The sequence below is a fragment of the Asparagus officinalis genome, chromosome 10 (assembly GCF_001876935.1).
Source record: "Asparagus officinalis chromosome 10, Aspof.V1, whole genome shotgun sequence".
NCBI lineage: Eukaryota > Viridiplantae > Streptophyta > Magnoliopsida > Asparagales > Asparagaceae > Asparagus > Asparagus officinalis.
In genome coordinates, this window is record NC_033803.1 from 73146162 (window position 1) to 73216545 (window position 70384).

The following is a 70384-nucleotide window of genomic DNA, read 5'->3' on the forward strand; positions in this document are numbered from 1 at the left end:
CCCCCCCCCCCCCACCACCACCACCAAAAAAAAAAAGGAATTAAAATTAACTGGGTTTAATTTACTCTATATAAATACGTGTCCTTGTCTTACGTAACAACTCTCATGTATATATAGGATATCGTAGAGATGCTAGTTATACGAAAATCAATAAATTAACAGTGATTTCTCTATTCCTAGCAAAAGATGATTATTACCGGCCGATCTCCAAACCTCATGATGTACAATACAGGTTATTTTTTATTTGTGTAGTTATTCTCTTAATTAATAAAATGGACAAAAAACTTTTTCTTTTTTTGTATATATAGTTGTTCTCCTAATTAATAAAATGGCTAAAATCTTTTCTTTTTTCCCCCCAAAAATAATGGGGAGATTAAAAAAAAATTCAAATAGATTATGCGTAAACATAGTGACTTGTGTCAAAAAATTGAATATTTGTGGCTTTATTAGTAATGAACTCAAATGATAAGGGACACTCAAATTGCGATCATAATTTTACATAAAATATTTAACAATGTAGTAACGTGATTAGACCGTTCCTCATCAAAAAGATATATGGGTGATTGTGTACTCCATGCGACAGACTAAGTTTCCTGGTCAGCGCGCAAGTCGTGGTGATGATCGAGCCACCAAAGTTTGTGTAACAATTATATATATACGTACACACACAAACACACACACATACACATGTACATACATACATACATACATGCATGATATGGTTAATACAGTAATGATACGGTGAGATTGTGAGATTGTGAGATGACTAATCGAGTTATCAAATTCATAATCCCTACCGTACATCTTCTTTAAAACATCATCAAATGTATATTGCAAAATTTTCATATAGTTTGGACTCATCTAGAATATGAATCAAATTAGTTTAAAATGTTAACTTTTCAAAAAGCTTAATAGTTGTTCCTTTTAGACATAGCTAAAAAAATAATTAGAAAATTTAAAATAATATAACTTTTTCTACATATAGATTATGATGAGTGGAAATCACAATGGGCGGTGCTGATCATCATTCCGAATAGCCTATTGGGTCATCTCACGATAAGAATATCATTTATATATATATAAACTTCGAACTCAAAGGAAAATAGAAATAAAAATGAAAATAGAAGACATGTATATCTTGCTCCTGGCGGACCTTTTGCTAATCAACAACAGGTTTTTTTAAAACCATCATCGCTAGTTACACAATAATAACACGTGCAAGAATTAAAGGCATTTTCTCGCTAGTAGTCTCATGGTTTGGTAATAATAGAACTACGGATGCATGCATGTACACACATATATAGTTGCGGGTGGAGGACAAAATTCTCAGTTAGCAGGTAGCCTTTGTTTTGTTTTTTCTAAATCATGAGCTACAGTACAGAACTTGCTTGGTATTAATATTATAACAATTTAATTTCAACGAATATATATATAAACTTATAATATGATGCTCTTGTTCAATCCCAACACATGAGTCAAGGATGCATGCCATCATGCTCCTTCTAAGTTCAGACCCCTTTATATACAACTCAAATCGTAGCTGCGAAGTTAAAATTCATAAAGAGAATTGAATATAGTTAATGATATATACTATAGTTTTTTTTTTCAAAGAAACCTGGTAAACGTATATAATCAAATGGAAGACATTTGTTTTAAATTAGTTTGATCGAGGACTATTTTTCAAACATGAGACTTTCTGTCTTTTCCTTCTTTCCTTCGTCTTCGGGTGGAAAATTTGGTTTAAATTAACCCTATCTTTGGAGTTATCGGAACTCGGACGTATTATGTTTATTATAGACGAGGGAAAAATCTCCTTTCTCCATCTCTATATTATGCTTCCCACGCTAGTTAAATATGTTAAAAAATACAGATCATATAGGAAGAGACTATAAAATATGTGATTTGAGGATTTATTTAGATATATATTTATAACTTGACGTGCTTAATTATAAAATTTTTAATACCAATATATATATGTAGTGTTGGGTACAAACTCAAAACTCCAAGTCGGATACGGGTTTGAAGGCTAGCTAGGCCCAATCTTAGTAGTTTTCTTAGAGGCCAAATTAACTTGGCGGGCAAGTTAGGATTGCGTCTTTCATTCTTTGTATAACTTCATGAGAATTATATAGTGATAGAGATCTCTATCATGATTAGGAGATTGAGTCTCATCACGATTAAGAGTTTGAATCTTATTATAATTAGAAAGTTAGGCGAGAGATATGATTTTGGTTTTCCTAGATATATTCTTTTATTGTTGGAGGAAAAAACTAAGGAGAATAGAGAGAAGGAGAGAGACAATATTCTTATAATCAGGGTTTTAGAGGGTGTAACTGGGTTCAAGGGTATTGTGAGAGAGAGTGTTTGGCAGCCTTTATCCATGCAAAATATTATAATTTAGAGGTGATAGTGGATTGATTTTGATCTCATGGTTTTTCCCTGTTGAGGGGTTTTCACGTTAAATCTCGTGTAATTCTTTTTGCTGTGTTTGGTGGTTTTTACGAGATCTAAAAATCCCAACAAGTGGTATCAGAGCGAGGTTCGACAGTTTGTGGAGGTTTGACCGGTGTGCGATTGGTGAAGGCGTCAGCGATCTAGTTATAGTTTGTCAAACATATATAACTAGATCGTTGTAAGAGATCTATCATCCAACTCGTTCTAATCTTCCTTCGCCATAGTAGTCGGTTTCTTCGACTTCCCGAACAAAGCCTTCTTCAATCCACTCTGTATCAATACGACGATCATCCTAACTAGCCAAAGGCTGAAACTGATATTGACGTCAAACTTTTCAATATCCTACTTTATAGTAGTTGTTATCATCTTCTCGTCTAATAGATAGTTGAGGGCTCTGATACCAATTTGTTATGACAAACTCCCCAGGATAAGAGCTAATATCAATCACACAAGAGCACGAAAAATATCAAGAACACACGTACACAAAGATATACGTGGTTCAGCTTGTAGCCTACGTCCACGGGCGAAGGAGGAGAAAAGCTTTATTAAATTGTGAGGAATACAAGGTGGAATCTCTCAATCCTAAATAACACATCAAAAACCTAATACAACTCTCAACTAAAGGAACAAAAGAGAAGAATATCAAATAGGCTTCACAAAAAAAACTCTTAATTTCTTCTTGATTGGTGCTCTGAAGATTGATGAATCTAATTGGCTTAAAAGACTGTTCTTATATAGCCTTGAAGATCTCAACCCATTGTTGTCTAAGGAATAAGAGTTCTGATAGGAATAGAAGTCCACATTCCTAAAACCCAACAAGAGTCCAAGTAGAAATAAACTTCTAATATGATTGGTTGTGAAAAGTCTAATGTAAGTAGGACTCTTGATCAAAACAAACCAATCTAAAAAAAATAACTCCCAAAGTAATATGGAATTGAATATTTAAGGCAGCCTATAACATAAGATGGCAAGCAACAAAATAATCAACTTTTTTCTTTCATTAATAAGGATTTAAAACACCCCAAAGCTGATAAACCATATAATATCTTCTCTTATAGAAAGTCGTGGGTGTTCAAGTTAGAAACAAAGTAGTGATTTGTAAGTTTAAAAAAATTACTCACTGCGGGCTACTCGGATTATTTGGAGGTTTCAATATGGCTCTTACGGTTGTGAGTTCGATTCAGACTGGGTTATCAACAAAACACCCCAAAGCTGATAATCTTTCATTAATAAGGATCTAAAACACCCCAAAGCTGATAAACCATATAATATCTTCTCTTATAGAAAGTCGTGGGTGTTCAAGTTAGAAACAAAGTAGTGATTTGTAAGTTTAAAAAAAATTACTCACTGCGGGCTACTCGGATTATTTGGAGGTTTCAATATGGCTCTTACGGTTGTGAGTTCGAATCAGACTGGGTTATCAACAAAAAAAAGTTTCAATAGTTTTAAAATCTTTAGTTACACTATGCATTAATATTAACCTTTAGTAGTTAATTAATAAATATTATTATAATAATAGAGGTTCTCATACTTGATCTCACTAGAGCTTTTCTTAATGGAGGTTCTCATACTTAAGCTCACTAGAGGTCTTCTTTATTAAAAAAAGCAAGAAAAAATAACTATTACTTTCAATAGATAAGAGTAACAAATTAGAAGGTCAGCAACGTGACAATTACGGTGTATACATGCATTAAAATAAAACTTGAAATCTTGTGACCATATTGATTATTTCAATGTGCACAGTCACTCTTATTAGTCTCATTGGACGCATTACATGATTAACAATAATGATGTAATATCTCTTTTATATATAAAGAAAAATTGATAGAACTCTTAACAAAATTTTGACAAGTATGCATGTTTTTTAAAAAATTCATAATCATTTATTTAAATATAAAATATATTCACTTAGAAATCCTCATTAAATTAAACCAATTTATAAGTAGAACTCATAATTGAATATTTTATAATCCTTATCAGATTATATTTATCCATATTTATTAAAAAAACTCATAATCATATCTTTAAATATAAAAATTAAAAAAAATCATGTAGAGAGTTTCTCTACATAAAATAATGGATCAATTTTAAAAAAGTCCCTCAACTATTACAATTTGAGGAAAAAAAAAACCCTCTCAAGTTTGAGCATATATTGTAAATAACCCTTCTCAACTATGAAAATTTGAGATAATCTCCTGAACGATTCTCACTTAACCTCCCTCAAATATGAGATGTGTCTGAAAAAATCACCTAAACTATTTTAATTTGAGAAACCCCTCTCAGATTTGAGCATAGATAACCACCTCAAGTTTAATATTTTGAGAAGTCTCCATGAATTCTTCTCATTTTATACTCTGAAAGCTAACATCGTTATGTCTAGCATGTCATATGACAAGTAAGTGACTAAAAAAAGACAAAAATATGCCTTAATCGTAAAGAATTATTCTGATTTTTTAAGGATGAGAGAAACAGAGTATAAAGATGGGGGGAAAGTATTGTAAACTAATCAAAGATCTTTTTCACTAGTTGGGGTTTCTTTGTAACTAAATGGGTTGATTTTCAAAAGCATATTTCAGTCATTCGACATTCTGAAATGACGTAGCGTGGTTTGGTGAGAAAAGTGTGAAAAATTAAGGGTTTTTTGTGAAACACCCCATAGTTGAGGGGAATTTTTTTAATTTTTAAAGTAGAGTGGAGTTATCTATATATAGTATGCCCAAACTTGATGGAGATTTTCTCAAATCGAAGTAGCATGTGGAGAGGTTTTGGGGGACAGTTCTGAGACATTCGCCATTGAGATGTTCGCCATGTATATCTCACCTGTGCGAGCACGGGCAAAATAATTTGAAGTATAACTAAATCATAGTACTTTTCTCTATGACAGCTGGTGCAAGGAATAACATATAAAAATTGACGGCTTACAAACTTACTAAATTGGACTCGGTGAAATATATTAGAAGGACTACAAGATAAAAATAATTAGTTTCGTGTTGGTAGCTAATCTTTGAACATTTAACCCCATATTTTCCAACTTTACCTGCAGAACCAAGATATTTTGTCCTCCAATTTCAAGTATTTCATTTTGACCCAACATCTTCTTTTTTGTATGGCAGCTTATTATCGTAGTACTTGATGGACTAGTTTTAAAGTTTTCAGTACATTTTTGTTTGTGACCGCTGCTTAGAATCTTTACCTACCAAAGATAAAAATAATGACAGAGTTTCCACGATTAAGTAAACTGTAAGCCTGCAAGTAAATCTAACTAAAAGTCTTGTGAAGACGAAAGCTATGACTAATCAAGCTAAGATTCCTCAATATATAGGATGATTCAATCCTGGCTATAAATGTTATTATGGATGTAGCACGCATGCGTGCACGCGTGGGATTCTTCAAGATGGGCCACGTCAATTTAATTAATTAACGTACGTACGTTATGAAATGATAAAATTAATAATAATATTGTCTACAGGTGCATGAACCCTTCAAGGCTTCAACCCAAGTGGCGTGGAAGAGACGAAATATAAACCATTATATGTAAATTTATAGCAATAGAAGAAATAAAACTTATCTCAATATTTTTCAAACTGATGTGCAGAATGCAAGCTTATTACACAATTAACACCAAGAATTCCTGGAGGATGCATAATGTTGTATATATATATATATATTTATAACTATATTTATGTTGAGGTTGTTAATATGTGAGTATAGTCCCACATCGGATGAGATAAGAAAGAGTGATGAGTTTAAATAGGAGTTTAGGTCAATACCAGATATTTATATATTTTGGGTTAAAATTGATTTGGGCCTGATTTCTCCCCCTACAATTTATTCTAGATATGAACTAATTAGAAACAAAACTTTAAATGATTTCGATGTGTTTGAATCATATATTAACAGGTGAAAAATCAAGGACATTATGAAAATTTTGACGACATACTATACATAGGTTAATGGTGTTAAAATCCTTTCAAATTTTATTTCTAGATAGTTCATATGTAGTAGATCACATCCACCGGTTAGGATTTTACTTTTTGGATTTCGAACTTAAAAATTAAATTGATAGTATCCGCACGATTGGATGAATACTATGGATAGTAGTCTATGTTGTATTTAATAATTCTGTAATAATAAGAATAGTTGTAAAACAGGCTAGAATCTGCTCTAAATAATTATAATAAATAGTATAAAATTATCATCGTGCAAAATACGAGCATACTAATGCATATATGAAACTACCATGGACTAATTAAAAATATTATTATTGAGGGTCCCGCTAGTTGCGTTTTCCTTTCTATTTGTGGTCTTCGTTCTTCATTTCTTTTCAGGTGGCACTAGGGGCACACCCCCAACCACATCCTAAACCACACCCATCTCTTATATGCTACAGTGCATTGAGCCCCACATGGGATTTTAAAATTCCTAAACCACACCCATCTCTTATATGCTACAGTGCATTGAGCCCCACATGGGATTTTAAAATTTTAAAATTCCATGTGGGGCCCGGTGTACTGTAGCATATGAGAGAGTGTGGTTTGGGATGTGGTTGCGGGTGTGCCCCTATCATTTTCCTTTCTTTTTTGTACGACATGCCTTCATCTTTCTCCGAGAGATCAGGCATGTACTTTGGCGTTCTTATGTTTGTCCTCTTAACTTCGCTGCAGTAGTTTTCTTTAAAGGACATGGTGTAGGTAACTTTTGAACTCCTTCGGCAGAGAAGACGCTGGCATTCAAGAAAATGCTTGGAATGCGGATGTTTAAGCATAGAAGATGATGGATAGTATCATCAGCGTAACAAAGATTGTCGAGCCACCATCATCATCAAGAGTTCTTGGCTTACGGAACAAAGAAGTAGAATAAATATCACCGAGAAAATGCAAATTTCACGAGAGTTGATGAACCATTTCAGTAATACAGAAAACCGTGTTTTGAGTATCGAGAGAGATCACAGCTTCTCCTTCTGAAGCGAGAACATATGTACAAAATTTCACCAGCACCACGGCTGTAAAGAATCACAACATTTTAGCCAAACATAATTTCACTAGAGCTGGGTATTTGACAGCAATGGCTAAATACCAAAACTGATGAGACACAAGCTCAAACTCTCTCCTTTAAAAAAAAAAACGGCTACCAAGCCCATCCAAGAACCCCTCAGTCTGCCATCCTCACTTCTTAAAAGCTTCAGATAACTAAAAACTAAAATGCGTACCGGCTACCAAGCCCATCCAAGAACCGATCAGTGTGCCATCCTCTCTTCTTCACTTCAGATATGAACGAGGGAAATACGCTCTCCATCTGCTCATGGGCCAGGCCCATAACATCCCGCTTCGGCCCAGCAGATGATTTCTGCATCTCCGCAGCGAAAGCAGCCATCAACCAACCCCTCAACGCATCTTCGCCAGATGCACCGTGCTCCAGAATCATGTCAGTGTGCTTGGTCTTACGACTGATGATAAACTTCTCATTAGGAATTATTTCTCTCAATTCCTCCAGCTTTGAAGGGTTCTCAACAATTTTACGGAGTGGTTGCCCGACCTTCACGCTTCCTGCTTCTTCTATTAGGCGATCAGGAAAGACGAGGTTCTCTCGGTATCTCAAGTCAGCTGGGCTCGATATTTTCCCAGTCTGAGATGGTAGAGAAGAAGAGATCTAAGATCAGTGTATATATGGGATTTTGGATGTCGGGTTTTAAGAGATGGACGCTGTATCTTACCTTAAGAAAATCCGCTACAATCATAGCCGTCCTCTGGGAATTCAATGTGTTCACAGGGGCAGCTCTCATTTCTTCTGCTACACTGTAAATATGTATGGCAGATAGAAGAGGAGCTGCAATCAACTGCAAGATAGGAAATTACAATGGAAGTTAGTAGTAGTTACAATAAGAACCTAAGGACATCATTTTTACATGTTTATTGCTAAATAGTAACCTACAAGAAATATAACTGGCGGAATGCAGTTACGAGTGTTGGAACTTGAAAGATTTTTTCTTGTTCCGCTTGATGAAACTAATAGAACATATAGTGATTTCGCTCGTTCCGCTTGATGAAACTAATAGAACATATAGTGATTTCGCTCATTCCACTTGATGAAACTAATAGATGGTATAGTTCACGCCATAGTTTATGGAAATGAATGGTGTCCTGAATCATACCCAAAAAAAACGTGCACACACGTGGATGCCTTGCCACCACCAGCAGATTTTAAGTGGAGAGAATTGGTTGCTGTGCTTACAACTCTAAGCTAAAGATACTTATTCACGACCTCCATCATGTCCATCCATGTGCCCGTCTCTTTTCTACTGGTTAGCACATCTAGACAGTGTATTAGCCCCTAGCATCAAGAGAATCTCTCCACTCAAAATCTGAAGACGACCGTTGCCATCAATGTAGTAAGATTCCATCTATACTTTAACACAGGGCCGTAACCTATCAAATGACATCGAATTTGAGGATATAATTGAACACCTAGTAATCTGTAGAAATAAGCTTTGCTCTTTTGTTTCGTTTTATTGTTTAGAGATGAGTGCAATCCCTAACAACCAAAGGGTGCTCCTTTGTTGTGTGAAGTTAACCTGCATTCCCAAGGAATTGTCGGCTTGACTGTCAATGGCCTTCAACGACTGATGTCATGCCCCTCTTTTCTACCAATTGGCATCAGATTGATATATGGTCTTAAAAAAAGGTGAATTCTTTGGTGTAGTTTCTTGACTTTAACTCATGTTCCAGAAGTAAGAGGGTTCTAATATTGCTGCTGATAATGATGAACTAACCATGTAAATTAACCACGAAAAGTTCTTCTTCAACATCATAGCATGGCTGAAGTGATGAGCCTCTGTTGCAATCCATAAATCATCTTAGGGGGTGTTAGTCAATTGGGACATTTTCATGCAAAATGGGATAATTGTTAAAGTTGAATAATATTTCGCTAGTGGGATATTTTAGTGGGATAACTAGGAACAATTTTGTGAAGCGGGATATTTTGATAAAATAACGTGGGATAAATTTTTATAATCATGAAGTATATATTTATGCATTTTGAAGATATAAATATTATTTATGTATTTTAAACTTACTACTATTAATTGATAATTGCTTACAAAAATGTTCGTTACTATTAAAATAACTTTTGGTTAGACTATAAGATATTGACAATTGTTATTATGATGATGGTTTAATGATGGTGATAACCATAATAGGAAATAAGTAAAGAAAAAAATAAAAAATAACAAAATAAATACGAGTTCTAGTTTTTTTACCACATAGTTCCAAGCTAAAACTTGGAATAATTTGAGAGACTAGAACTCTCATTTTTATATAGAAAAATAAAAAAAGTGGGATAATTTTATACAATTATCCCAATTCTAGTTTTGTTAAAGTTTTGCTTGACTAACACTGTAAAATTTTATTCTAGTTTTAGTTCTATGTGACTAACACCTTAAAATTTTGTTCTAGGTTTAGTTCTATGTGACTAACACCTTAAAATTTTATCCCACAGATTATCCCAGTTCTAATTTTAAGTTCTAGGTGACTAACCCCCCCTTATTGAACTTGACTTCTTAAGGATCAGATTGTGCTGACGCTACCATGCAAATCTACTTATGTCCTATATTGATTATAAATTATAATAAATAGTGCCATACTTCTCCTTAAGATTACACAATTGCATTTTAGTCCTTTATGATATTTCACTACATCTTCTGACAATGATGCACAGCCATAAAAAGCCGACAGTGCTACAGGAGAGGGATGGTGTGCAAGAGAGAGATGGTGTGCAAGGGAGCGAATAATACATTAATAGTACAGGTTCACCATTTATCATTTCTCACCAACCTGCACCAGAAGCAGGAAACAGTACCACAGACAATAATCCATAGCTTCGGGACTTGGCAGTTAACAATTGGAGTTAGAAGCCAAGCTGTGGTCAGGTGGTGGTGGTAGCAGGGCTAAATATGGGAACAAGATGTAACAGCCATTTCATTTCTTATTTTTACTTCCAACCTGTATATAGGAGGTGCAACCAATTTCTTCCCGTTTGCCTCTCCTGACATGTAAATTTTATAACTACTTATTCTGATTCCAGGATATCGATATACTTCTGGTATATAAAATGGTTTCAAATTCATATACATTTTCTGATAGTTGAAATTCAACATGTGAAAAATGGACTGCAGAAACAATCATACATTTATAAGAAATTATAACAAATATTCTTGTTCTGAACTACGCACAATTAGATGTTATAGAGCATTCCATCTAAATCCTATATTTTCAAACACTACTAGTTACTAATCTTCTAATGCACAGCAAATACAAGATTTCTCAATCCACAAGGAGATGAGACTTTCTTAGTAGATTATGACATCATGATATACATTTCAATGCGGAGAAATGATGCTATGGCGCATATTTACCTTTCCTTGAGTTGTTGAACAAATTGTGGATGCTAGTTGGATACCAACCCCCATTCCAAGAACATTAAACAGGGTTGAGATGGCCTCCCCTTTTGCAAACAGGTCGCTAAGGTTACCTTCTTTGGCAAAGGAAGAATAAATTGGGAGCCTTGTTGCCCTTGCTGCAACAACGGCCATTCCCTATATAAGAAAAACATCTATTAGCAAGCAAAAAACTATTAATTTAATATTGGATTAAATAATTACCATGATGAACCATGGATTAAGGTTTGTGGAAATCTTGTCCCAGCCTCACTGCTTCATCGCGGTTTCAGTGAAGACCGATACGAACTAACAGAAATTTCAGTTTTGTTAAATTTTGATTACACATAATTGTGTCAGTTTCAGACTAGTTTAGGACTTCTACTTTCACATAGATAAATTTTGGAGTAAACTTACTGATACCTACCAAAACCTAAAAGGAAATTCAAAAGCAAGAAATCAAGACTAATGTTCATAGCTCTTAATAATTTTATCTATCTTTAACTTCCATAGATAACCCAAAATCTGTAAACCCTACATCCTAATTCATCATAATTTAATATACTCCTCTATTATTTCAGACTAATAATATACATATTAATTTGGACTGTTTTTAGGTTCTCAATCATGTCATAAGTTCACTTTTCTCCATCTAACACTCACTTAGCCTACATGATTATATTATACACTCCTCAGACACCATACGTGTAAAGAACCAAACATGGATACATATCTAGTGGCCATACGCATTTAGCCAATATATTAACATACACAAAATCAGATCTAAAACTCAAAACTAAAACCATTGAGACTGCCACAGACTGGTGAAGCCTGTCAACCTTTTTGCATAAAGAAGGTCCAAAACTGAAACTGAACCCGTGCTTTCAAACCTTTGTGTGACCAACTAGCAATATTCACTAGCCTTAAAACAATTAAGAAACGTTGACTTTCCTTACTGCTTAGAGGTTACCATCCTCAAGTGATTTGTCCACCGTGCCTTCTAGGCTAATTGGATTTCGCTTTTTCTCAGCCAGGTAAAAGAGAATACTGAAGGTGATCACCTTCTTGGAACATTAGCATAATACATATCACATCAACCATGAGACACAAAGATGTGCCACATCACTTACTGATTTATTAATGAATAGTAGTGAGTTATCTTACCATTAATCCCATGACTTGTCCATTTTAGTTCACCTTTAATTTGATTTCCACCTTTATTACGCCTAAAGCTGTTCATAATACCACACAACCCAACCCCCACCCTAATCCCCAGTTCTGTGTTTGAGTTTTTACTGCTTCCCCCGATACTTTGCTCCAAACTGCCTCTAATATTTTTTACATTAAATCAATAAACAACAAAGTCTTTATCACAAAGTAATGGTTGTATTTTGCATCAAATACTTTCTCTTTGTGAGATCTTAAAACTATTACTAGAAAATGCTTGATATAACCCAAACACTTGGTTTAAGTCTTAACAGAAACTGCAGGGTTCATTACGTCCAAGTACTGTTTAGCAACATTTAAAAGATGACAAAGGCAGAGAATCATCCAAGATAAAGAAATTGCCTTGGCAAAGTTCCCCAGGCCAGCCATTTCCAGGAAAAGATGTGGACACAAAGGCGAAATAACTTCCAGACCAGTACCAAAATCATATAGCACATCAGCTGTAAGATAAATATGAGCACATTTTAACTATGATAGACTATTAAAATAAGAAAACAATCCTTTCATGAAATTGAAATAATTAAGATGGCAACAGACCCAATATTCTCCAGCTTTTTGGCTCTGAATCCATTCTCGCACCCATTCTGCTACATATCAATTTCCCAGCATGTTGCATCCCATCTTTTAGAATCTGTCCGGAGAAATACTTGAAAATTTAGAACAAATTCTCAAACACGCAATGAACTCCCGCATGTGTTGTCATTTGGAATAAAATTATATATCATATCTTACCCAGCTAACAGCAGTTGACTGAGCAGGAGTAGGTCGCAAGCCTGCAGCAAATAGGAGCGACTGAGCCAGAGCCCACATTTGTAGTCAGTCCAAAGGCATGCTACAAAGCATATAGACCAAGCTACATGATCAAAGCATGTAATATGCAGCTTGATAAGCATGTAATATCCCTAATTTCCTAGTGGTAAGAAGTCTAAGTTATTATTTGTTTGAATAGATATCCCAAACAACGGAGTTAATAATATTAATTTATAAATATAAGTGTGTAAGAGGACTTTTATGCAAAGGAAGAATAATAGCTATGGAGACATATTTTTGCTTATTAAGGGGTTTGTTGCAATTAGAACTTTTTGTTAAGGGGTTTATTGGATTTGGATACCAAATAAAAGAGAGAGATTAAAACCTACCTGCGTCCTTTTGAGAGCCGGCAACAAAAAAATAAAAAATAAAATAAAAACCCTACCTGCGTCCTTTTGAGAACCGGGTGTTTGCGTCGGGAATCAGTTTCATTGCAGCTTCCATTTACAACGTTTATCGTTTACAATAGAAACAAAAGAGTGAGCTTTTTTATAAGACTTCTCTTTACAAAGAAAAAAAATAGAAAAAATCTCTAGAAACACACGCAGAGACTATTTATTAGTCGCTGCTTGCGTGAGATCTTTGCCTGTGTCGGGGACGCTTTAGCCCGTGGACTACCGATTCAACGATCCGGATTGATCGTGAAGAATGCTTGGTGTTCTTGTTTCGTTTTAGAAACAAGAACAGAAGTGGATATCTCAACAAGGTAAGATAAACACTCTTCTTCAAATCAAAGCGATGTTTGAACTCAAGGAAACGACTGAAGGCCTTTGGATCTCTCGAATATGATGCTCAGAATTTCGCCAAGATTTCTGTCTCTCCCTTTGAAATTCATGAGTCCTTGCTCTCAGATCTGCCAAAACGTCAGTCCGTTCGCACGTACATCAGTGCCCTTCACAATTGCGTGAGGGGGATATTTATAGGCCTCGGAAGCCGTGTTTAGAGATAAGAATTTGTAACTGACCATCAATCTGGTGGATTTTCAGTTTATAACGGCATCCCCGCGTTTATGAATGTTCCCAAACAGTTATGGAGCCGCGTGTACCGCACAAAGTTCGAGAAAACTATCAAAAAACATGTCTTGTCACGTCACTATTCCTGAGATAGCTCGGGCTGTCTCGGCCAGCGAGACACCTCAGATTGTCTCGGAATTCGAGACAACTCAGTTTGTCTCACCAATTGTGAGACAACTTTGAGCCTTGTCGTTTTGTCATTTTGCGCACTTCTTTGTATTGGATGATCCTCTCTGACTTGGATGACGACGTTCTTCGTCTTGAGTTGTGTTTGGGACTTATAGACAAGTTTTGACGCCTACACCGAGGACAAAAAAACCTGTGTAGAAGTCAAGTGAAGTGTGGAGATAGATTATTCTCAAGGTAAATTTGGTTGTAAAAGCATGAAAACTTGGGTCAATGTGTCCCCAAATGGTTGACTTTAGTTGGGGGGTGGGGATGCATGACCCAATTAAATTTGGTTCCCCCAAGCAATTTTCCCTTTTTTTAATCATTAGGGCTTGTCTTGATTGTTTTTTTTTCTTATTGGGATCATGGCCATGGTGTAGCCGTATTGTTGCTGCTGATGGAAAGTTTTATATGTGATCAAATATATCTTAGCACATGACCATCTTTTATATTATTAAATCCATAAGCTACAAAAGATAGATGATAGGTGCATATAGTTTTTGACTGCGGACTATAGGTCACAAAAGGTATTTTGGTTGATTTTAGATTTATATGTTGTGCATATAGTTTTTGACTGCGGACTATAGGTCACAAAAGGTATTTTGGTTGATTTTAGATTTATATGTTAGATTGAAAAATGTATTATTAGCATATTAGGTCACAAAAGGTATTTTGGTTGATTTTAGATTTATATGTTAGATTGAAAAATGTATTATTAGCATATGTGTTGATTATTCTAATATATGCTTGAGTCTTAAGGTATACAATAGCATTGAAGGTTATTAACATGTATTCTTCATGGGTTCCATGTGACTCCGAGGAGGTGTTGTGAGGGGTAGTTGGATTATTTTTTCGGACTTGAGGTAAGTGGTGAATTTGTACATTATTAATTGTGTATTTTTTTATATAAAATTACATTGACTATATGTAAGTTTGTTTTGATGAATTATACCTTTTGTATGGTTGCTCGCAAACTAATTGTTGATTGGATTAACGCACATGGTTATTTGGTATAAGTCTATGCTTATTTTTTTTGTCAATTGTTATGTCTTTTCATATAGTAGTAGGCTGAGATGCATATGTTGTTGATTGATTTCACTATTGGTTGGCATTTGGTATTTTTGTATAATATACTTTGTTTTATTTTGTTAAAGCATATGCATCTCAGGCCAATATATCGGTATATATCGAATATAAGTAAGTAATTAAAACAATGCTCAATGTGCCTCTATGAGGTTTTATTTTAGCGCTAATAGCCCAAATTTGGGTCTTACCGTCCCGAAACCACGAACTTAATAATTGTGGGGTTTACTGAGTCAACCGGAGTATAAAGTGTTGACCGCATTGAGACGTGACATTCTTATTTCTATTTCACGATTTTTAAGTTTTCTTAAATATTTGAATCAAATACTAGAGTTCATTGATGATTCTCTATCATTCTTGTATTTTGCTTATTATTTGTCAAAATATTTTAATTTTTGCAAAACTAGTGTTCAATACTTCAATGTAGGAATTTATCCACTTATTGAGTTGTAAACTCATTGTGTCGTTTTCATTCTTTTCAGAGACTCGGGATTAGGTGGAATTGATGATTTTTTTTCAAATTCTTAGAACGTAGCAAGGAATAAAATTCGAGATTGTTATTGTCTTCCAGGGAATGTTAAATAAAGTATTTAATGTTAAGTTGATAAATTAGGAGTTTTGTAATAATGAGATTCTTTCCTTTAGGCCGAGTTTTATTTCAAGTTGAGGAATATTTGTTTATATCAAGTTAATTGGATTAATGTTGACTTTTGGGATTATAGAGAATATTTATTGTTGGTTTTAGTTCAATGAAGAGATTATTTTGATGGCCTTTTAATGAACGTATATTTTTGGAGGACTTTTCACATGTTTAGTCCTGCTCCAATATCCCTTTTAGGTTCGAAAATTGGGGTCGTGACAGATAAGCTATGTTGTACCATCATAATGATCGAGGAACATAACCGTACAGAATGAACGCAAAATGCTAGGAAAAACAGCAGCTTTAAGATGTTCGGCCCAAAAGAACAGAAGATCACCTGCGTCGAAAGCACGGATAATGCAGCACTTGTAAAATGTTGCAGCGACCGGAACTGAGAGTAAGTCAAGTACCCTTCGTTCACACTGCAATGTCATTAAGTATATGCGTTAGGACACTATTTACGCCCTTTCCCTGTAAGAAATAAGAATGTCCTCACACCTGATTCTTTCCCACTCATAAATAAGTACTAAAGCCAGAGTCACCTGTACGGATAACCTGAAGGGAAAAACTTGTTCAAAAAAGATTCAACCACTCTACGAACAAGGGGCCTCGAGTCATCAGCAACCCTCACCTGCAATCAACAGCCGTAATATGTCAGAACTTTCCAAGAGGACGTAAACCCGACGGGTCAACTTGTTAATTTAAGACACCTAATGCGCAGCACTGATGCATGCGGTAAGACTCTCGACAAATCTGGGGTATGGAACTACGGTTGCAGCATAAATGCGGAAACAAAAGGGATTACACCAAGGAATAAGCCGCCGTAACGAAGGAAGGAAGGAAAGGTAAATAAAAATAAAAATAAAAAGGGGTGCTTAACGCGTTAATAAAAATTTAAAACACCACAAATTTGAATGAGTGCATGTTACAAGTAAAATTCGTCAGCTTCTCAATCTTCATTCCACCAAGGAACTCAGTATTTGTAACACTTTGCAAACACATTCGACCTAGCTAGCGTTCATAGCATTTCGACGCCGATTTAGATTCTCAAAAGTAATAAAAATAAAATTGAGAATAAGGAGTAATAAAAAAAAAGGTGAGAGAGAGAGAGAGTTATACAGAGAGATGGCCGTGATGGGCGTCGAAGCGGCAGATTTGAGCGTGGGAGCCGGAGATCTCGATCCAGGAATCGGGCCGGCGTGGTTCTTGATCCCTAATTTTGTCCGATTCTTTCTTCGTCACTGTCATCATCTTACCCTAGAGAACAACAACAATAATGTTGACGACAGTAAATACCCAAAATTGAAGGGGAAATTTTTATTTTAATTTTATAATAATAAATAATAGGAAGGAGGCGGGGTACCAGAAAGAGCGTCCATCGAGGAGGAGGCAGAGAAAACGGGGAGTACGCTCGGAACTCGGGAGGACGCTGCGACGACGAAGAGATAAGATGAGTCCCGAAAGGAAATATTTGCAAAATAGACCTATTTTGCTAAAAAATTTATAAAACGGATCGTTTAGCTTAAATATTTAGCAAAATAGACATCTTTTTTACCAACATGTCAAAAAAAAAGATCGATTTTGCAAAACAGACCATTCGAAACATACGGGACTAGTAGTCCCGTATGATGTAATGCCCATTAAAGCATACGAGACTACTAGTCCCGTATGTTTCGAATTGTCTGATTTGCAAAACCGACCTCTTTTTGGCCAACAGGCCAAATATAGGTCTATTTTGCTAAATATTTGGCACAACTGTCTGTTTTGCTAAATATTTAGCGAAATAAGTCTATTTTGCAAATTTCTTCGTCCCGAAATGTATGAAGTCATGGCCATGGTGGACAAAGTTTATTGCTGCTCATATATTTATTTATTTATTTTTCTCCATGCATATATTTGATTCCATTATCATATTTATTTATTTTTCTCCATTTATTTATTTATTTATTTTTCTCCATGCATATATTTGATTCCATTATCATATTTATTTATTTTTCTCCATGCATATATTTGATTCCATTATCATGGATATTTATTTTTCTCCATGCATATATTTGATTCCATTATCATGGAGCTCGTCTGTAGCTACGGACTTCGCCTTTAAGGTTTGGTCGACACTCCAATTCCAACAGGCGAGCTCGAGGAAACCAACAGGCGAGATTTGAAGGCGAGAAGCTTCAGGCGAAGTTGGACGAGCTCGAGCAGGCGAGGTCGAGTTGGCGACCTCCAGGCGGGCTCGCGACAAGTTACAGGCGAGATTGGAGAACTTCTTGCAGGCGAGTTCGACAAGAGACAGGCGAGCTCGAGCTCCTCGTAGGCGAGATCGTTGACAGGCAACGACAGCCTGTCGCCAGCTATCCTAGGGTTTCCCTATAAAAGGAAAACCATGTGCCCTAGCCCCAGAGCTTCCTCTCTCGCGATCTCAAGAAAACCCCCCTTTGGCGGCGGACCTCTCTTTCTCTCTCTGTTCCGTTCCCTTTTTCTCTCCAGCTCTCAATTGAAGGATTTGAGGGGAGACTTTAAGAAGGGAATTAAAGATGGGTGAAAGAAATTAAAGGGGTATTAATGAAGAAGGGAATCTTCACTGTAGCTACAGTGAAAGATTGTATTTATTGAGGAATCTCAAATTTGAGATTCGCTCTTGAATTGTAATTCATTGTTGGGATTAATAAGAAATTAGTTGTGTGGTTCCCGAGGATGTAAGCAGTTGCCGAACCTCGTTAAATCTTGGTGTACTTTTTTCTATTCTGCGTTTCTGCTGTCTTAGGGGTTTCGGCGTAAATTCCCAACAGCCATGGCCATGGTGGACAAAGCTTATTGTTGCTCATATATTTATTTATTTATTTATTTTTCTCCATGCATATATTTGATTCCATTATCATATTTATTTATTTTTCTCCATGCATATATTTGATTCCATTATCATGGCAGACACAAGAGGTTATTGCTGCTCTTACCTTTATTTATTTATTTACTTTTGTCTTCATGCATGATATTTTGATTCTTAGCATATGATTATATTGATTCTATGATTAAAAAATTTGTTATGTATACAATGCTTAACTGTAGTTATAGGGTACAATAGGGTATATAGGTTAATTTTAGTATAGTTAATTAAATGGTGTATGATAATATCCTAAGATTATTTTAATAGGTATTCGGGTCTTAAGTTAATTAAATGGTGTATGATAATATCCTAAGATTATTTTAATAGGTATTCGGGTCTTAAGTTATACGGTAATTTTGATGGTTATTTGTATATGATTATTTTAATAGGTATTCGGGTCTTAAGTTATACGGTAATTTTGATGGTTATTTGTATATATTATGTGGGAATCTCAAGTGATTTCACTCTCTATCTCCGGAAATCGTCGTCGTCCTCCGAAAAGAGGGGATTTTAATTGATTCAAACCTTCACATCGACTTCAACCTGTACCAAGCCGTTGTCCTCTGAAAATCACCTTCTGCATCAACTGAGAAACACCATCACATGGAGTCCCTGCAATCTATCTCTTTCAACTGCCTCCTCCACGATTTCTCACTCTCTATTTCTCCCTCTCTCTCGCGTTAAAATTCTGAAAATAAAAGGGGCGAATCGACACATTGATTCTTTTTTCGCAATTTTTTTGAACCGTAGCGTTATCCAGAATGGTTGGGCGTAAAGCGTCTGTAGGTGGCTTTTCAAGTCTGCCGTCAAATCCCAGGGCTCAACCCTGGACTGGCGGTGGAAACTACCAAGCTGGAGTATGGTAGGGGCAGAGGGAATTTCCGGTGGAGCGGGCTGTCCTATTTTGGGTGAATTAGGATTTATAGAGGGTTAATCCCCGCCTTTAAACACTGTCACGTCAGAAAATCCGTGCCACATCAGTAGCTAAAAAATAGTTTAAGTCATCACGTGCCACGCACGTGACGAGCTCTCAACGGAAAACTATCACCGACGAGAAAAATGACCTTGTTGGTAAGTTGAATCAATTAAAATGTCTTAAAACAGGTTTGCCTAATTAAAATACCTTCTTGGTAAATGAGGTGGAATTAAAATACCAATATGGGTATTTAGCCCAATTAATGGACATAAACATTTGTTTACGAGGGAGAGAAAGTGTGAGCGGAATAAAAAACGATTTGTTCAAACAATACGTTCATTAAAGTCCAACATCAGAGTTAACTAATAAGTGAGTATGGTTCCTCCTCTTATTTGGAGCAATTTCTCTCTTTACTCTTCCTCTCTTTGACCGTTAGGAAGACCCAACACAACAGATTTCTTCAATAAATCTATTCCTCTATACAAATAGGAGAACCCGAGATTCACTATTCATGCTACAACAAATACTACAGTAACATTTACTGTAACAGCAACGCTGTAGCAAACATAAAATGAGGGCGAGTTTTTTTCGAAAATTACTGTAGCGCACTGGATACTGTAGCAGAAGAGGGGTGCTGTAGCAATTCAAAAATAACCGTAACAATTAAACCCGTAATTACTATAGCAAAGAAAAAAAAAAAGAAAAAAAAAAGGATGTCGTGGTTTGCACGATGTTCACACTAGTTATAGGAATCGAAGAAACTACCGCCCTCGACTTGAGGCCAGGTATTCCTGCAGCTTTCATCACCCGCGTCACCATGTTTACTTATCCGTCTTCTCTAGTAAATCTGATCTAATCTTCTGTTAAATATTTTATCCCGTCAAGCGCCTTGTTCGGCCCGCTTAATAGTGACGGTAATTAATAAATGACGATGATAGGGATGGGGCTGAGAGTCGTATTATTATTACTGTTGATCGTATTGAAAATGTGGCTGTCGATCTGGGGCCATGTGATGTGGGACGTTTCCCAATTGGCTAATAAATCTTGATTAGGGAGGAGACTTGTCTCTTTTCTACTGGGCTTTCCTCTTTTTTTTTTGGTTGGGGTCTTCCTGTTCTCTGACATCTGGCGTGTATTTTCCGTCGAAGCCGTTCCGTCTTGGGCCGACGCGATCGCCTGCAGATCGAGCAGCTTCGGCTTTCGATTCCTCCTCGGCTGCCCTCGCACCAGGTGTCCGTCTTTAGCCGACTCGTTTCGCATTTGTTTTCTTAGGCTAGCTTGATGTTTTTAAATTAAAATAAAATACAGGTCGGGACCCTGGACCTCGAATTGCTCTTCATTTCGTAGATTAATTAACAGAAGCTACGCATATATAGAATCCTCTTAATTATAAAGCTGCATGTGGTTTCAGGCGTCGCTTCCGGTTCCTATTTACTTTGTAAATAAAAATAAAATAAAAAAGGGTTCCTTTGAAGAATTCTGAAGCGCTTGGGTTGACTTTAAAATTGATGATGATTAATCAACTTGCTTCGATTTTTATTTATATATATCATGAGGTGTTTAATAAATTATAATAATGGTGGGTTTCTGTTTTCTAGCGTAGAGACCCCGCTCTCCTTTTGACGACTATGGGGAGTCGGTCGAAGACAATAGTTTGGTTTAGGAGGGACTTACGGATTGAGGACAACCCTGCCTTAGCTTCAGCCTGCAGGGGCGGCTGCGTCCTTCCCGTATTCATATGGAGCGCTGAGGAGGAAGGGCAGTTCTATCCTGGCCGATGTTCTCGCTGGTGGCTTAAGCAGTCGCTCGCCCACCTCGACAGGTCCTTGAGATCTCTTGGGGCCCCTTTTGTGTTCATTAAGGCAGAGACCACAATTGCTGCCTTGTTGCAGTGTATCAACGCGGTCGGGGCTACTAGATTGGTATTCAACCATTTGTATGGTATGTTATATTCATTTTCCGTGTGGTGATGCTTATATCCATTTTGATTTGGCGGTGTCTCTCTGTCAGTACTTGGTTTTGGGTAACATGGCCCAATCGTGTGTTCGGCGTTTTAGAATGGATTAGATCCTATTTATGAACAGTATGTGACCGAACAAGCTTCATCGATAATGTGTTGCATTCTTCGATATGGTACTACTAGACAGGAATGCGTGACTGATCAATAGTTAACCTCGGTCCTCAGACCATGTCTAGAAATGAAGAGAATCTTGGCCTCATTTTGTCTGTGATGTCGTATTGTAGTGCCAAATGCAGATATGGTTCTTCTCTTTTGCTATTGTATTCAAACACTACTATCATAGATGAATTTCACAGTTTGCATCAACTGTAGTTTACTCCTTTAATGACATGCTTAACTCATCATGTTCTGTTGACGACGTCCAAGAATCCAGAGCTAATGGAGAAAAAGGAATCATCGAGCATGCTTTAAAATTTGCGATGAAGACGTATACTTTTGTACTTGGCTCGTACTTACTTGGTTCCTAATTGATCCACATGTTAAATAGTTACTCCTACTTCGGAAACAATTTATAGCTGGCTACAAACATAGTTGATTCCTCGTATCATGTAAAAGACTAAATTTTTTTTGTCTTGCAAACTATTATTATCAGATCCTGTTTCGCTTGTCCGAGATCATAAAGTCAAAAGTCAGCTTGCAGATCTAGGAGTTACGGTGCAAAGTTTTAATGGAGATCTCTTGTATGAGCCATGGGAAGTTCATGATGAGGGCGGGCTTCCATTTACAACCTTTGACTCATACTGGGCCAAGTGCACGAGCTTGCCAATGGAACCGGCACTAGTTCTTCCTCCCTGGAAGTTAGTGCCACCAGAAGGTACCGTGTCCAGTAAATAAGATGATTAGTATAGAAATTTCATGAGATTACTTCGTTAGGTAACCTGAAATTGTTGAATACGTGCTTCAAGAATGCGAACATAGATAGAGTTCTTTGTTGGCTCACAGACAAATAAAGGTACAGTTCTGTAGAAGTTGTGTTTACCGCATGGTTGACCTTTACGTTTTTTTTGCTATATTAGGTGCTGAAAAGGTCATTAGTTGTTCCCTCGAGGAGCTTTGTCTAGAAAGTGATGCTGAGAAGTTAAGTAATGCGCTGCTAAGCAGGGCGTGGTCACCAGGTTGGAGTAATGCGGACAAGTTGCTGAATGAGTTCCTCAACAATCATCTCCTTGACTATTCAAAATATCGAATGAAGGTGGATGGTTCCACAACATCATTATTGTCACCGTACCTCCATTTTGGTGAAATTAGTGTAAGGAAAATCTATGGAAGTGTACGAATGAAGCAGATACAATGGGCAAAAGAAGAAAACTCCGAAGCAGAAGACAGTGTCAAGCTCTTTCTCCGTGCCATTGGTTTTCGTGAATATTCACGTTACCTTTGTTTCAATTTTCCATTTACGCATCATAGATCTTTGCTCGGGAACTTGACCTATTATCCGTGGCGTGCTGACGAGGGGGATTTCAAATCTTGGAGGCAGGGTAGGACGGGATATCCTTTGGTTGATGCAGGCATGAGGGAACTTTGGGCAACAGGGTGGATGCATAACCGAATCAGAGTTGTTGCTGCAAGTTTTTTCGTCAAGTTTCTGCTACTTCCGTGGACATGGGGGCTGAAATACTTTTGGGACACGTTGCTGGATGCTGACTTGGAAAACGACATTCTTGGTTGGCAATACATATCAGGTAGCTTGCCTGATGGTCACGAGCTCCATCGTATCGACAACCCAGAGGTAAACGATCTATAATTCTGTTTGCAAATAATTTTGTGCGTGTGTAGAATAACATCTTTTTACATTGTGTGCTATTATTTTCAAAAATCCATTGTACTTGATAAATGTGTGTACTATTTGTTGATTTGGAGAACTCTAAGCCACAAGCGTAGTGACACCTGAACCACAGGCATAGTCATCGTCTTTGTTATCATTATTTTGCACGCTTTTTGTTTTGAGAAGCTAGTGAATATGACACTTCATTGAAGCCAAACCTGCAATATTTGCTGTTGATACGTGATAAGCATCTGATATACTCGATGTTTTCTGTAATCACACAGTCAAAAAAATAAAAAAATAGTAAATCCTTTCTAGAGAAAATACAATAGTAAAAGGCCTAACTCGACACGTCTAAGATTTTGCTTCTACTGTTTATGACTGCCAATGTAGATTTGCCATATCTTGTTACATTCTGGAAATTGAATTGTTGTTTATTATGAGATTGAGGAAGAACCAAGGATGATGTAAAACATGGAAGATACAAGCGGAGAAAAAGAGACAAACACGTGTCACGATTTCTGTAAGGACGAGTTTGAATATGGGTATAAATTTCAGTGAACCATTGAATCTACCCAAATAGTTTAATTTTGACGATCCGCAGAAAATTATAGTTTATATCTTTGCCGTTGCATTAGTTTTCCCCCTTTTTTCTTTTGCTTTGAGTTGAGGTTCTAGCGGTAAGCCATATCTTAGGCTTTCAGGAACTGCAGTTTCAATGAATACAATCTGCTTCAGACCAATCAGTTCTTCTTAACAAGGGTTCAGATAGTAGTACGATCTTAAGCTGGATCACGTAGTATAGATTTCTTATGCCTTCCCCTTCGATGATTCATCTAGTTTGTTGGAAAAGTGAATTGGGTGAAGAAAAAAAGGTAGAGAAGGAAGAGACTAATGTATTAGGTTTCATTGTACATACCTACCTTCTTTATTTTGTGCATCAATTCTGCTAGTTCGCATATGATCCGGGACCATCAGAAGTTTGCTACCAAGTCAGAATAAGGGCTTGCAATTTCTTTGAAGTTCCCACGAGTATTTCACTATCTTGCATGTTTTGCTGTGAAATATCAAAAGGGATAGCTTATGCTTATTAACTTTTAAAATGCCTAAAGTCTTAAGCATGTTTTTTGTTAGATATATTTATGGTCATGTACTACTATTTTCATAATTATTCACCGTCTAGCTTGCTTTTGTGCAATCAAGGTTCAAGGTTACAAATTTGATCCTGGAGGAGATTATGTGAGAACTTGGCTTCCTGAACTTGCAAGAATGCCCACCGAGTGGATACACCATCCATGGGATGCTCCAAATTCCATACTCAAAGCTTCTGGTGTAGAGTTGGGAGTAAACTATCCCAAGCCTCTCATCGAGATAGATGAAGCAAGGGAACGCCTTGATGACGCTGTGTCCATGATGTGGGAATTGGATAGAGCTTCACGAGCATCCAAACTCAATGGATCAACTGAGGTCGTTGCTGACAATTTGCTCAACATAAATGTTATGGATATTCCAAAAATAGTAGTAAAGAAGGAAAAATTGCTGGATACTTCATCCCTTGACCAAAGGGTTCCTTCTGTTCAAAATCTAAAGTCCGGTGTGTGCGAAAAAGGATCAAACAAGTTAGATGGCAAAAAACCAAAAGGAGTTATTGAGACGAATGATGTGAAAAATAATGTTAAGGCCACGAAGGTAGATGAAAATGACTCGCTCTCTACTGCAGAATCTTCATCGACTAGAAAGAGGAGCTTGAGTGAGAGCCAAATGTGTGTCGTCCCCGCTTCTTGTTCTGCACCATCATATGGGAAACCCCAGTATGAGTATGATTCTTTCAAGCCATACGATTCTATCAAATCTACGCATCCATGGCAACAATCAGATGCATTTGGAGTGAAGGAGGTAAAAATATAAGCTTATGACTTTATACTCTTATCGTTATATGTACATACATCTATAAACTCGATCGAACTCATTTTCACCGTTTATGTTAATATATTCTTTTTACCAGTTTTTCATTGGCAATTTTTCGTGCCTTTTGGTTTATGCCATTTAATGTTTCCGACGTCACAGACAGAGCGCCTTTTTATCACCTTTTTCTTAACCGAAAACATGAGAGCTACTTTCTTATTTATCTGTTGATTATTCATTTTCTTTTTTTTTTAGAGAGAGGTTATTCGTTTCCTTGGTGTATAATTAGTTCAATATGTTGTTATCATTTAATCTTCCAGCGTCTTTGTAGCCAGTATATGCAACTTAAATTTCCTGATAAAAGTGATTACTTTCTAATGAGATCATGTAGTTAGAAACCCGAATGGCATCAAGTATGTATGTTAATTCCCTACTTATGAATAATTCATGTATTTTTAGTTTTATGTAATATATTGTTATTTTTTGTGTAGGTAGAGGGGAATGAAGCTGAGAGTGCCATGCAAGAAAGCCGCCTGAATCAAAAGCATTCAAATTGTGATTCCTCAGTAAATATGGGTTGTGGTATTTCTAAATATACAAGCTCGTACCTGGATGAAATCAGTTTTGAATTGTAAGAAATCGATATGCTGTCTCTGTTGTATCTGTGCTCGACATTACTTTCTCTCTCAGTGTCATGCGCATACAATAAGTGGTCCCTGTGTTATTAATCCTGTAACCGAACGCTTGTATACCTAATAAAAGCTTATTAGGGAGTTGGAAGCAGCAGCACTAAGTGTGTGTTATTTATTATTCACTGTTGTTTATTATTCACTGTTATGCATCATACTCTATATTTTGACAGCTCTTCGGATCTTCTCCCGTCCTAGTTTGGTTTTTGATTCCAGGTGTGATTGGGGTCCTTTCATTAATTAAATCGAATTTGCACGGATTCCCCCCTCCCTCCCTTTCCAATCAACACTCTGTTTGGATGGGAATGGGGACAGTGGAAGGTAATAATGTGGGTTGTTTTTGTAGCAAATAAATATTATAAGTTATTTAAATTTAGCAAGTTAGCAAACGTAAAAAATTCCATCTGAATGTTCTCATATGACATTGACATATTAATTTTATAACTTTCTAACCATTAATATTTATTAAATTTAGGGAAAAATGTGTCCAGGCCCCAAAAGTGGGAACTTCGTGTGACTAGCCCCCCTGTACTTTGCCCCATGTGGAATAGCCCCAAAAAATGGGCTTTAATGTTTTAAGCCCCCTCCACGTCAGCTTTATACTAAAAGCAGATGGTATTTTACAAAAAAACCGAAACTGCCCTTCTCTTTCTTCCCCAGACGAGTCCTGGAAGTCACTTCTCATTAATGCGATATGATGGTGAAAATGGAGGGAAATTTCCCCCTTTTTTTACTCCATCTAACTAGTTAGTTCTCCATTACTCCTCCTCCTCAGACCAAAATTCTCTCCATAACTCTCTCCATCATGAGCAATAACTAGTTAGTTCTCCATTACTCCTCCTCCTCAGATCAAAATGGCTGAAAAGGACATCATCTGCATTGTCTTTTCGCAGTATAAAGCGGTATTCTTGAAGATTAATTCTTCAACCACCATCTTGGATCTCAAGTTTGATGCGGCAGAGAGGTTAGATCTTCCATACGAGTCATTAATTTTGGCATACGAAGATCAAACAGTTGGAAGCTTAAAATTTCTCATTGAGAACGATGGTGATCTGACGTCTATGGTGGAGCATTGCCACAATCTTGGACTGAAAGAGGTTCACGTGCAAGCTTTTAAAGAAGGAGATGATTCTTCGAATAAACAGGAAAACGAGCAAGTCCGACAAGACATGTAGGTTAACTGTAAAATCAATTAACTTAAGTTCTAATCGTCTTCTTGTTAGTTCTATACTAGGTTTAACTGGACTTCAGTTCTAATGTTTTATTTGTCATTAAGCAGTTCTTTGTTATGCTCCATACTAGAGTTCTAATGTTTTATTTGTCAGTTCTAATCGCTATTTTGTTAGTTCTACTAGAGTTATTGCTGGTTCCACTATAGTTCCCATATTGTTAGTCCTAATTGTTATAAATTAGATATAACGTGGTATAAATTAGACAATGTAGGTATAAAATAGAACTAACAAGCCATCAGTTAGAACTGACACTAACACACTACAGATTAGAACTAACACTGTGCATATTATTAGAACTAACACGCTACCGAATAGAACTAACACTGTAGGGGATTAGAACTAACACTCTACAGAATAGAACTAACACTGTGCAGATTAGAACTAACACTCTACAGAATAGAACTAACACTGTGCAGATTAGAACTAACACTCTACAGAATAGAACTAACACTGTGCAGATTAGAACTAACACTCTACAGAATAGAACTAACACTGTGCAGATTAGAACTAACACTCTACAGAATAGAACTAACACTGTGCAGATTAGAACTAACACTCTACAGAATAGAACTAACACTGTGCAGATTAGAACTAACACTCTACAGAATAGAACTAACACTGTGCAGATTAGAACTAACACTCTACAGAATAGAACTAACACTGTGCAGATTAGAACTAACACTCTACAGAATAGAACTAACACTGTGCAGATTAGAACTAACACTCTACAGAATAGAACTAACACTGTGCAGATTAGAACTAACACTCTACAGAACGGAACTAACACTGTGCAGAATAGAACTAACACTCTACAGAATAGAACTAACACTGTGCAGATTAGAACTAACACTCTACAGAACGGAACTAACACTGTGCAGAATAGAACTAACACTCTACAGAATAAAACTAACACTGTGCAGATTAGAACTAACACTCTACAGAATAGAACTAACACTGTGCAGATTAGAACTAACACTCTACAGAATAGAACTAACACTGTGCAGATTAGAACTAACACTCTACAGAATAGAACTAACACTGTGCAGATTAGAACTAACACTCTACAGAACGGAACTAACACTGTGCAGAATAGAACTAACACTCTACAGAATAGAACTAACACTGTGCAGATTAGAACTAACACTCTACAGAATAGAACTAACACTGTGCAGATTAGAACTAACACTCTACAGAATAGAACTAACACTGTGCAGATTAGAACTAACACTCTACAGAATAGAACTAACACTGTGCAGATTAGAACTAACACTCTACAGAACGGAACTAACACTGTGCAGAATAGAACTAACACTCTACAGAATAGAACTAACACTGTGCAGATTAGAACTAACACTCTACAGAATAGAACTAACACTGTGCAGATTAGAACTAACACTCTACAGAATAGAACTAACACTGTGCAGATTAGAACTAACACTCTACAGAATAGAACTAACACTGTGCAGATTAGAACTAACACTCTACAGAATAGAACTAACACTGTGCAGATTAGAACTAACACTCTACAGAATAGAACTAACACTGTGCAGATTAGAACTAACACTCTACAGAATAGAACTAACACTGTGCAGATTAGAACTAACACTCTACAGAATAGAACTAACACTGTGCAGATTAGAACTAACACTCTACAGAATAGAACTAACACTGTGCAGATTAGAACTAACACTCTACAGAATAGAACTAACACTGTGCAGATTAGAACTAACACTCTACAGAATAGAACTAACACTGTGCAGATTAGAACTAACACTCTACAGAATAGAACTAACACTGTGCAGATTAGAACTAACACTCTACAGAATAGAACTAACACTGTGCAGATTAGAACTAACACTCTACAGAATAGAACTAACACTGTGCAGATTAGAACTAACACTCTACAGAATAGAACTAACACTGTGCAGATTAGAACTAACACTCTACAGAATAGAACTAACACTGTGCAGATTAGAACTAACACTCTACAGAATAGAACTAACACTGTGCAGATTAGAACTAACACTCTACAGAATAGAACTAACACTGTGCAGATTAGAACTAACACTCTACAGAATAGAACTAACACTGTGCAGATTAGAACTAACACTCTACAGAATAGAACTAACACTGTGCAGATTAGAACTAACACTCTACAGAATAGAACTAACACTGTGCAGATTAGAACTAACACTCTACAGAATAGAACTAACACTGTGCAGATTAGAACTAACACTCTACAGAATAGAACTAACACTGTGCAGATTAGAACTAACACTCTACAGAATAGAACTAACACTGTGCAGATTAGAACTAACACTCTACAGAATAGAACTAACACTGTGCAGATTAGAACTAACACTCTACAGAATAGAACTAACACTGTGCAGATTAGAACTAACACTCTACAGAATAGAACTAACACTGTGCAGATTAGAACTAACACTCTACAGAATAGAACTAACACTGTGCAGATTAGAACTAACACTCTACAGAATAGAACTAACACTGTGCAGATTAGAACTAACACTCTACAGAATAGAACTAACACTGTGCAGATTAGAACTAACACTCTACAGAATAGAACTAACACTGTGCAGATTAGAACTAACACTCTACAGAATAGAACTAACACTGTGCAGATTAGAACTAACACTCTACAGAATAGAACTAACACTGTGCAGATTAGAACTAACACTCTACAGAATAGAACTAACACTGTGCAGATTAGAACTAACACTCTACAGAATAGAACTAACACTGTGCAGATTAGAACTAACACTCTACAGAATAGAACTAACACTGTGCAGATTAGAACTAACACTCTACAGAATAGAACTAACACTGTGCAGATTAGAACTAACACTCTACAGAATAGAACTAACACTGTGCAGATTAGAACTAACACTCTACAGAATAGAACTAACACTGTGCAGATTAGAACTAACACTCTACAGAATAGAACTAACACTGTGCAGATTAGAACTAACACTCTACAGAATAGAACTAACACTGTGCAGATTAGAACTAACACTCTACAGAATAGAACTAACACTGTGCAGATTAGAACTAACACTCTACAGAATAGAACTAACACTGTGCAGATTAGAACTAACACTCTACAGAATAGAACTAACACTGTGCAGATTAGAACTAACACTCTACAGAATAGAACTAACACTGTGCAGATTAGAACTAACACTCTACAGAATAGAACTAACACTGTGCAGATTAGAACTAACACTCTACAGAATAGAACTAACACTGTGCAGATTAGAACTAACACTCTACAGAATAGAACTAACACTGTGCAGATTAGAACTAACACTCTACAGAATAGAACTAACACTGTGCAGATTAGAACTAACACTCTACAGAATAGAACTAACACTGTGCAGATTAGAACTAACACTCTACAGAATAGAACTAACACTGTGCAGATTAGAACTAACACTCTACAGAATAGAACTAACACTGTGCAGATTAGAACTAACACTCTACAGAATAGAACTAACACTGTGCAGATTAGAACTAACACTCTACAGAATAGAACTAACACTGTGCAGATTAGAACTAACACTCTACAGAATAGAACTAACACTGTGCAGATTAGAACTAACACTCTACAGAATAGAACTAACACTGTGCAGATTAGAACTAACACTCTACAGAATAGAACTAACACTGTGCAGATTAGAACTAACACTCTACAGAATAGAACTAACACTGTGCAGATTAGAACTAACACTCTACAGAATAGAACTAACACTGTGCAGATTAGAACTAACACTCTACAGAATAGAACTAACACTGTGCAGATTAGAACTAACACTCTACAGAATAGAACTAACACTGTGCAGATTAGAACTAACACTCTACAGAATAGAACTAACACTGTGCAGATTAGAACTAACACTCTACAGAATAGAACTAACACTGTGCAGATTAGAACTAACACTCTACAGAATAGAACTAACACTGTGCAGATTAGAACTAACACTCTACAGAATAGAACTAACACTGTGCAGATTAGAACTAACACTCTACAGAATAGAACTAACACTGTGCAGATTAGAACTAACACTCTACAGAATAGAACTAACACTGTGCAGATTAGAACTAACACTCTACAGAATAGAACTAACACTGTGCAGATTAGAACTAACACTCTACAGAATAGAACTAACACTGTGCAGATTAGAACTAACACTCTACAGAATAGAACTAACACTGTGCAGATTAGAACTAACACTCTACAGAATAGAACTAACACTGTGCAGATTAGAACTAACACTCTACAGAATAGAACTAACACTGTGCAGATTAGAACTAACACTCTACAGAATAGAACTAACACTGTGCAGATTAGAACTAACACTCTACAGAATAGAACTAACACTGTGCAGATTAGAACTAACACTCTACAGAATAGAACTAACACTGTGCAGATTAGAACTAACACTCTACAGAATAGAACTAACACTGTGCAGATTAGAACTAACACTCTACAGAATAGAACTAACACTGTGCAGATTAGAACTAACACTCTACAGAATAGAACTAACACTGTGCAGATTAGAACTAACACTCTACAGAATAGAACTAACACTGTGCAGATTAGAACTAACACTCTACAGAATAGAACTAACACTGTGCAGATTAGAACTAACACTCTACAGAATAGAACTAACACTGTGCAGATTAGAACTAACACTCTACAGAATAGAACTAACACTGTGCAGATTAGAACTAACACTCTACAGAATAGAACTAACACTGTGCAGATTAGAACTAACACTCTACAGAATAGAACTAACACTGTGCAGATTAGAACTAACACTCTACAGAATAGAACTAACACTGTGCAGATTAGAACTAACACTCTACAGAATAGAACTAACACTGTGCAGATTAGAACTAACACTCTACAGAATAGAACTAACACTGTGCAGATTAGAACTAACACTCTACAGAATAGAACTAACACTGTGCAGATTAGAACTAACACTCTACAGAATAGAACTAACACTGTGCAGATTAGAACTAACACTCTACAGAATAGAACTAACACTGTGCAGATTAGAACTAACACTCTACAGAATAGAACTAACACTGTGCAGATTAGAACTAACACTCTACAGAATAGAACTAACACTGTGCAGATTAGAACTAACACTCTACAGAATAGAACTAACACTGTGCAGATTAGAACTAACACTCTACAGAATAGAACTAACACTGTGCAGATTAGAACTAACACTCTACAGAATAGAACTAACACTGTGCAGATTAGAACTAACACTCTACAGAATAGAACTAACACTGTGCAGATTAGAACTAACACTCTACAGAATAGAACTAACACTGTGCAGATTAGAACTAACACTCTACAGAATAGAACTAACACTGTGCAGATTAGAACTAACACTCTACAGAATAGAACTAACACTGTGCAGATTAGAACTAACACTCTACAGAATAGAACTAACACTGTGCAGATTAGAACTAACACTCTACAGAATAGAACTAACACTGTGCAGATTAGAACTAACACTCTACAGAATAGAACTAACACTGTGCAGATTAGAACTAACACTCTACAGAATAGAACTAACACTGTGCAGATTAGAACTAACACTCTACAGAATAGAACTAACACTGTGCAGATTAGAACTAACACTCTACAGAATAGAACTAACACTGTGCAGATTAGAACTAACACTCTACAGAATAGAACTAACACTGTGCAGATTAGAACTAACACTCTACAGAATAGAACTAACACTGTGCAGATTAGAACTAACACTCTACAGAATAGAACTAACACTGTGCAGATTAGAACTAACACTCTACAGAATAGAACTAACACTGTGCAGATTAGAACTAACACTCTACAGAATAGAACTAACACTGTGCAGATTAGAACTAACACTCTACAGAATAGAACTAACACTGTGCAGATTAGAACTAACACTCTACAGAATAGAACTAACACTGTGCAGATTAGAACTAACACTCTACAGAATAGAACTAACACTGTGCAGATTAGAACTAACACTCTACAGAATAGAACTAACACTGTGCAGATTAGAACTAACACTCTACAGAATAGAACTAACACTGTGCAGATTAGAACTAACACTCTACAGAATAGAACTAACACTGTGCAGATTAGAACTAACACTCTACAGAATAGAACTAACACTGTGCAGATTAGAACTAACACTCTACAGAATAGAACTAACACTGTGCAGATTAGAACTAACACTCTACAGAATAGAACTAACACTGTGCAGATTAGAACTAACACTCTACAGAATAGAACTAACACTGTGCAGATTAGAACTAACACTCTACAGAATAGAACTAACACTGTGCAGATTAGAACTAACACTCTACAGAATAGAACTAACACTGTGCAGATTAGAACTAACACTCTACAGAATAGAACTAACACTGTGCAGATTAGAACTAACACTCTACAGAATAGAACTAACACTGTGCAGATTAGAACTAACACTCTACAGAATAGAACTAACACTGTGCAGATTAGAACTAACACTCTACAGAATAGAACTAACACTGTGCAGATTAGAACTAACACTCTACAGAATAGAACTAACACTGTGCAGATTAGAACTAACACTCTACAGAATAGAACTAACACTGTGCAGATTAGAACTAACACTCTACAGAATAGAACTAACACTGTGCAGATTAGAACTAACACTCTACAGAATAGAACTAACACTGTGCAGATTAGAACTAACACTCTACAGAATAGAACTAACACTGTGCAGATTAGAACTAACACTCTACAGAATAGAACTAACACTGTGCAGATTAGAACTAACACTCTACAGAATAGAACTAACACTGTGCAGATTAGAACTAACACTCTACAGAATAGAACTAACACTGTGCAGATTAGAACTAACACTCTACAGAATAGAACTAACACTGTGCAGATTAGAACTAACACTCTACAGAATAGAACTAACACTGTGCAGATTAGAACTAACACTCTACAGAATAGAACTAACACTGTGCAGATTAGAACTAACACTCTACAGAATAGAACTAACACTGTGCAGATTAGAACTAACACTCTACAGAATAGAACTAACACTGTGCAGATTAGAACTAACACTCTACAGAATAGAACTAACACTGTGCAGATTAGAACTAACACTCTACAGAATAGAACTAACACTGTGCAGATTAGAACTAACACTCTACAGAATAGAACTAACACTGTGCAGATTAGAACTAACACTCTACAGAATAGAACTAACACTGTGCAGATTAGAACTAACACTCTACAGAATAGAACTAACACTGTGCAGATTAGAACTAACACTCTACAGAATAGAACTAACACTGTGCAGATTAGAACTAACACTCTACAGAATAGAACTAACACTGTGCAGATTAGAACTAACACTCTACAGAATAGAACTAACACTGTGCAGATTAGAACTAACACTCTACAGAATAGAACTAACACTGTGCAGATTAGAACTAACACTCTACAGAATAGAACTAACACTGTGCAGATTAGAACTAACACTCTACAGAATAGAACTAACACTGTGCAGATTAGAACTAACACTCTACAGAATAGAACTAACACTGTGCAGATTAGAACTAACACTCTACAGAATAGAACTAACACTGTGCAGATTAGAACTAACACTCTACAGAATAGAACTAACACTGTGCAGATTAGAACTAACACTCTACAGAATAGAACTAACACTGTGCAGATTAGAACTAACACTCTACAGAATAGAACTAACACTGTGCAGATTAGAACTAACACTCTACAGAATAGAACTAACACTGTGCAGATTAGAACTAACACTCTACAGAATAGAACTAACACTGTGCAGATTAGAACTAACACTCTACAGAATAGAACTAACACTGTGCAGATTAGAACTAACACTCTACAGAATAGAACTAACACTGTGCAGATTAGAACTAACACTCTACAGAATAGAACTAACACTGTGCAGATTAGAACTAACACTCTACAGAATAGAACTAACACTGTGCAGATTAGAACTAACACTCTACAGAATAGAACTAACACTGTGCAGATTAGAACTAACACTCTACAGAATAGAACTAACACTGTGCAGATTAGAACTAACACTCTACAGAATAGAACTAACACTGTGCAGATTAGAACTAACACTCTACAGAATAGAACTAACACTGTGCAGATTAGAACTAACACTCTACAGAATAGAACTAACACTGTGCAGATTAGAACTAACACTCTACAGAATAGAACTAACACTGTGCAGATTAGAACTAACACTCTACAGAATAGAACTAACACTGTGCAGATTAGAACTAACACTCTACAGAATAGAACTAACACTGTGCAGATTAGAACTAACACTCTACAGAATAGAACTAACACTGTGCAGATTAGAACTAACACTCTACAGAATAGAACTAACACTGTGCAGATTAGAACTAACACTCTACAGAATAGAACTAACACTGTGCAGATTAGAACTAACACTCTACAGAATAGAACTAACACTGTGCAGATTAGAACTAACACTCTACAGAATAGAACTAACACTGTGCAGATTAGAACTAACACTCTACAGAATAGAACTAACACTGTGCAGATTAGAACTAACACTCTACAGAATAGAACTAACACTGTGCAGATTAGAACTAACACTCTACAGAATAGAACTAACACTGTGCAGATTAGAACTAACACTCTACAGAATAGAACTAACACTGTGCAGATTAGAACTAACACTCTACAGAATAGAACTAACACTGTGCAGATTAGAACTAACACTCTACAGAATAGAACTAACACTGTGCAGATTAGAACTAACACTCTACAGAATAGAACTAACACTGTGCAGATTAGAACTAACACTCTACAGAATAGAACTAACACTGTGCAGATTAGAACTAACACTCTACAGAATAGAACTAACACTGTGCAGATTAGAACTAACACTCTACAGAATAGAACTAACACTGTGCAGATTAGAACTAACACTCTACAGAATAGAACTAACACTGTGCAGATTAGAACTAACACTCTACAGAATAGAACTAACACTGTGCAGATTAGAACTAACACTCTACAGAATAGAACTAACACTGTGCAGATTAGAACTAACACTCTACAGAATAGAACTAACACTGTGCAGATTAGAACTAACACTCTACAGAATAGAACTAACACTGTGCAGATTAGAACTAACACTCTACAGAATAGAACTAACACTGTGCAGATTAGAACTAACACTCTACAGAATAGAACTAACACTGTGCAGATTAGAACTAACACTCTACAGAATAGAACTAACACTGTGCAGATTAGAACTAACACTCTACAGAATAGAACTAACACTGTGCAGATTAGAACTAACACTCTACAGAATAGAACTAACACTGTGCAGATTAGAACTAACACTCTACAGAATAGAACTAACACTGTGCAGATTAGAACTAACACTCTACAGAATAGAACTAACACTGTGCAGATTAGAACTAACACTCTACAGAATAGAACTAACACTGTGCAGATTAGAACTAACACTCTACAGAATAGAACTAACACTGTGCAGATTAGAACTAACACTCTACAGAATAGAACTAACACTGTGCAGATTAGAACTAACACTCTACAGAATAGAACTAACACTGTGCAGATTAGAACTAACACTCTACAGAATAGAACTAACACTGTGCAGATTAGAACTAACACTCTACAGAATAGAACTAACACTGTGCAGATTAGAACTAACACTCTACAGAATAGAACTAACACTGTGCAGATTAGAACTAACACTCTACAGAATAGAACTAACACTGTGCAGATTAGAACTAACACTCTACAGAATAGAACTAACACTGTGCAGATTAGAACTAACACTCTACAGAATAGAACTAACACTGTGCAGATTAGAACTAACACTCTACAGAATAGAACTAACACTGTGCAGATTAGAACTAACACTCTACAGAATAGAACTAACACTGTGCAGATTAGAACTAACACTCTACAGAATAGAACTAACACTGTGCAGATTAGAACTAACACTCTACAGAATAGAACTAACACTGTGCAGATTAGAACTAACACTCTACAGAATAGAACTAACACTGTGCAGATTAGAACTAACACTCTACAGAATAGAACTAACACTGTGCAGATTAGAACTAACACTCTACAGAATAGAACTAACACTGTGCAGATTAGAACTAACACTCTACAGAATAGAACTAACACTGTGCAGATTAGAACTAACACTCTACAGAATAGAACTAACACTGTGCAGATTAGAACTAACACTCTACAGAATAGAACTAACACTGTGCAGATTAGAACTAACACTCTACAGAATAGAACTAACACTGTGCAGATTAGAACTAACACTCTACAGAATAGAACTAACACTGTGCAGATTAGAACTAACACTCTACAGAATAGAACTAACACTGTGCAGATTAGAACTAACACTCTACAGAATAGAACTAACACTGTGCAGATTAGAACTAACACTCTACAGAATAGAACTAACACTGTGCAGATTAGAACTAACACTCTACAGAATAGAACTAACACTGTGCAGATTAGAACTAACACTCTACAGAATAGAACTAACACTGTGCAGATTAGAACTAACACTCTACAGAATAGAACTAACACTGTGCAGATTAGAACTAACACTCTACAGAATAGAACTAACACTGTGCAGATTAGAACTAACACTCTACAGAATAGAACTAACACTGTGCAGATTAGAACTAACACTCTACAGAATAGAACTAACACTGTGCAGATTAGAACTAACACTCTACAGAATAGAACTAACACTGTGCAGATTAGAACTAACACTCTACAGAATAGAACTAACACTGTGCAGATTAGAACTAACACTCTACAGAATAGAACTAACACTGTGCAGATTAGAACTAACACTCTACAGAATAGAACTAACACTGTGCAGATTAGAACTAACACTCTACAGAATAGAACTAACACTGTGCAGATTAGAACTAACACTCTACAGAATAGAACTAACACTGTGCAGATTAGAACTAACACTCTACAGAATAGAACTAACACTGTGCAGATTAGAACTAACACTCTACAGAATAGAACTAACACTGTGCAGATTAGAACTAACACTCTACAGAATAGAACTAACACTGTGCAGATTAGAACTAACACTCTACAGAATAGAACTAACACTGTGCAGATTAGAACTAACACTCTACAGAATAGAACTAACACTGTGCAGATTAGAACTAACACTCTACAGAATAGAACTAACACTGTGCAGATTAGAACTAACACTCTACAGAATAGAACTAACACTGTGCAGATTAGAACTAACACTCTACAGAATAGAACTAACACTGTGCAGATTAGAACTAACACTCTACAGAATAGAACTAACACTGTGCAGATTAGAACTAACACTCTACAGAATAGAACTAACACTGTGCAGATTAGAACTAACACTCTACAGAATAGAACTAACACTGTGCAGATTAGAACTAACACTCTACAGAATAGAACTAACACTGTGCAGATTAGAACTAACACTCTACAGAATAGAACTAACACTGTGCAGATTAGAACTAACACTCTACAGAATAGAACTAACACTGTGCAGATTAGAACTAACACTCTACAGAATAGAACTAACACTGTGCAGATTAGAACTAACACTCTACAGAATAGAACTAACACTGTGCAGATTAGAACTAACACTCTACAGAATAGAACTAACACTGTGCAGATTAGAACTAACACTCTACAGAATAGAACTAACACTGTGCAGATTAGAACTAACACTCTACAGAATAGAACTAACACTGTGCAGATTAGAACTAACACTCTACAGAATAGAACTAACACTGTGCAGATTAGAACTAACACTCTACAGAATAGAACTAACACTGTGCAGATTAGAACTAACACTCTACAGAATAGAACTAACACTGTGCAGATTAGAACTAACACTCTACAGAATAGAACTAACACTGTGCAGATTAGAACTAACACTCTACAGAATAGAACTAACACTGTGCAGATTAGAACTAACACTCTACAGAATAGAACTAACACTGTGCAGATTAGAACTAACACTCTACAGAATAGAACTAACACTGTGCAGATTAGAACTAACACTCTACAGAATAGAACTAACACTGTGCAGATTAGAACTAACACTCTACAGAATAGAACTAACACTGTGCAGATTAGAACTAACACTCTACAGAATAGAACTAACACTGTGCAGATTAGAACTAACACTCTACAGAATAGAACTAACACTGTGCAGATTAGAACTAACACTCTACAGAATAGAACTAACACTGTGCAGATTAGAACTAACACTCTACAGAATAGAACTAACACTGTGCAGATTAGAACTAACACTCTACAGAATAGAACTAACACTGTGCAGATTAGAACTAACACTCTACAGAATAGAACTAACACTGTGCAGATTAGAACTAACACTCTACAGAATAGAACTAACACTGTGCAGATTAGAACTAACACTCTACAGAATAGAACTAACACTGTGCAGATTAGAACTAACACTCTACAGAATAGAACTAACACTGTGCAGATTAGAACTAACACTCTACAGAATAGAACTAACACTGTGCAGATTAGAACTAACACTCTACAGAATAGAACTAACACTGTGCAGATTAGAACTAACACTCTACAGAATAGAACTAACACTGTGCAGATTAGAACTAACACTCTACAGAATAGAACTAACACTGTGCAGATTAGAACTAACACTCTACAGAATAGAACTAACACTGTGCAGATTAGAACTAACACTCTACAGAATAGAACTAACACTGTGCAGATTAGAACTAACACTCTACAGAATAGAACTAACACTGTGCAGATTAGAACTAACACTCTACAGAATAGAACTAACACTGTGCAGATTAGAACTAACACTCTACAGAATAGAACTAACACTGTGCAGATTAGAACTAACACTCTACAGAATAGAACTAACACTGTGCAGATTAGAACTAACACTCTACAGAATAGAACTAACACTGTGCAGATTAGAACTAACACTCTACAGAATAGAACTAACACTGTGCAGATTAGAACTAACACTCTACAGAATAGAACTAACACTGTGCAGATTAGAACTAACACTCTACAGAATAGAACTAACACTGTGCAGATTAGAACTAACACTCTACAGAATAGAACTAACACTGTGCAGATTAGAACTAACACTCTACAGAATAGAACTAACACTGTGCAGATTAGAACTAACACTCTACAGAATAGAACTAACACTGTGCAGATTAGAACTAACACTCTACAGAATAGAACTAACACTGTGCAGATTAGAACTAACACTCTACAGAATAGAACTAACACTGTGCAGATTAGAACTAACACTCTACAGAATAGAACTAACACTGTGCAGATTAGAACTAACACTCTACAGAATAGAACTAACACTGTGCAGATTAGAACTAACACTCTACAGAATAGAACTAACACTGTGCAGATTAGAACTAACACTCTACAGAATAGAACTAACACTGTGCAGATTAGAACTAACACTCTACAGAATAGAACTAACACTGTGCAGATTAGAACTAACACTCTACAGAATAGAACTAACACTGTGCAGATTAGAACTAACACTCTACAGAATAGAACTAACACTGTGCAGATTAGAACTAACACTCTACAGAATAGAACTAACACTGTGCAGATTAGAACTAACACTCTACAGAATAGAACTAACACTGTGCAGATTAGAACTAACACTCTACAGAATAGAACTAACACTGTGCAGATTAGAACTAACACTCTACAGAATAGAACTAACACTGTGCAGATTAGAACTAACACTCTACAGAATAGAACTAACACTGTGCAGATTAGAACTAACACTCTACAGAATAGAACTAACACTGTGCAGATTAGAACTAACACTCTACAGAATAGAACTAACACTGTGCAGATTAGAACTAACACTCTACAGAATAGAACTAACACTGTGCAGATTAGAACTAACACTCTACAGAATAGAACTAACACTGTGCAGATTAGAACTAACACTCTACAGAATAGAACTAACACTGTGCAGATTAGAACTAACACTCTACAGAATAGAACTAACACTGTGCAGATTAGAACTAACACTCTACAGAATAGAACTAACACTGTGCAGATTAGAACTAACACTCTACAGAATAGAACTAACACTGTGCAGATTAGAACTAACACTCTACAGAATAGAACTAACACTGTGCAGATTAGAACTAACACTCTACAGAATAGAACTAACACTGTGCAGATTAGAACTAACACTCTACAGAATAGAACTAACACTGTGCAGATTAGAACTAACACTCTACAGAATAGAACTAACACTGTGCAGATTAGAACTAACACTCTACAGAATAGAACTAACACTGTGCAGATTAGAACTAACACTCTACAGAATAGAACTAACACTGTGCAGATTAGAACTAACACTCTACAGAATAGAACTAACACTGTGCAGATTAGAACTAACACTCTACAGAATAGAACTAACACTGTGCAGATTAGAACTAACACTCTACAGAATAGAACTAACACTGTGCAGATTAGAACTAACACTCTACAGAATAGAACTAACACTGTGCAGATTAGAACTAACACTCTACAGAATAGAACTAACACTGTGCAGATTAGAACTAACACTCTACAGAATAGAACTAACACTGTGCAGATTAGAACTAACACTCTACAGAATAGAACTAACACTGTGCAGATTAGAACTAACACTCTACAGAATAGAACTAACACTGTGCAGATTAGAACTAACACTCTACAGAATAGAACTAACACTGTGCAGATTAGAACTAACACTCTACAGAATAGAACTAACACTGTGCAGATTAGAACTAACACTCTACAGAATAGAACTAACACTGTGCAGATTAGAACTAACACTCTACAGAACAGAAATAACTTGGTATAAATTAGAACTAACTTGGTATAAATTAGAACTAACTTGGTATAAATTAGAACTAACTTGGTATAAATTAGAACTAACTTGGTATAAAATGAGAACAAACTTGGTATAAAATAGAACTAACTTTGTATAAATTAGATCTAACATTGTATAAAATAGAACTAACTTGGTATAAATTAGAACTAACTTGGTATAAATTAGAACTAACTTGGTATAAATTAGAACTAACTTGGTATAAATTAGAACTAACTTGGTATAAATTAGAACTAACTTGGTATAAATTAGAACTAACTTGGTATAAATTAGAACTAATGTGGTTTAAATTAGAACTAACTTGTTATAAAATAGAACTAACTTGATATAAATTAGAACTAACTTGGTATAAATTAGAACTAACATGGTATAAAATAGAACTAACTTGGTATAAATTAGAACAAACTTGGTTAAAATTTTAGAACTAACTTGTTATAAAATAGAACTAACTTGGTATAAATGAGATATAACATGGTATAAATTAGGTTTATAACGTGGTTTAAATTAGAACTAACATAAATTAGATATAACGTGGTATAAATTAGATATAACGTGTAATAAAATAGAACTAACAAGCCATCACACGCTACAGACTTGAACTAACACTGTGCAGAATAGAACTAACACTGTGCAGATTAGAACTAACACTCTACAGAATAGAACTAACACTGTGCAGATTAGAACTAACACTCTACAGAATAGAACTAACACTGTGCAGATTAGAACTAACACTCTACAGAATAGAACTAACACTGTGCAGATTAGAACTAACACTCTACAGAATAGAACTAACACTGTGCAGATTAGAACTAACACTCTACAGAATAGAACTAACACTGTGCAGATTAGAACTAACACTCTACAGAATAGAACTAACACTGTGCAGATTAGAACTAACACTCTACAGAATAGAACTAACACTGTGCAGATTAGAACTAACACTCTACAGAATAGAACTAACACTGTGCAGATTAGAACTAACACTCTACAGAATAGAACTAACACTGTGCAGATTAGAACTAACACTCTACAGAATAGAACTAACACTGTGCAGATTAGAACTAACACTCTACAGAATAGAACTAACACAGTGTTAGTTCTATTCTGTAGAGTGTTAGTTCTATTCTGCAGCGTGTTAGTTCTAATCTGTCTGTAGCGTGTGAGTTCTAATCTGCAGATTAGAACTAACACTCTACAGAACGGAACTAACACTGTGCAGATTAGAACTAACACGCTACAGAATAGAACTAACATAGAATAAGTTAGAACTAACAATGCATAGGTACGAATTAGAATGAAACAAGATCAGTAAAATATGGAACTTACACACAATAGTGTCATGCAACCTGGGACATATGCGACCTTTTGCTTCTTCTTTCCCTCCAAAGCAACTCCAATGCCCCTGATAATTTCATTATAAAAGAACGGGGCCCATGCAACAGAATTGACCCTCTGAATGCTATCCAGGTATCTGAGTAAGGGTCTAGGGATACCTTCCCCTGCTATGGGACTCCATATCATAGAGCATTGGTACAAAATTTGTAGCAGAGCAAAATCCTCGATATCCCGCTTTTTGGTAGATTCAACAAGCCGTTCAAGTAGCCCTTCAAGATGTTTACGTTGGCTGGTTTCTGATTTTTTTAACTTCTTACCCTCTTCAGAAATGAAAAGCTTAGCGAAGTATTCCAGCCATATTCTGCTTCTTGAGTCCCTATTGTTCCTTATGTCCTCCCCATAAATTGGGAAATAAGTATGGTTGTGGACCCATTGCAAATCAAAACTAACATTTTTCATACCCCCACTTTTTGAATCAGGTATACAAAAGGTGTTATTATCTCTATCGAAAAAGCTCAGCAGCAGCTCAAGGGTGGGCCGATCAGCCGCAGGAGCCCCAAACAAAATGTAGTGCTGAAATATAGAACCGCAGTATGCATCCCTATGCCACTGACGGATCTTCGGGGCAAGGCGCTTCATAAATGCCCAATAAGCCCCGATATTGGCCGTTAACCTTAGTGTTTCTGCTGAGCCTGTTAGAGCAATTTTTTCCCTGCAAAAAATTTTCGAATTTGTAAGTTCAATAAGACATATGAAACAATATTAGACCTAGCACTAACGGGAACAAAATAGAGCTAACACGTAATATTATAGAACTAACATTGGACTCATATTAGAACTAACATTGGACTTAAACTAGATCTAACGTTGGTATAAATTTAGAACTAACATTGGACAAAGCCTAGAACTAACAATATTGGGTTAATCTGCATTGTCTCTTCGCAGTATAACATAAGCCTAGAACTAACAATATTGGGTTAATCTGCATTGTCTGTTCGCAGTATAACATAACACTTACTGTTTTTTTGAGGGGGGTTCGTTGGTACGACCAGCCATTGTCGTCCTCCTTTTCTGGTCTCGCCATTGTAATGCCTCCTTTTGCATTTCGATTAGGGTTTTCGTAGCTTCCGTAGCTTCCTCCGTGCTGCCACCCGCAGATGAAGCGCCTTTTCCTTCCAACTCGGCTCGGTGCCCGACCTCGTAGTCGTTACTGGATTTTTCCGTAGACGACGACATTTTTCCGGCGAAAACCCTAGAAACGTTGAAATTCGTACAGAAATTAGGAAGATGAAGAGTTCTTGATGACGGTGCTAGGTGGAAGAGAGAGAAAGAGAGGGAGAGTACTTGTAAAGGTGAGGGGCACATTAACCCAGCTCAGTCCCATCAGAGGGCAAGATAGTAACTTCCGCTGGGCTTTTTCTGAAAAGAGTCAATTCGGGGCCTCGTCGCAAATACTATGCGTATTTGGGGCTATTCCACATGGGGCAAAGTACAGGGGGGCTAGTCACACGAAGTTCCCACTTTTGGGGTCTGGACACATTTTTCCCTTAAATTTATCATTAAATATATCTCAACTTTATTTTAAAGTAGAATAAGATAATTTAAAAAAAAATTGATAGATTTAGTAGCAAATTTAACAAATATTTATAGTTAAAGAGCTCTAAAATTAGCAAATAAGTATTATAGATAAACATTTGGATGAAAATTTTCACATTTGCATGATCAAAGGTACTAAACAACATCTTATCATAGTTATCTGCTAAAAAACAACAATATATAAGAAGTGGTATTTAGATGTCATTTAGCCTCTTTAAAAAAACCCAAGTTAAAGAGCTCCAAATTAATTTTCCCCGTCCCGTCGTTTTCGAAAGTTGATATCTTGATTCTTATCACAGTGTAGATAGGGGTCTATATTCATTTGTGCTATGCTTAATACTCTCCTGTCAAAGTCATCATTGTATCAAATCATGGAATCTATTTCAAAACGTGATAAGAAAAGTTTCATACCCCAGTTGAATACATAAGCAATGCATAATTAGAAGCACGTACGGTTAATAATATATATATAGCTCATGTGTCTTTTATTTTTTGGGTCCCAAAATACATGCGCTGAGCTCCCCTAACGTTCAAAGGTGCTAACAGACTTAAAGCCACATCACGCATCATGTCCTCTCGCTTGAAGAAGAACAAGTTGAACAACATGTTGATCACATGAGTCTCGAGGCTGGACCTGTGAAAGACACAGCATCCTCAGGATCAGAGTTCAATCATCGCAAAAGATCGAATGCATTAATTGTTCTAAACATTCACTGAAAGATCCATGCCAACACGAGAACCGATGGAGCCAACTGTGGTAAGGAGACAGCAATCCAGAGGGAAGTTTTCTGGAGACAAGGGGCCGGACTCTGCAAACAGTAGTACGTGAAGGTACGCACAACCTTCATTAGAACCATGCATCCAGACCTTTTACAAAAGATCTCGCTTTTAATTTGCAGGTTCGCCTCCAATCCCTCTAAAGCGGCGTCAGACATACATTTGATCATTTGACTCAGAGGCGATCTGCAGCCTCATTGTCTAAACAAGGTCCAGCGAAGAGACAATGTTGTCCATCATTCCCGGGAGTCCACTGCACGTCTGTGGCATTGCGAACAATGGAGACATGTTTTCCAATCAAATCAAACCTGCGTTATCACCCGATGTGAAAGTGAACCTCGTGCACCTGCACCACATGCATCTCCGTTAATTACCTTAATGTTGGAGGTTTCAATTAATCTGTGACGGAGTCATTCGCTGCAGAGTTGGCAATCAACAAATCAGCACTAGTGAATGCTTCAGCTTGCTGACCGGCATATATAATTAAGTTACCACATGGTTTAGGATTTCACTTGATTTGATTTTATTGCTTTAAGAACCAAAACCATTGCGACACATGTTACTGTAATAAGGATACACAAGACTTAGAAAATTTTAAAATAGTTTTGTGAAAGGACAAATTTTTAAAATAGTCCCGTTTAGGTACTTATTTGTAAAAAAAACGATCTATTTCGAAATAATTGCCAAATTCGATTCCAGTTTTCAGCTGAAACTGGGTCGAATTTGGCGAAAAAAAACTTAGAAAATTTTACGGGACTTGAAGTCCTGTGAAGTTTAATGTCCTAATTAACTTGCTTATGTGGGCTTAAACTTTACGAGACTTCAGATCCTCTGAAGTTTTCTAAGTTTTTCGCCAAATTCGACTCAGATTCAGCCACTTGGGCTACAATTGAGCCGAATTTGGTAATTATTTTCGAAATAGGTTATTTTTTGCAAATAAATTTCTAAAGAGGTCTAAAACGAAAGTTTGTCATTTGCGAAAACTAATGCTGTTTTACTGTGAAATTTACCTCAGAAAAAGTAATTAAACAAAAAAAAAAGAGCTTATTCGAAATAAAAAAGGGCAAAGGGGTTGATATACAAAAGGAATCCCTGATCAATGACGAGAGATTCCTCGGCCGTGGGTTCTCGACCTTGTTCCCCTGATCGTCTTTGTCTTCTCATTGGTACCTCAATTCTTCTACTTTTTATATTTTATTTTTATTTTACCTTTTAAATTACTTTCCATCTTCCAGTGTAAAACCCTAGTCTATTTTCTTTAAATTCCTGGATTTACAGGAAGCAGCCTCAGCGAAGCATGAAGAACTAGGGTTTGCCTTCCAAGGGGTTTCTTCGATTCTGCGGAATTTGGACAGATTTAGTTGAGTATTAAAAGGTACGCAGGTTCAAAACTAAAAAAATAAGGCTATGTTTTAATGGGCAGCTGGATCTTTCCCTCTTATGCTTGTATGATGATGTCTATTATTTACTTCTCTAGATGATGAAATATGTGAAATAATAACAGGGGTTTAATTAGTTATGTGGGTTTTGTGAAATCATAGTGGTAATGGGTTGAATTTATATATATATATATTTAGCCAACTGAGTTGAAAACTATGCAAGTAGAAAGCCAACCTACAAATACTCCCTCATAAGTCACGATGGCCACAGAATGTAGGCAGATTGGAAATTTTTACACAAAACAGTTGCTTTTACCTTTTGAGGTAAAAAAAATATACTACTCCAAGATCTAATGAGGAACAACACACTTTATGTGGTGGAATAAATGTGGGTCTTGCTCTGCAAAGACATCCAGCACTCAGCAGAGCATCAGACAAAGGACAATCACGGTGACGACGACCACTTAGAAGATTCATATATAGGGACCGGTTGTGCGTAATGGCTCTGTGCAAGGGCAAATGGAGTTCAATGATTTTCTAGTTAAGCCTGCCTTTACGTTTGACCGCACGCCATGAGCTAGCTAATACTTATCAGCCCCCGCACATAGACTGGACCTTCCTACTAGTAGATCTTACTGGTACCGTGTTGTGACAGGAGAACTGTATTAGTCGACGAAACTAATGATTAGATACCGATCCAGGTTTACATGATATTTACAATGCATTAGCAATTCTTGATGATAATTTGAGTACTCTTAGCAAATCACCTATTCTCAAAGTCCTGATGGGGCTCGCTTCTTTACGTAACGCAGAACAAGTTTAAGCAGTCGCTGGATCTCGCAGCAATGGAAGAGCTTCATTATTTTGTTGGTTAGTGTATTCCCTTGTAGGTAGGGAAAATTGCAATGAAGAGAATAAAGAAAATTTGACTTTGATTCCTTTGATCTCGGTTACAATTTGATTACAAAAGAGAGGAAAACGAATTTGGTTTTCCCCTTTGTTTAAAACTGGGTTCTTCTTGGCAGCGATGGAGTGCTTCATTCGATTGATTGCGTCGAACTTGCTCTCCGTTGACGATCCGGCCGTCTTTATCTCGTGGGAACGATGAACTTTCGTGGAAAGTTTTATGAATAACTCTAAATGAGTTTAAGAACTTTAAACGAGTTTGAACTCTGTGAATAGAGTTGTTGGAACCGAAAATTCGGTTAATGATCAAGCTGTTTTTTCTCTGTTGTCGAAGAATCCTCTCAGATTTGATCTTCTGAGTTTAATTCAAAAATCCTATCTCCAAGGATTTCGTTGCTGCTGAATCTCCAAGCCAGAGTGGTTTTCAACGAGCCAGTCAATAGCCTCTGATCTGAGCCCAGAAAATCCAATCCGACCCCTGTGGTTCAGATACCAAAAATCCAACCCACAACTCAGTTGAGTTTGTTGATATTTTATAGGGGGATAAGGGGTTGTAACTAACCCCTATATCCGCTCCTACGTGGGTGAAAATCCCTCAGAACGTGGGATAAACGGTTCTGAAACCGTTCGACTCGTGTTTGAACAAGTCAAACGCCCAATCTGGCGTTCAGAACCCAACTTCGTGTTCTTTGAATTGAGACGCGAAGTTGGGTGTTAGCTGAACACCATTGAACGCGAGGGTCGCTCACGTTTGGCTTGTGCATTGACGACGCGAGGGTCGCCGTTGGTTGAACACCATTGAACGCGAGGGTCGCTCACGTTTGGCTTGTGCATTGACGACGCGAGGGTCGCTGTTGGTTGAACACCATTGAACGCGAGGGTCGCTCACGTTTGGCTTGTGCATTGACGACGCGAGGGTCGCCTTCATTTCCAACTTGGTGACGCGGGGATGACATCCGCGTTTCAGAAGGAGCCATTTGACTTGTAACTTCTTCTGTAGAGCGTTGCAAGGACCGTTGTTCAATAATCCTAGCTTTAGCTGTTGTGGGGTGTGAAAGCCGTCAGATTGTAACTTTCACTGTAGATTGTGAAGACTGCTGCATAGAGTTTTCATCAATCGTCAGAAGTGTCGTTGAATTGTAACTCTTCTCGATCTATGTGAAAAGCCCTCCATTCGCAAATTTCGTTCACCGACCCGAAAACTATTTGATTGTAGCTTTCGTTGTAGGAGCTAGACGGGAATCAACATCCATAGTGTCTTAAAGACGGATATTTGCTCTCAGCTCTCTACCAAGCAACTCACCAACTAAGTCCAACCTTTTATTTCTGAAATCATCCCATTGCTCATCAACATCTCATGCTGTTGTCACAGCCATCAAGATCAATCATCTCAGAAGTGAGGTCGCGTTTGTGGCGATTGTGGAGTTGCGGATGTAGTGATTGGGAAGTCGTCTGCTTGTGACCTCCGTTGTCGGAGCTTGTTTGAATAAGCTATCTATTGTGATTTTTAGACAGCCTACAGAACCCCCTCCAAAGTTTCCGAAAGTTCGCGGTTAACTGGTACGAATTTTCGGAATACTTTGGATCCCAGAATTTGGTGGATTGATTGCTCTTTCCGCCTGATCGAGTCAGATGATTTCGCCGTTGTTGACTGTAATCTCACTGGAGTCGTTTGTTTCTTCCTGGCTTTGGTCGCCTTGGTAACCAAGAAATTACTGTCATAATGGTCCAAACATAGAGATCTCTTTTCTGTACTTGAGGATTGGAACGCGTGGGTGAACTTAGCGTTGACAAATTTGAACGCGTAGGTGAGCATCGCGTTTGGAAGCTGAATCAACTCGAACGCGAGGGTCGAGCTTGGGCGGGCTGATGGCCTCGAATCCCGTCCGTTAGGATTTGACAGCTCATAGCTGTCTATAAATAGACCGCTAGGGGTCAAATCAAGAGTCATTCGACTTTTCTTGAAAATTTAACGAAAAAATTTCGTTTTCTTCTCCGGTGGCAACTGCTCATCTTCTCCGACGAGATCTCATGGCACCCAAGAAGTCCTCCAAGTCCGACGTCACTTCTAAGCCTGATGCCGCCGTGGCTCGAGGATCTACACCGTCGGCGCCGACCGGTGGCGCCGCTGCTCAGGCGAATGTGACGCCCCAACTCCCCTTGATCGGTGGTGAGTACGACCTTCGTGGTCATTAAACTTGCTCCGGCAAGTTCTGATCTTGAAATTAACGAAGAAACTCGTTCCCATAATGCGGGGCTGGACCCCGTCGTTTAATCTTCTTGACGAGGGGTTTAACCTCCGCGTCTCAGATTTTTGACGCGAGGGTCGACCCACGCGTCTGAACTTTCTGACGCGAGGCTCGACCTTCGCGTCTGAGATTGTCTGACGCGGGGTTCGACCTTCGCGTCTGGGCTTGTTTGACGCGGGGTTCGACCTTCGCGTCTGAACTTGTCTGACGCGGGGTTCGACCTTCGCGTCTGTGCTTGTTTGACGCGGGGTTCAACCTTCGCGTCTGAACTTGTCTGACGCGGGGTTCGACCTTCGCGTCTGAACTTTGATTTTGAGTTGTCTAATTCTTTTCCTCTTTTTGCAGTACGCCATGCCAGCGAGCCTCTTCTTTTTCGCCATTATTTTGGACATGAAGGTGGTGCAGACATGAACTTAACCTTCAGCTCGCGATTAGAACTCCCGGTTTTTCGGATGAGGGAGAAGAGTCGCGTGGAACTGATCACCCAAGCTTCTCATGACACTCTCAGGACGTTGGTTTCGGACGCTCGACTTGAAAGCCCAAGCCGTAAGCCCATAACCAAACCTGGATATCTCTTCGGGGACTTTGTTGACTTCAACGCAAGCACTGCTTATGATGGGGACTATAAGTGGCTGCGGAGAGTTGATGACCGCAACCTTTTCTTGCCCAACATGGAGAGAATGTTCCCCATATCTTATTTCCAATGCGCTTCTGTCCCGAGGCGTATAGATTGGCCCCTGGTTAAGGATCAAGATGGGGTTGCTCTCGGAACTCTGACTTTCCATGGGGTCCTCACCGTTGGTTATAATCGGCAGGTGACAACTTTGCTGCCGAGTTTATTCGCTAAGGAGTATCCCCTTGGAGAAGTGCCCAGTCCGGCGAAAACCTTTGTTAAGAGGTTCTTGGAAAAGAAGGGAGAGTTCCCTGCACAAGGATTTAGAACTCCTGGCTGGGTTCATTCTCCAGCGGCGGGATGGTGGGCTCAGATGATCAAGTTTGTTCTGAAGGAATTGGAAGCTCCCCTCGCTCAAGCTGGACTGCTGGTTCCTGTGCGGGCTACTGAGCTTGGAATCGTCCAGAGCCACTTTCACTTTTTCTCTATACTGGAGAAGTATAACCCTGATAGTTGCACTTTCTTCACCCCTGTGGGGGAGTTAGGCTTCGCTCTTCACGAGATGCATGAAGTCTCGGGTCTTGTTCTCGGGGATTTGCCGTATGAAGAGTTTGTTCCGGGATCGGCGGAGCTCCAAATTTTAAAGAAGACCAGTCCGGAAATTTATGCCACTCTCTGGGAAGTCATGTGTCACTTCCACATTTGCATGCAGCTGACGGGGGTCCGTGGAGGCGGCATCAAGCAAGTGTCTTGGGCGGAATATTTATTCCATAACTTGACCACTAAAGGAGCTTCAGTGACCCGCTTGCCTGTCAGTACTTTGGAGGAGGTTCAGGCTCGAATCGACGACACTACCTCTCACTACACCAATGAGGCCAAAGAGGATGTTTTCCCGGCTCATACGGAGTTCGAGAGCTTCCATTATCAAGCTCTGATTCCGATTTCCGACACAGCGTTGCTAGCCGGATTCTTAATGCTGTGGCTCAAATGCTGTGTCATCCCTACTAGGCCGATCGATGCCCTTGCCGTTGAGGTGGTCTACCCAGCTGTCCTTTTGGCGCACGGGAGACCTGTGAGCCTCCTCAGTGCTATGGTGGGCTGTCTACAGTACGGACTGCGGGAGTTGGCCTCCGACTTTGTTGGTGTTACAGAAGTGGAGTCCGAGGGTCACAAGACTTTCAAAACTCCCAACCCCAGGGTGCCAATGCCATATACATATTTGATGGCTTGGTACGTGCTTCACTGTCCTCCTATAATGAGTGCAGCTTCTCCCCCGGGAGACTCATTCACCCCATTTGTGCAACGACTAGAGTCTGCGAAATGGGAAGGAGGTTACATGGTTAGGATCCGCCAAATCTTAGCACGTGACACTAACTTCCATATCTACCGCTGTTTCCCTGATTTCGAGGGCGGTGTCTATGGAGCAGAATATCAGGATACGGCAGGTCCTAATGGATTCACTCAGCTGAGCGGATGTGTTTTCCACTGGCTTTTATCTATCAGGCCAGGCTATCTGATCTTTCGGCAAGGCGTCAACTGTTTCGTCGAACCTTACCAACCCTACAGGTTCGCTCGCCAATTTGGGTATGATCAGTTGTATGTCGGGAACCCTCGTCCTCAACTCTCAGTTATAGCCAACTTATATGAAGGAGCCAGGGCCTGGTATTATTCTGTAGCGGGTTGTACCAAAGCCGTCTTCAAGCTTCCCCACAAAACTGCTAATTCCTATACCTCCATCAGCTTCTGCAATTGGTATTACGCTGCTTCTCAGACTCCCAACTATAACTTGAATACATCTTGCCTGAAAGACATTAGGCATATGTATAATTCAAGGAAGGGGTCCAAGACATCCCGCTTGAAAGGGATCGATGAGTTTCTGTCCATCGAGAATCAATCTGACGGACAAGAAGAGGAACAAGGAGCTGAGCCCGTTCCAGTGGAAGAACAACGAGCGGCTGATCCTCCCATGACAAGAGCAGTTTGGAAAAAAAAAATTTCTGCTGATGAAATCGGCCAATATGATAAACAGATTCGTCGGAAACTTCTGGTGGATTCTCCTCCCAAGGATCAGCCAAAATCCAAGTTGATGGCTGAGGCCATCAAAGCTGCTATAAATGAAGAACAACAGGAATCGTCCGTGGCGGGCCTGCCGCATAGAGCTGGCCTTCGTTCTCATGGGCCAGCTTTATCGGGCGAAGCCTCTTCTTACCATCCTCCCGAGGACCAAGAGGATGAATTATTGGAGGCAGACGCAGAATCTGCACCAGTGATGGACCTTCCCAGGTCTCCTGCCTTAGAACCAGGGGGTCTTGAAGAGAATCCATCCCCTTCTCCTTCAGCCTTAATGTCACGAGCTGATGACATGGTTCCTAGTCCTACGACGGGACTTATGAGAAGACCAACTGATGGTGCAGGTCTTGAGCCCTCAGCTGCTCAGGATGATGAGGAGCGAGTTGATTATGACGACTCCCCAACTGGTGATGCAGCTGATGAAGATAGAGGTGATGAGGACGCCGATGCTGGCAACATGTCAGGTGGTGGCGAGGATGACGATGAGCATGATTCCATCGATGACGTCACCACTTTTGACGATGACGCTCCTAAGGTCCCGTCTGATAAAGCATCAGGTTATACTCCTTTCTATCTTACCGGTAAGCTTGGTTTGTTTCGACTTCTTCCACATGCTTTTTCTGCGTTCCGACCGTTCTTTCGTGCAGGTTCACCTACTCCCGGGACTACTTCAGCTGCTCCTGCGCAAGTGTCGGCTCCTTTAGAAGAGCAACATTTACCTGGTTCTCCTACGGCGACTGTTCCGCCTGTAGCGTTGCATGAAACCAATGCCGCTACTCCTCCTCCGGAACAACAGCTCGTGCAGGTATCAGCCCCTATGCAAGAGCAACCCCTGCCTGACTCTTCTGTAGTAGCTACTTCACCAAAAGCGGTGATGAAGATCTCGCTCACCCCAACGGAGGCTGGGCCAAGCTCTTCTCAAGCGAAAGCATTGATGGCTTTGACCTCAAGTCCTTCGCATTTGAACCTTTCAATCGCCTCGGCAGCTTCGGCACCTGGATCGCCTGCTAGTCATCATCTTAACGCCTCAATCTCAGCTGCTGAAGGGGTATCTTCGGGTGCAATTGTCAGTCTCGCTAATGCACCTAAATTCCTTCAAATCTCCTTGGTGTATCTAAACAGTCTTGCGAAGACGGTAGTTGAGTCCCTGATGAATGGCCAAGGAACTTTGAACTCCTTTCGACCTCTGCTGGAAGCAGGCTTAAACGGGGTCAGGAGTGTGGGCGAAACTCAATGGTTCGAACGCTGCTCAGAGATTATCCTTCGTTTGGAGGAGAAATTACAACGCTTCGAGACCATGGGCCATAGTGACCTTCAGCCGCAAATTATGTCCACTTTGGCTAGTCTTCAGGTCGCTGAGGTGATACACCGAGAGACGCTAGAACGGGACTTAGCTGAAAAAGAGCGTCAGATTGCAGAGCTTCGTGAGCGTAACACTCGGAAGCGAGAAGAACTAGAACGCTCAACTGCTTCTATGAATTCGCTTCGGGACAGACTGGTTGAAGCTGAAGCCGAAGTCCTGCGATTGAAAGCTGAACTCTCCCGTGAAGAAGGCATTGTCAACATCCTTAGTACCCAGAATGCAACTGGTACTTTGGAATATCATACACAAGCTCAAGCTCTGGAAGACGCCAGAAAGGAAGTGGCGGCCATCATCATACCCAACGATGATGAACTCCGAGCAAAGGCTGAAGCTATGGTGCGAGCTAACCACGAGGCGGAGCTAGCTGAACTCAAGGCTCAACTCATCTCTTTTGATTTAATGCATGAGTGAGCTTGGCTTCTGTAATGTTCTTTTGACAAGAACAAAGTTTGTTTTGTATCACTTTCTTTTGGTTCTTGAATAAAAAGTGATATTGACTTCTCATTGTTTCTTGCATTTATCATTTTTTGATTTTAAATACAAGTCACGAGAAATGCCTGAGATGTATTCCTGACTTAGAATATACCTCCACAATGGTTCTGTTGCAGAGAACTCTCTTTATTATCATTTAAGACAACTCTAGAAAGTTTCAAACTGCTGAGGACGAATACTCCCATAATAGGGTTGACTAATAGAATTCTTCCTGTGTTATGTTTTGCTTTAAACACTGAAAGAAGTCTATAAATGCTAGAGGTGTAGTTTTAACTTAGCAAGAGAGATATTGCGATCGGAGCAATTTTGAAGACTTATCGTTCTATTGACGAGAAGCGATAAGTTGATTTTTGTCAGAGGTGTGATTTTAACGTGACAGAAGAAATATTGCGATCAGGGCAATTTTGAGGACTTATCGTTCTATTGACGAGAATCGATAAGTTGATTTTGTCAGAGGTGTGATTTTAACGTGACAGGAAGAAGTATTGCGATCAGGGCAATTTTGAGGACTTATCGTTCTATTGACGAGAATCGATAAGTTGATTTTTTGTCAGAGGTGTAATTTTAACGTGACATTTGTGGGGAAAGATTATTATAGCGTCTCGCTGGGGAGAACTGCTATGTGTTTTATCATCGGAGTGATGAGTTATAAGACTTGTGATTTGATCAAGATTTTGGGGGAGTATTACCCCACTGAGAACAAGTTATTTATTGCTCTGCTGAGGAGAGCAAATAAATCGACAATGAATTGGAGACTTATCATTCTATTTTTGAGAATCGATAAGTGGATTTTGGGGTGTCGTATTAACCCAATGAGAATTTGAATTCTGTTGAAGAGATACAGAGGTTTCGATTAACACTCTGTTAAGTAGGCTTACAAGTGCATATTCTTCATTTAGAAGAATTGCAACGCTGAGGTGACCCTCGCGTTTAATATTTGAAACGCGAGGCTCAGGCCTTGTGACGTTGGCTTGAGCTTTGCACTTGGGAAATTTGAACGCGGATGTGAGCTTCGCGTTTTGAAAGATGGTTGGGATTCATTCCTAGAATCCTGTGCCATCTTAACAGCTTGGCGGCTGTTATAAATAGACCTGAATGGTCACGTCAAAAGTCATTTGACTTTCAAAACTTTCGGCTATTTCCAAGAACGAGAATTCTCGTTTGATTTCGGTGAGATCTCCGACGGGCTTCGTCTCCCTCATTCAAAGGAATTTCCTCCGATCGACTGCATCAATGGCGCCTCGGAGAAGAGGTTCAAACTCCAAGAAAGTCGCCGGGGCGACCTCCGAAGTGCCGTCGGCTGAGGACGCCGGCGGCGCTCTTGTTCATGCGGGGACATCGTCATCGTCACCGCTGCTGCGGGGGCTTCCTTGTCGTGGTGAGTGCCAACCGAAATAACTTGCCTTGGCAAGTTCTCTGAAAACCCTAGATGGGTTCTTGATAACGAGGAAGATGACTCGTTTCAACTCAATGAAAACGCGGGGTTGGGATCCCATGTGGGTCTCGACCCTCGCGTTCAAGTTTTTCAACGCGAGGTTGACCTTCGCGTTTGAGACTTCTGACGCGAGGTTCGACCTTCGCGTTGGAGATTTCTGACGCGAGGTTCGACCTTCGCGTGGGATTTCTGACGCGAGGTTCGACCTTCGCGTTGGAGATTTCGACATGAGCCTTTAACCCTTTATGTTTCAGGCTATGTCTTTATGTTGATAGCTCGCCGCTAACTTCTGCTTTTGATTGTGCAGTACTTCTCCCAAACGTGCCACTTTCACAAGAGCATCATTTTGGGTACATCGGGGGACCTGACGCGAATGAAATATTCAGTCTTCAGAACCAAATTCCATTGTGTACTTTTCCTGATTCGGAAAGAGCGGAAATGATTAAATTCCCTCAATGCTCTACTCTCAGGATTTTGATAACTGACTTGGACTTGGAGACCCCTGTCGGCCGTGCCCAGTTTCCTAAACCAGCGTTCATATTTGGAGATCGCATACCAGCTAATGATCATCTCACATGTATGGAAGACTCAAAGCTGCTGCGGAGAGTTGATAATCGCTTTTTATTTCTCCCTAGCATGAAGAGGATGTACCCTCTCTCCTACTTTCTGAATGTGAGCTGCCGTCGGGGCTTGACCTTCGACATAGTAAAAGAGAAGGAGAATGTGTCGCTTGGATTTGGTCGGCGAGCTCGTACACAAATCGGAGGGCAACTAAAGGGGTTAAGACCTGGTTTGTTTGAGAAGAAGGAGCTGGTTCAGGAGATGCCACGTCCAGCGAACATCTTTATTCGCCAATTCCTTGCAACTCAGGGTGAATTCTCTACCCAGACGTTCAGATCCCCTGGATGGATCTGTTCCGGAGAAGGAGGTTGGTGGACCCGTATGGTTGACTTTGTTCTTGAAGAGCTTAAGGACTCGCTCACTCAATCGGGTCTCACAATTCCGGTGTTAGCTACACGACAGGGAGTCGTGCAGAGTCTTCATAATTTCTTCGCTATGTTGGAGAAATATAACCCTGACAGCTGCACATTCTTTACGCCTGCTGGAGAGTTAGGTTTTGCTCTTCATGAGATGCAGGCAGTGTCGGGGCTGTCGCTTGGAAAAATGCCCTACGAGGAGTTCATTCCCACCACCGAGGAACTTTCTCTACTGAAGGTGGCGCACCCGGAAATTTGTGCTACTTTCTGGGAGCTGATGTGCCACTTCCACATATGTGCCCAAGTCTTTGGGATGCGTGGAGGGGGCATTATGCATACCACGTGGGCAGACTACCTCTTTCAGAATTTAAACCAAAAAGATGTAGCCGTATACCGCGTTGCAGTTCTCTCTCTTAAGGATGCCAAAGCTCGAATTACGGCTTCCAGTGCTACCTATAAGACAGAGCATACCGAGGATGATTTTGAAGCTGGTGTCGAATTCGAAAATTTCCACTACCAAGCCACAGTTCCTATCTCTGACACGGCTCTGCTTGCAGGCTTCTTCATGATTTGGTTGAAGCGGTGCGTGGTACCGTCAAGACCGATAGAGGCAATATTAGCTGAGGTAGTGTACCCAGCTGTTTTGCTAGCGCATGGGAGACCTGTGAGCCTCCTTACTGCTATGGTTGGCTGTATTCAGAATGGCCTGAGGGTGTTGACTTCAGAACTCCTCAGTGCTTCGAGAGTCAAAGCCGCTAAGAAGAAAGCTGGAAAAGCTCCTCAACCACGTGTACCAGTGCCATACACATATTTAATGGCCTGGTTCGTGTTGCATTGCCCTTCATTAATGACGGGAGTGCATGAAGGGGATGATGCTTATACTCCCTTCGTACAAAGATTGGAGTCGGCCACGTGGACTAGTTCTTATATAGTCAGGGCTCGACAGCTTCTATCCCGGGAAGATAATTACCGGGTTTTCTGCTGTGCTCCTAACTTTGACGGGGCTGATGTTGAGGATGCTCGTTTCATGGATTTGCTCTTTGAAGGCTCGTCTTCTTTGGAAGAGGTACATTCAGCTGGCTTCTTATGATCAGGTTGGGCTACCCGGTCTATCGGTTGCGGGAGAAGTGCATAATTGAGCCTTACATGCCTTCTCGGTTCGCCAAACAGTTCGGATACGACCAACTCTATGTTGGCAATCCTAACCCGGCGTTAGCTCAGATTGGGAATTTATACGAAAGAGCTCGCGCATGGTACTTTTTCTCCGCCGGGGGAACCCATGCGCAATTCACTTTACCCCATTCACCCCCCGGCTGCTCTACTGTTATGGATTGCCGCCAGTGGTTGGCCGAAGCTTCTCGGATTCCGGAATATGACGTTTATACTTCATGTATAAACGAGATTCGGGAATTGTACCGTTCACGGAGTGGTTCTGCGAGTACTCGTCTACCAGGGATGGAAGAATACCTATCTTGTGAACAGGAAGCGACCGGAGCCGTTGAAGCTCCTAAAGACTTGTCCACCGTAGAACCTTCTGAAGAAAAGGTTCCTACGGGAATTGAAGAGGGAAAGCCAATTGATGATTCTCCTGAAGAAAAGACAACTGAGGAGATTCCTGCAGAAGAGTCCGTTCTTACACCTCGTTCTCTAAGATCGGGTAAGAAAGCTCTTTCTGCTGCTGAGCAAAGTGAGTATGACAGGAGAATCCGTAAGCGGATACCTGTCATGGCTAAGAATTCCAAGAGGGCCAAATTAATGGGGGATGCGATGAAGTCTGCGCTCGTCGAGCGTTTTACTGACGGAGAGGACGAAATGTTCCAATCGATCCCCTCAGTTCCTGAAGACGATAGGGCTGGAGAGGGTCATTCTTCTGAAGTTGCTCCAACACCTGTTCAGGATGATCATACGGATCTAATCTATCCAACTCTTCCTCCTCCACGCTCAGGAGCTCTGAAGAAATCAATTGATGAACTGGAACGTTGGATGCAAACAATTATTGGTATGATCAGTGTTGAGGGGGCTTCTCTTGAAGACTGTAAATCCATCTTGAGCCAATGTTTGGACGACATCAAGGCCAAAGGGGATGCATCCTGGACTGAGCACTGCCAGGGTGGGATCACTCTTTTGATGGCAGAATTGACAGCTTTCAGGGAGTTACAGCGCGCCAATTTAGATTCTGAAGTGGAGCCGGCTCTTTCCTTGGCGATAATCTCGAGAGCGCATCACCCGGGGAATCTTCGTAATGAACTATCTGATAAAAAGGCCCGTATATCAACTTTAAGGAAGCGACACTCTAAAGCATATGCTAAAATCAAACGTGTTGCTTCTGATATCCGTGATATTGAAGAGACTATCGCTCGATTAGAGGCCGAGTTGGACCAGAAGAAAGCTCAATTGGCCCACTATGAGGATGTCAGAAAAGAGCTTGAGCATAAAAGTGGCCAAATTTATACGAAATTTTGCCGTACACTCCACGCAGCTGAGCAGACTCGTAAAGACATTGTTGCTAGTCTTCCTCTTGAAGCAGAACTCAGGAAGGAGATCGAGGGACAAGTCCGAGCGGCTCACCGAGAGAAACTCTCTGCCTTCAAGTCTAGGCTAAAAACCCTCAAGTTAATGAAGCCTGATGTTTAGCTCTTGACATGTTTTTGATTAAGGAATTTTGTATCTTTTTCCTTTTGTGTTTGGATTAACAACATTGAATGAAAACGATATCACTTTTGCTCTTTATCGTCTCTTTTTGTTGAAATCTGGTTCAAGACAATAGAAAATAATGCAAATGTTATCGAAATTCCCTTTATTATTTATTTAGAATAATTCCATCAAATTACAATCGTCAGAGGTGTAGTGTTAACATGACGAAATACAAGATAGAATTACACTATAAATAGGCAACCCCCAGCCTGATTTGGTTGGGGTTTAGGGAGCTACATGATTTACGGAAAGTATCTCTTAAGGAATTTCCCATTAATTGGCATCATGAGCCTGTCTCCTTCTTGATTGATGAGGCGGTAAGCTCCGTTCGAATAGACTGATTCTATTACAAAGGGTCCTTCCCATTTAGGATTGAACTTCCCTTTGGTTTTGTGTGTCATCACCATGGGTCGTCTGTTGGCCAATACTAAATCGCCTTTCTTGAAGATCCGTCATTCACCAAGTCTTTCGTCCCAATCGCGTCGGCTCTTGGAAACAAACTTTTTGAGAAGCTTTACTATGATTTTGTCGAAGGCTTCTGCAAGACCGTTTGCTGGCGGATAATATGCCGTAGATGCAACACTTTGGATTCTGAATCTGTCATAGAATCTCTGGAACCCAAAGCTGACGAATTGTGTCCCGTTGTCGTGAACTATTCGCCTCGGGACTCCAAAACGGTAGACGACGTGATGTTTGATAAACTTGATCACGTTTGAAGTCTTGACTTCTTTCAACGGGATTGCCTCCGCCCATTTGGAGAAATAATCGGTCACGGCTAGAATGAACCGGTGTCCCTTGGATGTCGGAGGGGAAATCGGTCCGACGATATCCATACCCCACATTTCAAATGGCCAGGACGCCGACGTGGGGTGTAAGTTCCCCGGTGCTTGGTGGATAAAATCTCCATGAATTTGGCATGCGTGACAACGTTTAGCGTAGTCAACCGCGTCTGAAAACATCTTCGGCCAATAATAGCCGATGCGTCGGAGGCGATCTCCTAACTTAGCTCCAGGCTGATGAGCTCCGCACATTCCGCCGTGAGCTTCCTTGAGGGCCTCTTTTGCTTCTTTCCGGGAGAGACATCGAAGCAAAACTCCATCATGCGATTTACGATACAGGACTTGGGAGACTGTGTCGTAATAGAATCGGAGGGTCTTTCGTTTGATGGAGGCCGCTTCCTTAGGATCTTCTGGTAGAATTCCATACACGACATAGTCGATGTACGGGAATCGCCAATCCCTGGATTCAAACTCCATAGAAGTTGTACAGACTTCTCCTGTCGGTGTCTCGTCTGAGTTTTCTTCTGTAGAAATTTTAGAAAAGTATAGTTTCCGTCCCGCGACTGGAATCGTTGTTTCAGTCTTCGGTGGCAACGCTAATGAGGTTGCCAAGGAGGCTAAAGCATCTGCATAAGCATTCTGAGCTCGTGGTACATATTCGATAAAGAAACCTTCGAACTTTTGAGCCTGCTCTAGCACTGCGAAGTAATACGGGATCAAATCCTCATGACGTGCTTCATATTCTCCTCGGACTTGATTAACAATGAGCTGAGAGTCACCGTAAGCTTCAAGATGCTGAATACCTAGTTCTTCAGCAAATTGCATGCCTAATAGCAGAGCGTTATACTCGGCTACGTTGTTGGTGCAGGGTTCGATTAAGGAAAATCCCCTTGGGATTACATGGCCGTTTGGAGAGATTAGCACTACTCCTACTCCCGCGGTGATCGCTCCATGAGGATTTGCTCTGGATGCACCGTCGAAGAATAATTTCCACACTTGCGTAGCTTCTTGAGTAACACAAGTTTCGGCGACTTCGTCAGGTAATTCCTCATACAACTTAGATGTTCCCGATACTGGATGATCGGCTAAGAAGTCTGCCAGTGCTTGACCCTTGACCGCCTTTTGGGGCATGAACTGCATGTCGTACTGTGACAAGAGAATGGCCCATTTTGCAAGCCGGCAATTCAGAGATGATGGTTTCGTCATCAGAACTCTCAAATGATTTACTTTGGAGATGACGTGAATTGTCTGTCTAACTAGGTAATGTCGCATCTTTTGAATTGCGAATACCAAAGCGAGACATTCTTTTTCAACCGGATTGTACCGATGTTCGGCTCCCATCATAGTCTTGCTCAGATAATAGATGGCTTGCTCTTGACCTTGATCATTGTTCTGGGCCAACAAAGCTCCAAGAGAATGGTCCATGGCTCTCACATATAACAGGAATGGTTTTCCTGATATCGGGGCCACGAGAACTGGCGGTTGAGTGAGATATCTTTTAATCTCCTCGAATGCTCTTTGGCACTCTCCATCCCAAACAAAGGATACTCCTTTCTTCATGAGTTTAGAGAAAGGTTGGCAACGCCCTGAAAGATTTGAGATGAATCTTCGAATGTAGGCCAGTCTGCCCTGCAAACCTCTGAGCTCTTTGAGATTCTTCGGAGGTGGCATGTCTTGGATGGCACGCACTTTTTCCGGGTCAAGAGAGATTCCTTTGGATGTAACAATAAATCCCAGGAATTTTCCACTTGAAACTCCGAGAAATGATTTTGTCGGATTCATCTTCAGCTGATGTGCTCGCATGATTTCGAACATTGTCTTCAGATCTGCAAGATGATCGTCTTTGCATTGACTCTTTACCGCTATGTCATCAACGTAGCACTCGATTTTCTTCCGGAGGTGTTCGTGAAAGATCGTGTTCATTGCACGCTGATAAGTTGCACCTGCATTCTTCAGGCCGAAGGGCATCACTGTGTAGCAATACACCCCCAGTGGTGTTCTAAAAGCAGTATGTTTTTCATCGTCCGGGTGCATCTTGATCTGATTGTACCCAGAGAATCCGTCCATGAAAGACATCCTTTCATACCCGCAGGTGTTGTCAATCATAACATCCGTGATGGGGAGTGGGAATTCGTCTTTCGGACAGGCGGCATTAAGATCACGGAAATCGATACATATCCGGATCTTACCGTTCTTTTTGGGGACTGGAACAATGTTGGCCACCCAGTCAGGATGTTGTTCTTCCCTAACAAAACCTGAGTCTATAAGCTTTTTAACCTCTGACTCAATTGATTCCATGATCTCTGGACGAAACCTACGTTGTTGTTGTTTAACGGGTTTTGCGTCCGGATCAATGTTGAGACGGTGCATGGCAACCTTCGGGTCAAGGCCGGGCATATCTTCATAGTTCCAAGCGAAGACATCTATATATTCTCGGATGAGAGATATAAGGTCTTCTTTTTCGGATGACGACAAGTCTTCAGCTATGAATATGGGCTTAGGATCATGTTCATCTCCCATGTTGACCTGGATTAGTTTATCTTCAGTGGGCGGTTCACGTTGTTCGAAACGCATATCCCACAAGATATTGAGACGCTTGATCCAAGGATCATCGGTCGATTCTAATAATTCCTCGTCACCCCTTGTGTCTTCGTCTGGATGACTTGTTGAAACCATGTTCACAGTCAAGTTTTTAAAGAAGGGCCCAATGCTGACGTCGGACTCGTATGACGATATTCCGGATGACTGATCATGACGTAAGTAATTACTGATTTCGTTTTCCGAGACGGGGGGAGGTGTGACGTAACCCACGCCCCTTCCGGTTTTTTGATAATAATCCGGAGGTTTTCCTTCAGGAGTGAGAGACATCCGGATCGGTGTTCGTCTTCCCTTCCCGAAGTTCAGGCCCTGTTTCTCATTAAAATTATACCCCATTCGTTTCATTAAGTATTTAGAATTGGGTTCATGGTAATGGAATTGGGGAACTCCGTCGTCTTCCTCCGAACTTGCTCGTTTGAGTTGTTCGGGTTTGACTTTACCAAAACAGATCGGCTTCTGCCCTCTCCTTTTGGATGGGACTTTGAAGAAAGCCTTCTGTGCGTCCTCCACTTCTTCATCCGAAGCGAAAGATGACTGGATTGGTAAGGTGAGTGACGCCTCGGTGCACAGTACGTGCCATGGGTTGGTACCTGCACTAGAATCATTCTCTATTTGTTTATTGTTAAGAGAGACATCAGACAAGTACGCTAAAATGAAATCTTCATTAATGCACCACTCGCCCCCACTCGGTACATCATTATTACTCTCACCCTGACCCATTACATCAAAGTTTAACTCCCAAGGACAATCTTCATCGGGGTCTGGCTCGATGTCAGCTTCATTACCGCTGTCCACATCTTCTTTCTCTTGGGATTCCAAATAGAAGACGGAGTCGGTGTGGAAGTTTTCTACTCCTCGGAAGGGGTATTTTTCTGCGATCAAGGTTCTGACTTCGCCTTTGTCATTGGCATACTTCATAACCTGATGCAAAGTAGATGAGACAATGCGATTTGCATGTATCCATGGTCGTCCTAGCAAAAGGTTGTAGGACGTGTCCGCATCTATGATGTAGCATGCTACCTCAGACTTGAGATCTCCGATCTGGCATCTGAGTTTGATCTTTCCCAGGGGTCAGGTACTGTTTGCATTGAACCCGAAGATAGTAGTCTGGGTGGTGTGCAGTCGATGCATAGGAATCCCTAAGACCTGCATGATCCTGTAGGGCATGATGCTAAGCGCTGAGCCCGGGTCAATTTGAACACGACTGATTTCGGAGGATCCGATATATCCTGTGTAGTACAGTGGTCGGTCATGTTCGTGTTTGACCTGCATGTCTTCTTGTGTGAATGATATGCAGGGTAGACTTCTCGCCGCTTGCAAGCATTGAAGACAAGGTTGGTCTTCCGAAGCTTCGGGAGCTGGAGTGACTTGGGTGATGAAGCTCTCCGTATTCTTTAAAGCTTCAATCAGAGCTTCCTTGGTAGTTTTGGATAACCTTAGGAGCTCATATAAAGTGATTCTGGACAGTATGTTGGCCAACTGTGCCATAACATTGAACTGGAAAGGAGTACTTGATTCTCCAGCTTCTAGGTGGAGATTCCTGTGGAATCGGAGTTCTTTCTGCTTTCCTTTGTCCATTGGCTTTTTCGGCATAGAACCCCCAGCGTCTTGGGGCTGTTCCTCGACCTCTGGAGCATTTTGACCATAATCCCTTAGGTAAGCTTTCCCTGACCGAGTGCCAGGATTGCCTTCTGGGTATGCTGTTAGAACAATCCTCTCTTCTTCTGAATCAGTAAGAGGTCTGAGGTGGTCATCATTTTCAGTAATGGAGGGGCTAATCATGTTGGAAGACTTAGCCTTGCCTCCCTTCTTTTTGGACGAGGTGTTCGTCCACTGTTGATCTCCTAGCAGATCAGGATGGACCCACATGATTTCCCCTTTTGGGGTAGTGAGGGGCACCAACCCCCTGTCCTTCTGACTATGCAAGTCAGCATTCTTCAGACGTATTTCTCCCTTGCGAATGGGGACGACGCCGTCCGCCGTTACTACCGGGGGAAAATCACCGAATTGGACCGCTATCATCTTAGTTGATACGGTCTTCTGTTCCGGCTTCAAGGTGAGTACATTAGCATTCACCAGATTCTGCAAGATGTCTTTGAAGACATAGCACTTTTTGGTAGGATGTCCAAGGAATCCATGATAACGATAATAGTTGGGGTCATCCACTTTCCCTGCTTCATCCGGCTTCCTGATCTCAGGCAATTGCAGCTTGTTGTTCTTTCGAAGCAATTGGAATAATGTATCCACGTGCTCCTCTTTGAACGAATACTGCTTGGGCGCTCTTTGCTAATTTGGCGCCTTGCCTTGCTTATTCGGCAGTGGTACTCGCGTGTAGTCGGCCGCCAAGGTCTCCTTTCCCTTAGACCGCTGGGCGTTGTTCTGGTTGCGTTGCTGTTGCTGCTGCGGCTTGGGTTGTGGCACTTCTTCGGCTTTGACCCGCGCCACTATTTCTTCAGCTTGTTCTCCTTGTGAGACTAGTTGTCTCCAGGAGCGACATTCTGCCACCCCCATTTGAGCAAGGAGCTGGGTCTGCAGGTTGTGCCTGCAAGTTTCAACCAGAGTTGACTGTGTCATACCTGAGGGGCATCGTAATGCCATGCTGCGGAATCTCTCCACATAGGTTTTGATGGACTCTCCTTTCCTTTGCTTAGTGGCAAGAAGAGTTGGGACCGAGACCTCCGTGTCGTCCTCAAAGAATCTGGCCAAGAATAGCCTTTCCAGGTCTACCCATTTCTGGATAGATCCGGCAGGCAATTTCATGAACCATTCGAAGGCGACACCCTTAAGGGTACCGATGAACAGCCTGGTCAGGATGGCGTCGTTTGCTACTACATCCCCAGTTTGGGACTTGAAGTAGTAAATGTGCTGATTTGGCGATCCTGTACCATCGAACGGTTGTAAGGTAGGGGCCTTAAACTTCGGTGGGTAGGGAGCTGTATCCCACTCAGCAGGGTAAGGCCGCACAACTCCCTCTTCCCGGAGCTCGCTTCGGTTGGCGATTGCGTTAAGGCGAGCCTCCAGCTCATCCACCTTAGTAGATTGAGGGTGCAGTTCTTTCTCGATCTCCCTCTCACCCTCGGAAGAGGATCCCAGGTTGTGAGTCTCACGGTCTGAATATTCATGCACTCTTTGTTTTCCCTTCGAAGTTGTTCTCCGGGAAGACTCAGGTTTGTGGCCTTTTTCAGCAAGAAGCTGAGCCAACATATCCTTCAATTGGAGAAGTGTCTCCTGTTGCGCCTGGAGCATGACATGATGTTCGTCCACTCTTTTGGCGATGTCTTCGTGATTCCCTGACATGTAAGCGGAGACCTCGCGTGCTCCAACAGAGCTTGACGATTGAGATTCAGCTATTGCTGAATGTTCTTCACTTGTTGTAATGCCTTTGGCTAACTTTTGATAGTCAACCGGGCGAATAGCTCCTGTTCGAGTCCGAGTATTCTGATATACTCCTTCGAACTGGTCACAAATTTCTCTGACAGTCGAGTGATGACTCTCTTGTGACTCATCGGAATCAGTAGGCAAGGCTTTCCCTCGGCCGATCATGTTGATAGTGACCTGAGGGTATTCCGCTTCAACTGTCTTCTTTCTGTTGCGGCGTTGTCGTTTGGCAGGTCTAACGACATTCGTCAACCTGTCGAATACGGACTGCCGAGGTGTGGATGCACAACAAGGGCATTCTGATAAGACTGCCGAGATAAGCCTCTCACATTGACATGAGTGAGCTGCTTGTGCTGCTGATTTTCCTCTCGACAACAGTTTCCGCAGATCAGGAACTTGGGAGGAAACTTTCCCCGGGCTTGGAGGTGGAGTTGGAACCCCCTGCCCTTGGGTAGGTGAGATTGGTTCTTGTCGAACGTGAATTTTAAAGCCACGCTGACTTTTCTGAACCTGATGGACCTCTTGAAGATCGCGTTCCTGAAAAATAACGCGAGGGTCGCGTTGAGAGTTGTAAACACCAGGCCGAGGCCTGCGTTTAAATGATGAACCTGACCTCTGAGGGTCAAGTTTTGGTTGAACGCGCCCCTGAGGGTCGCGTTTGGTTGGTGAAACAGACTCCTGAGAGTCATGCTTCCTTTGAACGCGCACCTAAGGGTCGCGTTTAATTTGTGAAACAGACTCCTGAGAGTCATGCTTCGTTTGAACGCGCACCTGAGGGTCACGTTTAATTTGTGAAACAGACTCCTGAGAGTCATGTTCAATTGGAACGCGCCCCTGAGGGTCGCGTTTGGTTTTGGCAGCTCCCTTCTGAGGGCTACGTTTTGAATGAACAACGCGCCACTCAGGGTCGCGTTTGAGCTGTATCAGCCTAGGCTGATAGTTGGGCTCATTACCACGCAGTGAGCGTTCTTCTTTGGGGACGCCAAGTTCGGTTGGATCTTTAGAAACGCGATCTTCGCGTTGGGCCAACAATCGGCTTTCTCGTAAGTGTGCTCGTCGGATGGATCTTCTCCGTCGGCGAGCGGCGTTCTTTTTGGCTTGTTTCAAAGCCTTTGCAGCAACGTCATTGACGTTTACAGGACTCGTCTCCTCCAGAGTCCGTTTGTGGCCTGAAGCACGTCTTGCTGACGCGGAGGTGAGATTTTCCGCCATCAGAGCCAGTTTGAGTTCCTGGCCGAAGGAGAGGGCTTTCTTCGGCTCTTCAACAACAGAATTGATCTCCTTGGAGATCTTGCGGACACCATGCTTAGCCTTGGGGCTAAGCGATCCAGAGGATAGGGCTTCCTCGTATTTCGCCTGATCAAACTCTACGACGAGAGTTTCTACAGTCGTTCCCAAGAGGTGGACGTCGGACTGAGCCACCACTTCATCGTCGGAAAAGCTAGTCCCCAGCGGAGTCGCCATCTTTTGTTTGTTGGAAAAATTGTAAAGAAGAGAATAAAGAAAATGTGACTTTGATTCCTTTGATCTCGGTTACAATTTGATTACAAAAGAGAGGAAAACGAATTTGGTTTTCCCCTTTGTTTAAAACTGGGTTCTTCTTGGCAGCGATGGAGTGCTTCCTTCGATTGATTGCGTCGAACTTGCTCTCCGTTGACGATCCGACCGTCTTTATCTCGTGGGAACGATGAACTTTCGTGGAAAGTTTTATGAATAACTCTGAATGAGTTTAAGAACTCTGAACGAGTTTGAACTCTGTGAATAGAGTTGTTGGAACCGAAAATTCGGTTAATAATCAAGCTGTTTTTCTATCCTCTCAGATTTGATCTTCTGAGTTTAATTCAAAATTCCTATCTCCAAGGATTTCGTTGCTGCTGAATCTCCCAGCCAGAGTGGTTTTCAACGAGCCAGCCAATAGCCTCTGATCTGAGCCCAGAGAAAATCCAATCAACCCCTGTGGTTCAGATGCCAAAAATCCAACCCACAACTCAGTTGAGTTCGTTGAGTTTTTATAGGGGGATAAAGGGTTGTAACTGACCCCTATATCCGCTCCTACGTGGGCGAAAATCCCTCAGAACGTGAGATAAACGGTTTTGGAACCGTTCGACTTATGTTTGAGTGAGTCAAACGCCCAATCTGGCGTTCAGAACCTCAACTTCGTGTTCTTTGAATTGAGACGCGAAGTTGGGTGTTAGCTGAACACCATTGAACGCGAGGGTCGCTCACGTTTGGCTTGTGCATTGTCGACGCGAGGGTCGCTGTTGGTTGACGACGCGAGGGTCGCTATGGCTTGACGACGCGAGGGTCGCCGTGGCTTGACGACGCGAGGGTCGCCGTGGCTTGACGACGCGAGGGTCGCCTTCATTTCCAAAGTTATGACGCGGGGATGACACCCGCGTTTCAGAAGGAGTTAGCTGATTTGTAACTTCTTCTGTAGAGCGTTGCAAGGACCGTTGTTCAATAATCCTAGCTGCTCACGTTTGGCTTGTGCATTGATGACGCGAGGGTCGCTGTTGGTTGAACACCATTGAACGCGAGGGTCGCTCACGTTTGGCTTGTGCATTGACGACGCGAGGGTCGTCTTCATTTCCATATTGGTGACGCGGGGATGACATCCGCGTTTCAGAAGGAGCCATTTGACTTGTAACTTCTTCTGTAGAGCGTTGCAAGGACCGTCGTTCAGTAATCCTAGCTTTAGCTGTTGTGGAGTGTGAAAGTCGTCAGATTGTAACTTTCACTGTAGATTGTGAAGACTGCTGAACAGAGTTTTCATCAATCGTCAGAAGTTTCGTTAAATTGTAACTCTTCCCCATTTGACTTGTAACTTCTTCTGTAGAGCGTTGCAAGGACCGTTGTTCAGTAATCCTGGCTTTTAGCTGTTGTGGAGTGTGAAAGTCGTCAGATTGTAACTTTCACTGTAGATTGTGAAGACTGCTGAATAGAGTTTTCATCCGTCGTCGGAAGTGTCGTTGAATTGTAACTCTTCTCGATCTATGTGAAAAGCCCTCTATTCGCAACTTTCGATTATCGACCCGAAAGCTATTTGATTGTAGCTTTCGTTGTAGGAGCTAGACGGGAATCAACATCCATAGTGTCTTAAAGACGGATATTTGCCCTCAGCTCTCTACCAAGCAACTCACCAACTAAGTCCAACCTTTTATTTCTGAAATCATCCCATTGCTCATCAACATCTCATGCTGTTGTCACAGCCATCAAGATCAATCATTTCAGAAGTGAGGTCGCGTTTGTGGCGATTGTGGAGTTGCGGATGTAGTGATTGGAAAGTCGTCTGCTTGTGACCTCCGTTGTCGGAGCTTGTTTGAATAAGCTATCTATTGTGATTTTTAGACAGCCTACATCCCTGTGTCAAATTTCTTCACTTTAATGGAGGAATGATAGATTGCCTTTATTGGAGGAATGATAGAGCTAGCAGGACTCGAATAT

The 70384-nt window shown here is 39.8% G+C and overlaps 3 protein-coding genes and 1 long non-coding RNA gene across 7 annotated transcripts in view; 2 read left to right on the forward strand and 2 right to left on the reverse strand.

The window, feature by feature from the left end:
* LOC109825170 (protein root UVB sensitive 2, chloroplastic) lies at window positions 7583-17282 on the reverse strand. The gene is made up of 10 exons (XM_020391935.1): window positions 17190-17282; window positions 16946-17083; window positions 16369-16457; window positions 16164-16248; window positions 12845-12904; window positions 12650-12743; window positions 12455-12552; window positions 10865-11044; window positions 8168-8290; window positions 7583-8079 (listed from the first exon to the last, which is right to left on the reverse strand). Exons 2-10 carry the CDS (start codon window positions 17075-17077, stop codon window positions 7651-7653), a joined length of 1290 nt encoding a protein of 429 aa, XP_020247524.1. The 5' UTR covers window positions 17078-17083; window positions 17190-17282; the 3' UTR covers window positions 7583-7650.
* Window positions 20705-26150, forward strand: LOC109825232 (cryptochrome-1). 2 transcript variants are annotated; one of them, XM_020392023.1, is made up of 6 exons: window positions 20705-20859; window positions 21228-21570; window positions 22242-22463; window positions 22666-23378; window positions 24618-25310; window positions 25811-26150. In XM_020392023.1, exons 2-6 carry the CDS (start codon window positions 21258-21260, stop codon window positions 25952-25954), a joined length of 2085 nt encoding a protein of 694 aa, XP_020247612.1. In that variant the 5' UTR covers window positions 20705-20859; window positions 21228-21257; the 3' UTR covers window positions 25955-26150. The 2 variants fall into 2 exon arrangements, with proteins under 2 accessions (XP_020247612.1, XP_020247614.1); XM_020392025.1 differs by having other exon boundaries at window positions 21233-21570.
* LOC109825686 lies at window positions 43436-45142 on the reverse strand. 2 transcript variants are annotated; one of them, XM_020392556.1, is made up of 3 exons: window positions 44979-45142; window positions 44653-44886; window positions 43436-44346 (listed from the first exon to the last, which is right to left on the reverse strand). In XM_020392556.1, the coding sequence occupies exons 2-3, from the start codon at window positions 44868-44870 to the stop codon at window positions 43605-43607; spliced, it is 960 nt and encodes a 319-aa protein (XP_020248145.1). In that variant the 5' UTR covers window positions 44871-44886; window positions 44979-45142; the 3' UTR covers window positions 43436-43604. The 2 variants fall into 2 exon arrangements, with proteins under 2 accessions (XP_020248145.1, XP_020248144.1); XM_020392555.1 differs by having other exon boundaries at window positions 44653-45142.
* The window catches only part of LOC109826062, a 33211-nt gene continuing 9879 nt past the window's right edge, over window positions 47053-70384 (forward strand). For both annotated transcript variants that reach the window (XR_002243184.1, XR_002243185.1), the window contains exons 1-2: window positions 47053-47173; window positions 47286-47382. This is a non-coding gene — a long non-coding RNA (uncharacterized LOC109826062). The remainder of the gene's footprint in view (window positions 47174-47285; window positions 47383-70384) is intronic.

Excerpts from the sequence above, each read along its gene's own strand:
- LOC109825170 (XM_020391935.1), bottom strand. The coding sequence starts at position 17,077 with ATGATGACAGTGACGAAGAAAGAATCGGACAAAATTAGGGATCAAGAA. Across the intron at positions 12,905-16,163 it reads TATCCGTGCTTTCGACGCAG|TCGCTCCTATTTGCTGCAGG; the intron begins GTGATCTTCTGT and ends GCTCTGGCTCAG. Across the intron at positions 11,045-12,454 it reads GCCTGGGGAACTTTGCCAAG|GGAATGGCCGTTGTTGCAGC; the intron begins GCAATTTCTTTA and ends TTTCTTATATAG.
- LOC109825232 (XM_020392023.1), top strand. The coding sequence starts at position 21,258 with ATGGGGAGTCGGTCGAAGACAATAGTTTGGTTTAGGAGGGACTTACGG. Across the intron at positions 21,571-22,241 it reads GGTATTCAACCATTTGTATG|ATCCTGTTTCGCTTGTCCGA; the intron begins GTATGTTATATT and ends TATTATTATCAG. Across the intron at positions 25,311-25,810 it reads ATGCATTTGGAGTGAAGGAG|GTAGAGGGGAATGAAGCTGA; the intron begins GTAAAAATATAA and ends TTTTTTGTGTAG.
- LOC109825686 (XM_020392555.1), bottom strand. The coding sequence starts at position 44,999 with ATGTGCCCCTCACCTTTACAAGTACTCTCCCTCTCTTTCTCTCTCTTC. Across the intron at positions 44,347-44,652 it reads GAACCCCCCTCAAAAAAACA|GGAAAAAATTGCTCTAACAG; the intron begins GTAAGTGTTATG and ends AATTTTTTGCAG.